General features: G+C 40.9%; 3 protein-coding genes across 4 annotated transcripts in view; all 3 read right to left on the minus strand.

The window, feature by feature from the left end:
* Positions 1-22,667: 22,667 nt before the first annotated feature.
* Positions 22,668-34,118, minus strand: LOC306964241 (regulator of G-protein signaling 21-like). 2 transcript variants are annotated; one of them, XM_079558223.1, is made up of 5 exons: positions 33,922-34,118; positions 30,872-30,931; positions 26,924-26,988; positions 24,760-24,926; positions 22,668-22,977 (listed from the first exon to the last, which is right to left on the minus strand). In XM_079558223.1, exons 1-5 carry the CDS (start codon positions 34,020-34,022, stop codon positions 22,789-22,791), a joined length of 582 nt encoding a protein of 193 aa, XP_079414349.1. In that variant the 5' UTR covers positions 34,023-34,118; the 3' UTR covers positions 22,668-22,788. The 2 variants fall into 2 exon arrangements, with proteins under 2 accessions (XP_079414349.1, XP_079414348.1); XM_079558222.1 differs by having other exon boundaries at positions 26,924-26,991.
* A 15,475-nt stretch (positions 34,119-49,593) lies between these two features.
* Positions 49,594-60,347, minus strand: LOC306964240 (regulator of G-protein signaling 21-like). Its single transcript, XM_079558221.1, has 5 exons — positions 60,261-60,347; positions 55,499-55,600; positions 52,167-52,222; positions 51,927-52,093; positions 49,594-49,966 (listed from the first exon to the last, which is right to left on the minus strand). The coding sequence occupies exons 1-5, from the start codon at positions 60,335-60,337 to the stop codon at positions 49,781-49,783; spliced, it is 588 nt and encodes a 195-aa protein (XP_079414347.1). The 5' UTR covers positions 60,338-60,347; the 3' UTR covers positions 49,594-49,780.
* Positions 60,348-69,673: 9,326 nt separating this feature from the next.
* Positions 69,674-72,089, minus strand: part of uchl5 (ubiquitin carboxyl-terminal hydrolase L5) — a 13,235-nt gene continuing 10,819 nt past the window's right edge. Inside the window, exons 9-11 of the mRNA XM_079558211.1 lie at positions 71,948-72,052; positions 71,778-71,876; positions 69,674-69,875 (exon numbers count right to left, since the gene is read on the minus strand). Coding sequence (XP_079414337.1) covers positions 69,831-69,875; positions 71,778-71,876; positions 71,948-72,052 — 249 coding nt within the window. The 3' untranslated portion in view covers positions 69,674-69,830. The remainder of the gene's footprint in view (positions 69,876-71,777; positions 71,877-71,947; positions 72,053-72,089) is intronic.

A 72,089-nucleotide genomic window follows, 5' to 3' on the forward strand; every position in this document is an offset into this window, starting at 1 on the left:
CAGCGACCCTTCTCTTTGCAGTGACTCTCCTCTTTGCAGTGACTCTTCTCTTTACAGTGACCCTTCTCTTTGCAGTGACTCTTCTCTTTGCAGTGACTCTTCTCTTTGCAGTGACTCTCCTCTTTGCAGTGACTCTTCTCTTTACAGTGACCCTTCTCTTTGCAGTGACTCTTCTCTTTGCAGCGACCCTTCTCTTTGCAGTGACCCTTCTCTTTGCAGTGACTCCTCTTTGCAGTGACTCTTCTCTTTGCAGCGACCCTTCTCTTTGCAGTGACCCTTCTCTTTGCAGTGACTCCTCTTTGCAGTGACTCTTCTCTTTACAGTGACCCTTCTCTTTGCAGTGACTCTCCTCTTTGCAGTGACTCTTCTCTTTGCAGTGACCCTTCTCTTTGCAGTGACTCCTCTTTGCAGTGACTCTTCTCTTTGTGAGTTCATTAGCTCCTCCTCTTACTGAGTCATGTTTTTGTTCTCAGTCGTTTAAAGTCGGACGTAAAAGCAGATCCGGTCGGACGGGTTTTGGAAAGAGAAAGACTCTGAAGTTTCCGCAGACTTTTGCATGCGCCGCTGCAGATATGAAAATGTGACCGATTTAGAAGCAATTAGTTTGAGGCGAGGACGGTGAGTGGAAAAGTAAACACGTCTGTAAGAGGAATGACACGGCTGTGACAGAGACAGAGGCTTTGAAACGCAGCCAGTTCAAACACACGGGTTTGGCTTTATAATAGGGGTGTAACGGTACGCTAAAATTGTATTCGGTTCGGTTCACGGTTTTGGAGGGCTCGGTTCGGTTAATTTTCGGTACAAATAAATAAGAACTAACAAAATTTTTCTTTTGAAAAGCTGCCAATACACAATAGAATTCTTGCATAAAATAAATAAAAGTGACCCATTTGGGTGATATTTTAAATAAATTGCACTCTTATAATGAGAGTTACTGTAACTCATGAGAACCATGTGGATTCAACTCAACAAAAAGGCCACAGTGAACGGCTTTTTACTCTCGTCTACTCGCCAAAAACTACTGTCCGGATACTCTAGACTCACCAGACACAATAAGATGAGAGTTTAAATGAGAGTGAGGCCCAGAGTCTGCGCAGAGAAAACATGAGAGCTGCGCCCGGGACACAGGTGACATGATGCAGCCGCGGAGGAGCCGCGCATGAGGCGAAGCAACGGGAGACAGACGGCCGAGCGGGACACGAGCGGAGAAGCACTCGCGCTTTGGAAGAGACAGGGGGAAGGCGGTCGGTCTCTCCTGCTCATTCACTTCACCAGACTACTCCGTTTTGGAGTTATATGTGGCGAAGTAGGCGGAGAGTGAGTGCGCGCTGGAAGAGCCTGTCCCCGTAACAACAACGCGTTGATTAATCAGTGAAACAACACTACGTAGTTTGCGTATAGGAAGAACCGGCTCTGAGCGCTGGTGTAACTTTTTGGCTGAAGTGCGGACGTGACGGGATATTGTAGCGAGGCTCAAGACTTTTAATCAAATACTTAAAGCCAGCGCCTGTAGTTTCTCTCGGCTACTCATGCAGCTTCAATGTACGTCACTCAATAGCGTCCGTGCGGAAACTCGCGTAGGAACTTTGTTCCGCGGCACTTAATATGACGCTAATAATAAATTTACATTATTTAATGAAAATAATACACCGAAACGGTACGCAAGTGGACCGAACCGAACAGGCCGAACCGAACGGTTCAATACATCCCCGTGAACCGTTACACCCCTACTTTATAAGGAAAAACTGACTTTGAACCTTTTACTACAAACAGAATCCTGCTGCTGCTGTCGGCCTGTCATGATAACATTATTAAAGGACCATGTATGATCTCTGAAAAGAAGATGAAACAAGAGAAAGATTTCCCCAACATAATCATCGTTTTCCGTGATATTTCATTATGCTGGGGAAATCTTTCTCTGTTTTTAATTAAACCTGATTCTAATTAAAGGAATTGATTCAGATAATACGGTACATTAACCTCTTACCACCCGCCGAAACCAAATGCATTCTGTCCTCTTTGGCCATTATATAGGCCTGTGTAACACCTCATTTGAAAGCTAAGACCCACAAAACTGATCTTTTCCTTGCGTTGTTGCTGTGTTGTGTCACCTTTTTTATGTTTTTTTTCTTTTCTTTCTTTCCATTTTTGTCACATTTTTGTCACATTTTTGTGGATTTTTTTTGTTGAATTTTTGTTGATTTTTTTTTTAATTTTTGTCACATTTTTGTTGAGTTTTTGTCACATTAATGTTGAGTTTTTGTCACATTTTTGTTGAATTTTTGTCACATTAATGTTGAGTTTTTGTCACATTTTTGTTGAATTTTTGTCACTCTTGGGTTGAGTTTTTGTCACATTTTTGTCACATCTTTGTTGCGTTTACATCCTTGTTTTCTCATTTTTTGTGGCTGTTTTTGTGCTTTTTTCCCAAGAAGCTTTTTGATTAGGGTAAAGCCAAACTGGAGAAAATGGGATCCGTTCAGGTGGGAGTTAAGAGGTTAATGCAAAGTTATAGTAGATATTGTTTTGTTTTGGGAGAGGGGGCTGTCAGAGAGAAACAGCTCATGTACAGGGCCGGATTTAAGTAAAATGGGCCCCAGGGCTAAAGTTTTTTCAGGGCCCCCCATATTCACCTTGGGGGGATGAATAAACAGATCGAGCACAGACAGATGGTTCCTGTGTTTGTGTGATTAAAAACGACACACAAAGGCAAATGTGATAATCGATCAGTGTTTAAGCTGCTCAAGACGTTAGCATGCTACTGGTTAGCAACTGTCAATGGCTCCAACACTATAGACACATGTGTGGCTCACATCTACGAACACTGAGGAAATACTGCAGTAACAGCTCTGACCTCTGACCTCTGTCACATGTTTATCCAAGGCAAGATGTTTGTGGTTCAGGGCTTTTTCTTGGAGAGGTCGGAGCTGAGCTGTTAAAGCTAAATGCTAACCGGTAGCAGGCTAACATCTTCAACACTGACTCACTGGTTTCTTCACATAAACGTGCACACGGATGGTCTCTTTCCAGAACAGGGATTTTTACTTTCTACTTTGAATACTTGAATACTTTGATATACTGAACCTCTTAACAGGGCGCATTTTCTCCAGCTCATTTGAAAGCTAAGACCCACATAACTTTTGTCAAATTGTTACCCCTTTGTTGTCACGTTTTTGTTGCTTTTTTCTGTTACTTTATCACTCTTTTTTGCGTATTTGTCATGTTTTATTGTCACTATTTTGTCATGTTCTCATCGCTTTATTCTATTACTTTTGTGCCACTTTTTTTGACACGTTTTTACTGTGTTATTGTACCTTTTCCAGGTACGTTTGTGTTGCTCTGTTGTCGCTCTTTTGTGGCTTTTTCATCACTTTTTAGCCATATTCACCTTATTCCGGAGGCTCGCGTGGGCGCCGCCCACATCACGTCATGTAAAGCGCTTTGTGACTATGTCTGTGAAAGGCGCTATATAAATATAAATAAAGATCTTCTTCATGAATTGTGCCCGCCCCTTTTCTCCTATCTGTTAACATGGGGCTGGAGAAGTCCACATAAAATCAGTCACTACATGAAAACAATGCCGTTTTTCGGCCGTGCAGAGAAATGCTGCAGTGTTGACTTGTTGGTGCAAATGAACATTGGACATTTAAAAAAAAAACAGTTCTTTTTACCGATGCATATGACTGAAAGTATTTTATCTGCACTCTCGCCTTTTACTGTAATTGATTAATTTTATGTTGCTGTTTTTATTGATTCTATTTGTTTTCTTGTATGTATGCAACTGTGAAGCACTTTGAATTGCCTTGTGTATGAATTGTGCTCTACAAATAAACTTGCCTTGCCTTGCCTTACACAAATCAATCGACTAAACATCAGATTTGAGCGGAGAATATTTTCCCTCGTTCTCCGTTTAAATGAACGGGCTTCGCGCTCGACCGGAAGTGCCGAGACAACACAAAAAAGTGGCAAAGGTGGGCGGAGCGGAATAAGGTGAATACTCAATCAATCAATAATTATTCATATGGCGCCTAAACAACATCTACAGAGAGATTTTTTTTTACTTAATGGTGCATTTTGGTGCATTTTCATGCATTTAACACAGTGTCAACTCAGACCTTGTTTAGAACTGGTTTAGTCTTGGTTTAGTCTTGGTTTAGTCTTGGTTTAGTCTTGGTTTAGACCTGGTTTAGTCTCGAGTAAAAAGTCATCTGATAAAGCCTTACATGTGAGGGAGTCTGCAAAAAGAGAGGGAACGAATGTGACAGCCGCACTGAGCATGTTTCTCCTTACGCCCAGGGGCTCTTCAACCTGCTGGGCCCCTGGGCTTGGCCCCCGTATAAATCCGGCCTTGCTCATGTACCTTCTGTATCTGTATCTATACTGTAGTCCTCGTTTGCTGTTCATTTACTGTAACGCTCATGCACGGGAGTTAACACTCAAACAATATGTCAACATAATAAATAACTTCAAAGTAAACTTATAATGTGATTTAGTCCAGACAGTCCGTTTTTAAAGCAGTACTCAGTAACTTGTTTACCTTAATAAATCCCTCCCATTTTCCCTCTGGGGGTAATACAAGTGTTAAAGGGATGATTGGGGGGTCTTTCATCTCCCCCTGGTGTCTCTGGCCAGAAAACCACAATTGCAACTTCACTGCCTCCGGGTCAGAGGCCCCAATACACACCAATGGAATCACGAAGAAGAGGCTAGCAGGCTAACGGGCGAAGCTAGCTGTGGGCTAGTGTCACAGGTTAAAACGGGAGTTAAAACTTATAGTACAATCAAGGAGACGAAGGCGGTTATAAAGGAATTAAACAGTTTATTCAGTGGCCAGCTGAAAGTCAGGTTAAAAAGACATGAAAGATATAAATGAAGGGTTGTGCTTTAAGGTGCAGTAGTCGTGGTCCTCAGGAAGGGGGTCTGGTCGGCTCCGGGAAGCTAGCGGAGGTTCAGGGGTCCACCTCGGGGAGAGTACGCCTGGAGAACTGCCACCGCCGCTCCTGTCCGGGACTTCCCTGGCTCGACGGCGTTCCCTCGCCGCCATCTCGCATCCCGACCTGCACATCGCCGTGTCACGTCTCGTCCAGAGTGTCCCCCTGATTCGTCTCGTCTCGTGCCTCCTCTGGGCCTCGTGTCTGTGCGTCCTCCTCCAGCGTCCATTACTGCCAAGCGGCCTGTGGGACCGGCACGCTGGTCGTTCCCTCTAAGGGCTCTGGCCGTGATTTTAAAGGGGAATATTTAAAGGGTATTCTGCAAAATCGACTTTTTCAAGCTTTACATCATGTTATTATGTCGTTCCCTCATTAAAAACATGCCTGAAGTGTTGCCTTGGCACATTCACGTATTTTTGAGTAATCTGTAAAAACTCTGATGGCGGCCATTTTAGGGATAGGTTTGCTTGAGTCCTCCTAGGAACGCCCTCACCTCCTGGAGACGCCTCCGAGCTTTCGTCACCAGCCGAGTAACCAACCACTGCTCCTCAGCAGAACCCCCTCCCCACCGATGCCACAGACAGCGTGTGGAGGGGGCGTGTCGGAAAGGCTCAGAGGTTCTTAAAGAGACAGAGGCCTATTTCAAGACATTCACTACAGACATTTTGAGAGAGACATTTTATACAAGGCAGTTTTTCTAATTTACTGCATTTACAGACCAACAAAAGGTTTGGTCATCATTGTAGTGTGATATAGACTGGTGCTATGTGATTGAAAAAAACATAATACCCCCTCTTTAAAGCCTGAGAAGCGTGCGGTCTGAACGCAGCATAAGTTGTTCAGCTAAACATGTGCTGGAAAAGTTACAGCAGCGTGACATTGCAAAGAAAACATATCGTAATTAGAGCAAAACATTGTGATCCCCCAATAGTGAGAACATTTGATTGTCCGATGCACTGACCATGAATAAGACGACAAAAACAGCCGCTATTTCTGGTAAAAACACACTTGAACTAGTCCTGTGTGTTCGGTGTGGATTCAGAGGCAGGTTTGACGCAGCTCTGTTGTGATTCTATATTTGGAGACGTTGTAAACACACATTAACCCTCTGCAAACGCTCTCACACACTCTCTGTCTCCTCGTCACGTCCCGGCACAGTCGTAAACTCCCCGATCGTTTCAGAACAAAACAAACCGTGTTAGATCTCTACGTCAGCTCTTTGTTATGGTTGGCTCTGCCCCCATCAGCCCCAGGCCTTTCTGCAGCCGAGGACCAGCCGGTGCTTGTGTTTATCAGGATTCTATATCTGTGCCATGAATTAGACTTTGTTAGTAGTTCCTAAAGCTCAGGTTGAACTCTGAAAGTTGCTCTGCTCCGTCCGGATGGAATCTACTGCAAAAAGACACAAAAATAAAGAACAAGGACCTTACCCACAGTTTATAAAGACTCTTCATGACATTCTAGACTGTCATGTCATCATTTTAGAAGAAGAGATCTGTGAGAAGCTCGTCCAGAGGAGATGCTGACAGAGGGATCCACCAGACTTTCCCAGGGACCCATCTCCATGATGTGGAGCCAGGCGGGTGGTCAGAAACACCTGGCTTTCACCTATTGTACATGTTTTTAGTGCTAGGGGAAACCGGAGGAAACCTACGCAGACACGGGGAGAACATGCAAACTCCACACCGAAAGGCCCCGTCCAGATGGTCACCTTAGAACATTCAGATGGTCACCTTAGAACATTCAGATGGTCACCTTAGAACATTCAGATGGTCACCTTAGAACATTCAGATGGTCACCTTAGAACATTCAGATGGTCACCTTAGAACATTCAGATGGTCACCTTAGAACATTCAGATGGTCACCTTAGAACATTCAGATGGTCACCTTAGAACATTCAGATGGTCACCTTAGAACAATCAGATGGTCACCTTAGAACAATCAGATGGTCACCTTAGAACATTCAGATGGTCACCTTAGAACATTCAGATGGTCACCTTAGAACAATCAGATGGTCACCTTAGAACAATCAGATGGTCACCTTAGAACATTCAGATGGTCACCTTAGAACAATCAGATGGTCACCTTAGAACAATCAGATGGTCACCTTAGAACAATCAGATGGTCACCTTAGAACAATCAGATGGTCACCTTAGAACATTCAGATGGTCACCTTAGAACATTCAGATGGTCACCTTAGAAAATTCAGATGGTCACCTTAGAACAATCAGATGGTCACCTTAGAACAATCAGTTGGCCACCTTAGAACATTTAGATGGTCACCTTAGAACAATCAGATGGTCACCTTAGAACAATCAGATGGTCACCTTAGAACAATCAGATGGTCACCTTAGAACATTCAGATGGTCACCTTAGAACATTCAGTTGCTCGGACCCGGAAGCGGAAGTCGTGACAGATTTCTAGTCTAGTTTTTTGCTAGTTTCTCTGTAATTCTTGGGCCAATTCACATGAAAGAAAAACTCACAAAGTTCAATGTCTTCTTTGTCAGTTCATATGAACTAAGGTCTAATTATTTTATCACGAAGGCGTCCAAAAGTGGAGACAACATTCAAAAACATGTGCGTGATGTTGGCCAGTAGGAAGGACACTATCAAATAATGACCAGGCAAAAACGTTTTCTTTTTGCAAATGTCTTTAAAAAAAAATGGCACTTGACCATCAACTAAAATGGAATTCTAGAATGTCAAAACAACCAATACACAACCAAACCGAAATAAGACCTTTTTAATTTTTTTAATTTATTTCATTCATTTCAAAGCAAAAGCAACAACAGGAGCAGAGAGAACTTGTAATGTCTTCTCCCATCAACACAAAATGGCAGCCGTCTCCTCACCCTGAACCTGAACCTGCAGAGTGAATCTGTGTGTTGGCCGTGGCTGCGTCAGCTCTTTGTTGTGGTCGTCCTCGCGCTCCTCGTTTTAGCCTCTCTGCTGTGGACGGGAGGCGCGAGTGTTTATTATGGAGCTGCATCTGTGTTTAAAAGCTGTCAGCTCCAGAAGAGACGAAAACCAGAGCGAACTTTCCACCGAGGCTCGAGGAGTGAAGTGTTCGCATTCTGAGGCCGTTCCCAGCAGCCGAGCAGTTTGTCCCGCTCGTGTTTGGGGGAATCCTCTGTACCGGTGACTAAATGTTTTGGAGTCGCTTTATTTTTAGCTTATTTTGAAAAGAAAACCTCTTAACCTCTTAACTCCCACCTGAACCAAGAGGATCTTTTTTTCCATCATTTTTTTGTTGGGTATTCAACTCATTTTTGTAATTTTTTTGTCACATTTTGTCAAATTTTGTGAATTTTTTGTCATTTTTTTGTCATTTTTTTGTCATTTTTTGTCAATTTTTTGTTAATTTTTTGTCAATTTTTTGCATTTTTTTTGTCAATTTTTTATCAATTTTTTGTCATTTTTTGTTAATTTTTTTTCATTTTTTCGTCAATTTTTTAATCAAATATTGGTCTTTTTTGTCACATTTTTGCAGTCTTTTTGTCAAATTTTTATCACAATTTGTCATATTTTTGTAATTTTTTTGTCACATTTTGTCACATTTTTGTCATTTTTTTGTCATTTTTTTGACATTTTTTCATCAATTATTGTCAATTTCTTATGACATTTATGTGACATTTTTGCCACTTTTTCAGCAATTTTTCGTCTCAGTTTTGTTGCTATTTTCACAGCTGTTTTCCAGAAGCTTTTGGATTGGGGCAAAGCCAAACTGGAGAAAATGTGCTCGGTTCAGGTGGGAGTTAAGGGGTTAATTGGGTCGTGTGAATGTTTTTGTGTCAACAGACTCCTACAGAGGGAAACACTGAGGTTATATTGTGTGAAATGGTCACAATGTTCAATTTTTTTTAAAATGTGGAATCTGGGGGTTAAAGCAGAACTAAGTAACGTGTTTACCTTAATAAATCCTTTCCGTAGTCCCTCTAGGGGTGATACAAGTGTTTTGGGATGATTGGGGGGGGGGGGTCTTTCATCTCCCCCTACTGTCTCTGGCCAGAAAACCACAATTGCAACTTCCCTGCCTACGGATCGGAGTCACCAATACACACTAATGGAATCACGAAGAATAAGCTAACAGGCTAACGAGCAAAGCTAACTTCGGGCTTGCGCCACTTAAACAGTATTTACAGCCAAGTTTGAGTGAAAATAACATTTCCATTGTGTAATTGGATGAACAATATCCCTCTGTCCCTTTGTCTTTTCTGTCAGTGTAGTATTTACTCTCACGGACAATTAATGAGTAAGAAAACTACGACACCTGCAGTGGCGCTTATGGCCTCTAGGGGCACGAGATACTTAGTTCTGCTTTAAGAACAGGACCTCGGGAGACGCACGTGGGACTGCACTGGACCCGTGTGCATGAGCAGAATCAGAGCGTCCAGGACGGATGGATCAAAAGGTGGTCCTCGCATGAACATCCTGAGGAACCTCCATCAGAGGCTCGAACGGCCCTTGTTTTTATCTTGAACCTTTTAACCTCTTACCACCCGCCTAAACCAAATGCATTCTGTCCTCTTTGGCTATTATATAGGCCTGTGTAACACCTCATTTGAAAGACCCACCAAATAGATCTTTTTCCTCGCGTTGTTGCTGTGTTGGGTCACCTTTTGTTTGCTTGTATTGTCTTTTTTTTTTTTTTTGTCACATTTTTGTTGAATTCTTGTCACAATTTTTTTTATTTTTGTCACTTTTTGGTTGAGTTTTTGTCACATTTTTGTAGAATTTTTGTCACATTTTTGTTGAGTTTTTGTCACATTTTTTTTTATTTTTGTCACTTTTTGGTTGAGATTTTGTCACATTTTTGTTGAATTTGGCTCAATAAGAAGCCTTTTTAAAGTGACTTTGTGTCTGATCATCGGTTCCAGACTTTAATGCAGATCAGATGTGGCTTTGTTTACATGCAGACCATGAAGTGGCCTGTAAACTGCATAATCTGATATTATTATTTCAGTGATTCTTAACTTAGTGGGTCACGTAACCATTTTCTGTGGGTCACGAGCCTATAGGGCAGGGGTAGGCAACGTCAGGCCCGGGGACCAAAACCGGCCCTCCAGAGTTTTTGTCACATTTTTTTTTTTTTTGTCACTTTTTTGTTGAGTTTTTGTCACATTTTTGTTGAGTTTTTGTTTAATTTTTGTCACTTTTTTGTTGAGTTTTTGTCACTTTTTTGTTGAGTTTTTGTCACATTTTTGTTGAGTTTTTGTTTAATTTTTGTCACTTTTTTGTTGAGTTTTTGTCACTTTTTTGTTGAGTTTTTGTCACATTTTTTTATTTTTGTCACTTTTTGGTTGAGTTTTTTGTCAAATTTTTGTTTAATTTTTTCATTTTTTTGTTGAGTTTTTGTCACATTTTTGTTGAGTTTTTGTTTAATTTTTGTCACTTTTTTGTTGAGTTTTTGTCACTTTTTTGTTGAGTTTTTGAAGAAGAAGAAGAAGAAGAAGAAGAAGAAGATCTTTATTTATATAGCGCCTTTCACAGACATGGTCACAAAGCGCTTTACATGAGACAATTGTACATTCACTCCATACTCAGTGGTGGTAAACTACGTTTGTAGCTTCAGTTTCCCCTGGGGGAGACTGACAGAGGCGCTTTCGCGACTATACACGTCTGCGCCAACGGACCCTCTGACACCACCATACATTCACTCACACACATGATTCATCCTGGCCTATTGTGCATGTTTTTAGTGGTAGGGGAAACCGGAGTACCCGGAGGAAACCTACGCAGACACGGGGAGAACATGCAAACTCCACACAGAAAGGCCCCGTCCTGGTGGGAATCGAACCCGGACCCTCTAGCTGTGAAGCGAGAGCACTAACCGCTGCGCTACCACTTTTTTGTTGAGTTTTTGTAACATTTTTGTCACATTTTTGTAGAATTTTTGTCACATTTTTGTTGAGTTTTTGTCACTTTTTTGTTGAGTTTTTGTCACTTTTTTGTTGAGTTTTTGTCACATTTTTGTTGAGTTTTTGTTTAATTTTTGTCACATTCTTGTAGAATTTTTGTCACATTTTTGTTGAGTTTTTGTCACTTTTTTTTATTTTTGTCACTTTTTGGTTGAGTTTTTTGTCACATTTTTGTTTAACTTTTGTCACTTTTTGGTTGAGTTTTTGTCACATTTTTGTTTAATTTTTGTCACTTTTTGGTTGAGTTTTTGTCACATTTTTGTTTAATTTTTGTCATATTTTTGTTGAGTTTTTGTCACTTTTTGGTTGAGTTTTTTGTCACTTTTTGTTGAATTTTTGTCACGTTTGTTGCATTTACATCCTTGTTTTCTTCTAATTTTTTTGTGGCTATTTTGGTGCTTTTTTTTCCCTAGAAGCTTTTTGATTAGGGTAAAGCCAAACTGGAGAAAATGGGATCCGTTCAGGTGGGAGTTAAGGGGTTAAAAGATATTCAATTGAAACAGCTCTCTCTTCAACCTGCCACACTTTCAGTTCAGTAAAAATGGACTTTCACTTGGGAGAAATATTTGATCCATAGTCAGTAATGAAATGAAGTATTTAGTCTTTACAAAGTTTGCGTCACTGCCCCTGCATGTCACAAGCTTCTCCCTGATTCAGACGGATTACTGTAACGGCAGAAGAAAGCGGCGGCCGGGCTCTACAGGATTACACAACGCGAACCCGCTTCCTGTGTTTGAGCGTACGTAATGTCAGGGTTCATTCGGTTTCACAGCGACCGAACAGGAAGCTGCAAACGCTCACTTCCTCTTTCACAGATCCTCATCTCCACCCCCGGTCTGTCGCGGCTCCTGAACCTTCAAAAAACACAATCGACATTTTCCTTTGTGTCAGTGAAGCCGGGGTGGGCAAGTTTGCTCGGTGTAGGGCCGGTTTTCTTCATCGTCAAAAGACCAAGTGCCGGACCCCCCAATTGAAGCAGTTGAAGTAAAGCATCACTTTCTGCATATGCCAGTGTACTACATCATATACTGTAAAAATGTCCATCGTAAATTAGATAAATTACTTGAGTAAAGGTTTTTTTTTATGTTAAATTTGAGGTTTGAACTAATCTAAGATCAGATAAAAACACCAATGCCAATGGAACAAATAGAAATCCCACTGGAAATCAAATAAATTAACTTTTACTGTACAAAAACATTTATTTTCCACTTGAAATTATACAAAACAATCTGAATTAAGAAAAAACTTTACTTTACTCAACTTTTTTTTTAAGGTCAGACCAAATCCAGTCAATCTTTAGATTTAATCTCTTAATTCAAGTAGATTTAAGTCATTTCTTAGTATTCTTAGAGTATTTTTTTAGGATTATAGTCTAAAAGGGTGCTCTGCTAAGATATTTTAAAGAGGGAATGACATCATGTTATTCTGTCATTCCCTCATTAAAAACATGCCTGAAGTGTTGCCTTGGCACATTCACGTATTTTTGAGTAATCTGTAAAAACTCTGATGGCGGCCATTTTAGGGATAGGTTTGCCTGAGTCCTCCTAGGAACGCCCCCACCTCCTGGAGACGCCTCCGAGCTTTCGTCACCAGCCGAGTAACCAACCACTGCTCCTCAGCAGAACCCCCTCCCCACTGATGCCACAGACAGCGTGTGGAGGGGGCGTGTCGGAAAGGCTCAGAGGTTCTTAAAGAGACAGAGGCCTATTTCAAGACATTCACTACAGCCATTTTGAGAGAGACATTTTATACAAAGCAGTTATTCTAATTTACTGCATTTACAGACCAACAGAAGGTTTGTCATCATTGTAGTGTGATATAGACTGGTGCTATGGGATTGAAAAAAGCCTTTAAGGAATTGACAGTATTTTAACATTTCTTTCTTTCTTTAACAGGCATTCGATCTCTGATTTGGGTCATAATATTTCTCAAAATCATCTCGAGGGCCAGAGTTTGATGATGAAGGGCCGGTTTTGGCCCCCGGGCCTGACGTTGCCCACCCCTGCAGTAAAGCATAAGTCCAGGGAGCTGCAGTAACATTCAGGTTTCCTTAGTGAACATGTGACCTCTGTTATGGCTCAATAAGAAGCCTTTTTAAAGTGACTTTGTGTCTGATCATCGGTTCCAGACTTTAATGCTGATCAGATGTGGCTTCGTTTACAATCTGATATTATTATTTCAGTGATTCTTAACTTAGTGGGTCACGTAACCTTTTTCTGTGGGTCATGAGCCTATAGGGAACATGTTGTATCAATATTTTCCATTTGAAAGTGCATGGAAACACTAACGGAGTCTGTTAAAGACAGTCCACTTGTTTTGTTTCAGTTTAAATAAATGACTTAACCCTCCTGTTATGTTCATTTGTCAGGAACATCTATGGTGTTCCGGGTCAAAGATGTCTGAAACCAAAAAAATCAAAACAAGCAGTGTGAATTTTTCATAACTAACTCCATTACTAATTATTTTACCAATTATTATTGAATCTGGCCTGACCGGCTCCAAAGCTGACTTGATGTCAGTCACACAACACTGTCATCCTGAACAAACTGACTGAGGGTGGATTCGAGTTCCAAAAAGGTGCAACTACAGATTTAACATACAGATTTATTTCATTAAAGAGGGGGTATTATGCTTTTTTCAATCACATAGCACCAGTCTATATCACACTACAATGATGACCAAACCTTCTGTTGGTCTGTAAATGCAGTAAATTAGAATAACTGCCTTGTATAAAATGTCTCTCTCAAAATGGCTGTAGTGAATGTCTTGAAATAGGCCTTTGTCTCTTTAAGAACCTCTGACCCTTTCAGACACGCCCCCTCCACAGGCGTCTCCAGGAGGTGGGGGCGTTCCTAGGAGGACTCAGGCAAACCTATCCCTAAAATGGCCGCCATCAGAGTTTTTACAGATTACTCAAAAATACGTGAATGTGCCAAGGCAACACTTCAGGCGTGTTTTTAATGAGGGAATGACAGAATAACATGATGTAAAGCTTGAAAAAGTCCATTTTGCATAATACCCCCCCTTTAAAATACAGTATATTGTGATGCCACTAAAACTGACAAACATTTCAAAGTGAGGTTGCAATGCTCCCTTTTGCCCCCTGTAGATCCGGCCCTGCATCCTGGTGGGCCCTGACACTGTCTTTATAATGTATTTATTTATTATTTCTGCAGACAGTTATGCCTGACACACATTCAGGGATGAAGACCACTGTATTTCACCATGAATATGTGCTTGCAGGAATAGGAATACCAGTTCCCTCATCTGGTTCAAAATCAGAATCAGTAGAATCAGAATTTAGCTCAAGATAATCTTCGTCATCATCAGTGAACCTGTGTGTGTGTGATTGGGGTGAAATATATCTCACAGTTAAGAAAGAAATACACTGACATTTCTGACGCCCTTTTACCTCCAGTGTGTCTGCTGGGTCAGCACTATCTATGTGATATAAACATGCAGGGGGGGGTTACAAATATATGAGATGAACCATTTTCATATTATATGTTGATTACACTAAATAAGGCAAGCAGAAGAAGCTTCATACTGAAAAAATACATTTCCTCTAGATCTTCAAACCTTAAGACGGGTCCATTTGACCCGGAACAGGCAAGGCAAAGCAAGGCAAATTTATTTGTAGAGCACAATTTATGCACAAGGCAATTCAAAGTGCTTCACAGTTATAGCAGCGTAAAATATAAGAAAAACAAATACAATCAATAAAAACATCAACATAAAATTAATCAATTACAGTAAGAGGCAAGAGTGTAGATAAAATACTTTCAGTTATATGCATTTTTAAGTCTTGTTTTGACTCGCTCTGTCTTGAGCACTATTCTTGAGCACTATTTCACTCTGTCTTGAGCATTATTTCGCTCTGTCTTGAGCACTATTTCGCTCTGTCTTGAGCACTATTTCGCTCTGTCTTGAGCACTATTTCGCTCTGCCTTGAGCACTATTTCGCTCTGTCTTGAGCACTATTTCGCTCTGTCTTGAGCACTATTTCACTCTGTCTTGAGCACTATTTCGCTCTGCCTTGAGCACTATTTCGCTCTGTCTTGAGCACTATTTCGCTCTGTCTTGAGCACTATTTCGCTCTGTCTTGAGCACTATTTCGCTCTGTCTTGAGCACTATTTCGCTCTGTCTTGAGCACTATTTCGCTCTGCCTTGAGCACTATTTTGCTCTGTCTTGAGCACTATTTCACTCTGTCTTGAGCACTATTTCGCTCTGTCTTGAGCACTATTTCGCTCTGTCTTGAGCACTATTTCGCTCTGTCTTGAGCACTATTTCGCTCTGCCTTGAGCACTATTTTGCTCTGTCTTGAGCACTATTTCACTCTGTCTTGAGCACTATTTTTTCTTGCTCGTTCACACAAAGTTACCTAACCTCTGTTTTGTCGCTGCTTCTCCTCTGGACATCAACATAATAATTGAACAGGAGTGGTCACATCAACAGGAGGGTCGGCGCACTGCAAAACGTTTTGGATTCTGCAGCTGTAGGCACCAAATACTACTTTTGCAGTGGGTTTTCAAAGATTTGTATGAGGACAACTTTAATACTGACTTTAGTCGACGTCTCCATGGAAACGAGACGTCCCGCTCACATTTGTGTCTTCACGTTTTTAGGTATTTTCCAAAAAACATTAGTAATAAAATAATGATTGTTTGTTTTTCTCTTTGGGTGAAACGTTATGTGGAGTTGCTTTAATGTCTGAGATTCTAATTTCACATTTTCACATTTCCACCTGCTGTTGCAAAATGGAGCTCAGCAGTGCACAATAATGAACTTTGTTATTTGAAACTTTAAAGCCTCCTGGAAACACTGATATTAAAGCCGTCATTTGCATGACTGTTATTTGCAGCTGCATTTGCCTGCTCGCTCTGGATAATGGCTTATAAATGACTCTGTCCTCGTGTTTTACGGCTCTGAGATGCAAATCTATGGAGCGTATTCAAAACCACCTCTGGGAATGTTTCCCGGCGATGAGGGAGCTGCAGTTCCTCTCCTCCGCCACACGGGGGTTCTGAATCCAACAAACACCACGCCAAAGATCTTTAATAAAACTCTAGATCATGGTGCTGATAAAGTCGTATGAAAACAGGTTTTTGTTGATGTAAATTTGAGCCACAGTCAGTTTTACTCCGTTTAATGACAGGAGAGCGGATCGTCTTGTGACCAGAGGGTCGGTGGTTCGAATCCCGCAGGTGCACACTGTTGTTGTGTCCCTGAGCAAGACACTTCACCTCCTTGTCTCCAGTGTCGTGTGAAGGTCAGAGTGAATCTGCCATTTTCTTTCCTCCTGTGACTTAACAACAGATAAACTTTGCTTAATGTTGTGTAAAAAAAAAAATGCAGTAACTGTACAAAAGGTGAAATGTTTGCATGTAAACACAACCAGCCAAAGGTTTGTAGATGCTTTTTTAGGAATTTATTTTTATCTCATTGTTAGATAAAGCCTATGCTGCGAATGGAATAATTAATGAGTGTGTTTATTATTGCTGTTGCTACAGTGACACTGAAACAGGTTTCCCTAGCATGCTGAGCCGTTATGCTAACGTTTGTTTGGGGGCGTGGCCCTGTACACGTGTTGTCCTGTTCTGTCCTGACGCCAAAGCTCTGGAACGCTGCAGCTGAACCATGACAAGTCTGTGCGACTGTGTAATTAAAGTCCATATAAGCACAGTCGGGATTTATTTTAGATGAGTGGTGTTTCCTGTTGGTTTACTCTGAGCTCAGTTCGAAAGGGCAGTCCCAATATGGCCGCTCCAATGTGTTACTATGGCGACGTATATACAGACGGCATCACATCATGTGGATGTTTATTTACAGCAGATTGTTCTGTAGACGTGAAAAAATGGCAGTCGTCGCAAGCGCTAGTTTGTGTTAACATAAGCAACACGATGCTAGCATGTAGCATCATGTTAGCATTCTCCATTATTTATGTATCTGTGGGCTGTTGAACCACTTTGCTCCTCCCCATGTCTTTTTAATCTGTATTTAGTTGAAAACTATTCAGCATTTGTTAAAGTAGTTTTTGAAACAGTTAAGGGGGAAAACAATCTCGATAAAAATCTAAACTTTCTCTAATTATTCAAAAACTACTTTAACAAATGCTGAAATATGAATAGTTTTCTACTAAATAAAGATACAAAGACATGGAGAGGAGCAAAGTGGTTCAACAGCCCATAAATACATAAATAACTGAGAATGCTAACATGATGCTTCATGTTAATCGTGCTAATGCCAACGTTAGCTAGCGCTAGCTAGTGTTAGCTACGACTGCCATTTTTCTGCTTCTCCTGAACAATCTGCTATGAATAAACATCCATATGGACCTGATTTAGACTTGACTTTATTTGTATGTGATAAATAAGTTTAGATTTCACCAGAAAATGGTTAAAAAGAGATTCTGTTTCCCCCTCGGTCGTCTGTATCTATAGAGTTTTATTAAAGAAGCACTAAAGGTTAGAGTAAAAAACAAAGCGACACAAAATCCCAATAAAAGTCGTCTTTATTCATGTTGTAACCGCTTTGTTTCCAAATAATTTAACACGACATAACGATCTGTAACACGAGCCAAACACAGCAACGAACACAAAATGGTGACGGATAATAAATAATAAGTTAATAAAAACGCTAGTTTCTCCCTAAAAACAACAGTCAAACTCATGCTCTACAGAGACGTAAGTACGCACGACTCGAACCGCTACGTTTCACTCGTAAATGATCAATGACTCAGGGCTGTGGTTTAACCTCTGAACCGAGCGCATTTTCTCCAGGTCAGCTTTACCCAAATCTGAAAGATTCTGGAAACAAGAGTTAAAATAGAGACAAAAAAAGAGACTGAAGGCGAGACGCTGCAGGGGATTCAGAACTGGAGACGAACACAGAACTCATCACTGTAAGACAAAACACGGCACTTCCTGATTGTCTCACATGTGACTAAACACCAGGTCACATGACTCTTTAGTTCTGACCCTAACCTTCTACTTCTGGGTTAGCATACACCGTCAAATGTGTGAGAAACTACAAAAAACTCTTCAATACCACAATCAATATTTGTGAAACTCCACAGAGAGTTACTGAACAGACTTATTTATCAGGCCCATTAGCCAAAAATGCTGGAGCTACTGCTGTAAAAGTCATATTTACCAAAATCGGTACATCCGAGTTAGCGGAGAGAAATGCTAACGGCGCAGCAGTTACGCTAACCCCGGAAGAACCGACTTTAGTAAATAATACTTTTTTTAGCAGTAGGTGCGGCATTTTTGGCTAATGAGTCTGAGAAATAAGTAGGTTCAGTAACTCTGTTGAGTTTTAGAAATATTGATGGTTGTTTTTAAGACTTTTTAATGTTTTTTTCTTGCGTATTTGCCGGTCTGCTCGGACCCGGAAGAGGAAGTCGTGACGTCACACTTAAACATAGAACGGCGTCCACAAATGGAACAAACTACAAAGATTTTTACATCACTTCAAATCAAAACAGCCCCGCCCAAAAACTGACTTCCTGTCTCGTTCCAGCACGCCAAAATAAAAGCACATAGCTCGTCTCATTGATTAGTTCAGCAGGCACTTGCACCATTACAAGAATATAATTAATAAGTGTTTTGTCTGTTAATAGTGAGGCAGATAGTTGAATAAGATGGTGCTTTTATTTTGGCGTGCTGGATCGAAACAGGAAGTCACTTCTTGGGCGGAGTTGTTATGCACAGAGTCAGTTAAACGCATCAGAGCCTCTTTCACATCGAAAACGCTTCATAGATGTATAAGGAAAACTGTTCTTGTTTTAATTGATATTCGATTAAATACAAATAAAATGGGGGAAACTTCTGCTGTTGATAAATATGAGAAAAAAAGCGTGGCTGGTTTTCTGTCATTTTATGTTTTCATTAAAAATAAGGCACTTTACGCATAAAAACGGCCAAAATTGCCGATGTTTTCAGTGTCAAAATCTAAACAAAGAACAGATCCAGATTTTAAAGTATTAAGTGCACATTAGAAACAAAGAGTTTTTCAGAGCGGATTTTGTATCTTGTTTAGTTTTTGAGCTCATCATAAGTGTGTCGGCTCTCAGTCGTACAGGAGTTCATCTTCAGTGAGGGTTCTTGAGTCATCGTCTCAAGAACCTTTTGGACCTTTTGAAATCTGTTGTAGTTGAAGAGTAGCGGAAAGGTTTCGTCAGCAACACTAAAGTTACCAGCTCAGATTTGAGGACAAGACAAAGACCAGTGGGAGGAGTTTAACTTGGTTAAGCCCCTCCCCTCTATTACTCTCACCTGTGGGTAAACACCCTTGTAGTTGTAAGTCTTAAAGCAGGGGTAGGCAACGTCAGGCCCGGGGGCCAAATCCGGCCCTCCAGCACAGAACCTCTGGCCCTCAAGGTGATTTTGAGAAACATTATGACACAAATCAGAAAGTACTTCAACATTTTTAAGGTTAAATGGGAGAAATACTGTCAGTGCACCCAATTAGATCATATTATGTACAACTCTGGCATTTGTAGAAAGTGCACTGGAAAACATTTTAATAATAAATTATAGAAGAAATGACAGAAACCTACTTGAATTAAGTCCAATCTAAAGTTTGAGTAGATTTGGTCTGGTCTTAGATCAGATAAAACATCTCATCGCCAATGGAACAAGTCATTATTCTCTTAACTCAGATTATATTGTATAATTTCAAGTGAAAAATAAATCTTTTTAAAAGTAAAAGTTCATATGTCGGATTTCAAAGTGGATTTCATGCTCGTTCCATTGGCATCAGCATTTGTATCTTTATCTTAGATTAGTCCAAACAGACTCAAATTCAACATAAACAACATTTATTCAAGCAATTTTAAGTCATTTATCTCATTTATCTCATTTAAGATGGTATTTTTTTCCAGTGTAGTGCTTTACTTTGGCCCTCGGTCATTTTACAATGAAAAAAATTGGCCCTCCGTTAACAAAACTTGCCTACCCCTGCCTTAAAGGGACTATACGGAGTTTAAAATGTTATTTTTCCAGCCATGTCTAATGTGTAGAATGAGCTCAGACCTGTTCACCACAACTGCCTCTAAAATCCTGCACTGTCACTCAGAAAGGTGTTCACTCGGGTCCGAAGTGCCGTCATGCACGAGCTTAATATAGAAGGTGCAGTTACACGTATGACCTGAGGTGGCAGTAGTGAGTATAAAATGACCAACTTGTGTCTAGTCTCTTTAAGGAGGAAACAACACTGTGTGAAAAGTCGGCTAAAGTCTGAAAGTCTCAGAGGTTTTTGCTTTAATCCAGTGCCTGGTTCTGACATAATGAACATTTAAAGCCTCATTTCTATCTGGGTTTTGCTGAAGTTTCCTTCTGCTTTGCTTGACGCTCCTCTGCTCGCCTCGCTTCTTCGAAAGCTCCACACTCACATCTTCAGCTCTATTCTTAGCCGCCGGACGCCTCAGACCAACGCCATAAAAGTCCAATTTAATCAGGCAGAACGGCTCGGCGAGGAAGAGGAGGCCGCTGTCTATATTAGGGCCTCTTCACACAGAGGAGCCACTCGGAGACGTCAGCGTTCATCACAACACTGTGGTTTACACGGTCGTCCACTCAGGACTTCGTCTGAGGGCAGGTGCTGTGGAGACTGTGGTTCTACACCAGAGGAGTGGACGTTTCACGAGGAAAAGCTGAAAAAACAGTTTCATGTTTTAAAGGGGACTTATTGTGCAAGACTGTTATTGTTTTTTACTCATATTTATGGTCATAATCTGAGTCGAGGTAATGATTTGTTGTTCCTGGATGTCCATGTTCCATCTCTACACGTTTACAGCCCATGCTCTGTCGCGTGTGTTCATCACGGCGCCGAAAGCCTCGATTAAATTTGAATTTAGAAAAAAAGCAGAGAGATAGGTCTCGCTCATGGCCCATTGGTACAGCATGGTCACATGTCTGTGTCCAATGAGGAAGTGAAATAATAGTCCGGTTCACTGTGTCATTTTGTGTGGAGAGGATCAAAACTATAATCTTTTTAATGTTGTGAAATGAGCGATGAGAAAAACAATGTTTCCATTTGCTCTGATGTAAAAAAAAAAAAGTGTGATAATAGTGACAGAAAATTCCATTAGAAACCCCTGTCATATGATTTATGGCGTTGCCGTAGCGACGACCAGAACTCCCCATTTACTCTCATGGAAAAACGGTAACATTGCACAGTTTTCCTGGCCTGTGAATCCCCGGCTGCTGTGTCGCTCGGATCATTTGGAACTTCACAACAGCCCGGGGACCGTGGACGAAATCACAGAACGAGACGATGACGAGCTCTTCGTCAGACGGAAGCTTGTAGTTTGTTTACGGATATTTACAGATCCAACATAACAGCAGCAGACGCGCCGCCATCTTTCGATCAAGCCTTAGGCCGTGTTCTAAATAGTTTAACTCGAAAGTTTACAGCGGGTTCGTCAGACATCATCGGACACGATGATATGAGAGACATTCAGCACAATAAACGACTATGGACGATCGTAAACCTCTCCTTGGTGGTCCCCAGACTAAATATCACTTGTGAGATTTAGTCTGGAGATAACCAGGCTACAATTTTACCCAATGACAAGGACAAATGGAAACATTGTTTTTCTCATGCTTATACCATAAGGCAGGGGTGGGCAAGTTTGTGTCATGGAGGGCCGATTTTCATCATTGCCAAAACACCAAGGGACGAACCTCAACATTGTAGCCTAAAGTAAAGAACTTTTTCTCTGCAAATGTCAAAGTTTTACATCAGTGGTTCCCAAGTCGCGACCCAATGCTACCCTCGGATGACAGGCCCAAATAACCCAAATTAAACCTTTATTTGTCATAGATCGTACACAATATTGTGTTTTCCCCACACAAGCAGTAGATATCCCTTTAAAAACTGATATTCAATGCAGTTTCAGCTGGAAAATATTGAAAAAAAAGTTCCCCATGGACTCGCGAGTCCCTGAAAAAGGTTCCGCGACCCACTTTTGTGTCCCGACCCACCAGTTGAGAATCACTGTTTTACGTTACATACTGTAGGACCAAGTGGGATCTTTTCCCTGGGCATTTTTAAAATACTGACACTATTTCTTGCATTTTTAGAGCACTGTAAAAGGAAATCGATCTCTTATTTGCATAATAATGTTTCTCAAAATCATCTTGAGGGCCAGAGGTTCTGTGCTGGAGGGCCGGATTTGGCCCGCGGGCCTGACGTTGCCTACCCCTGCCATAAGGTTTACAAAAATATATAGTTTTCATTCTCTCCACGAGAATCAGTGAAAAACAGTGGAAATCTGAACTCAGTGAACTGGACTATAAGAAACAACAGGGTCAAAATAAATCTACTAATATGCAGCTGAATGTTCTGTAATGTAGATAAAACAGGGCAGTTCCCTATATATCAAATATAGTATATTTAAAACATATTGAAATCAGTATTGAGAATCGAGCTTTGTTTTCAGTATTTGAAATGTTCGTATCGTGACAACGTGCCGCTGGAGAGAAGTTTACTGTAACTGTGAGAAACTGCGCTGGGAGAAAATGTCCTTCCTCGATTCCCAAAATAAATGTTCGGTACAATCTGAGCTCCAGCAGAGAGAAGCTCCTCCCCTTTAAGACGGTCCTCACGTGTTCAGCCCTTTAACATTATTGCACCACATCTTCACTCCACCTAAACCTTCTCAGCTCGAGCTCTCGCAGGCTTCAGTTCGAGACACTAAAACTAAACCAAGTCTATTCTTTTTTGCACAACGTGAGCAGCTCGATTCACTTTGATAAATTCACCCCAGAGTGTTTTTCTTGAAGACGTCCAGTGCTCGGACAAAAGGCGTCCCTGTTTGTGGAGTCTCTGTCTCGCGGTGCGCTCGCTCGTTCCAGTTATGTCTCCTCTGTGGTCCCTCTGTGGTCCCTCTGTGGTCCCTCTGTGGTCCCTCTGTGGTCCCGCTCCGGTTCATCCTTTGGAAGAGTCCGCTGCCAGGTTTTCCAGTAGCGTCCTGTACATGTCTGAGCGGAGGAAGCGCGGGTACGAGTCTCGCTCCATCAGCCCGTACACGATCTTCTGCGCCTCGTCGAAGCAGTGCACTGTGGGACTTTTCACGTTCCTCTTGATCTGCTCCCGCGTCTGGTAGTCGATGTTGATCTGGAAACAGAATGTTGTTATAGCGTTTTAACGATTAGAAAACATAAATCTATACTTCTGCAGCAAAAACAGTCGAACAATGTCATTAAAGAGTCATGACGTTCAGATTTAAAGTGGACATTTGATCTGATCCTTTTTTCTCCATTGTCAATGAAGTCTTATTTTTTGTTACCAATTATGGCTATCTATTAATAAGCTGTAATGGAAAAACTACATTTCTACATTAAAGATATGACCGGGTATTTAGGGTACATTAATATGAAGGACACACATACAGTGATCTGATCGCATTTCATAAACTAAATACAAACACTTGGCCTGTGACTGCAGAGGCCGATGTTATTTCATTAGCTACTTTAGGTGATCCAATCATAGTTTCTGTCCAAGCCTTGATTACTTGATGATAGCATTAGCATACTGCCGCTAGCTTTAGCATGCTATTGCTAACCGTGGCGAGGTTCTTCCCTTTAAACTGATACAGCATGTCCATATTCACTTAGATTTAGTAGGTGAAAGTTGTGTTTTTATACCAGTGAGAGCCAAAACTGGTATCGGTTCAGTATCGGATATGTAGCCAAAACCAAATATTGTATTTTTTTCTGGTATTGGCTCCTATATCCGATACTAGTATTGGATCGGTGCTGAAGCTGTAAACCCGTCAACAATCCAAACTGAAAGCTATTTTTAAATACAGGAGGTTATTCCCACAGCTGCAGCAGGAGGAGCCTCAGGTAAAGTCTTAAAGCAGCACTAAGTAACTCTTGCCCCTAGAGGCCATAGAGCGCAACTGCAGGTGTCGTAGCAAGTTACGATTTTTTAACTTTTTAATTGTCTTGGAGAGTAAGTACTACACTGACAGAAAAGGCGAAGGGAGAGAGGGATATTGTGCATCCAATTATACAATGGAAATAATTTTTTTCACTCAAACTTAGCTGTAGCCCGCAGTTAGCTTTGCCCGTTAGCCTGTTAGCTTCTTCTTCGTGATTCTATTAGTGTGTATTGATGGCTCTGGTCCGGTGGCAGTCAAGTTGCAAACATGGTTTTCTGGCCAGAGACACCAGGGGGAGATGAAAGACCCTCCAATCATCCCATAAACACTTGTATTACCCCCACAGGGACTACGGGGAGGATTTATTAAGGTAAACAAGTTACTTAGCACTGCTTTAATAGTCGGTTCCAGTCACGGCCTAAATGTGGGTCGAGGATTGTCCAGCGTCCTGCCTGACAGCCAGAGCTGGGGACATTTTTTGGGTCTTTTACTTGACTTTTTGGTCCCACAGATGGGACTTCAATCTTCGTTTCAGACTGAAGTTCTGCTTTGAACTTTGTTAAGATCCAACCGAGCAACTGGTTTAACTGGTCTTTAACTTTTGATCAGGATTGTACGTCACTGCAAAAAGTAATTGACTGGATTAGTTTAAATATCTCAATTTGAGCATAATAACCCAAATGTGAGTTGTTTTGACGAGTTAAAATGTAGTTGGACTTTGTCTAAGATTATTTCACATGATCTGAGATGTTTCTGGCTCGTTTCAATACATTTTGTCTTTATGTCAGGTCATTTTCTTTGCCAATGGGGAAAGAAAATTGGTCTTATCCCATTGGCAGTTCTCATATTTCAAACGGGATGTGCCTTAGAAACATCTGCAATATGCTTAAACCCCTCAATTCAAGTCATTTGAAGCAATGCTTTTTGCAGCGTGCATCATGATTTTGAGATCCTTTTGTGTTTTGATGTTGTTTTTTGTTTTACAGACCGGTTTGGTGAGAGTATAGAGTCACCTCTTTGGGCGACTCGGCCTTGATGAACTGCTCGTAGACGCGTTTGGCGCGGGACGACATCCTGAACGAAGAGCGGATCTTCTTGTAGTCCTCGCAGGTGAGCCAGAACTCGATGTTCTCGTCGCTGTACTCGGACTTCAGGAAGGTCCGGAACGTGGCCAGGCCGTCTGCGGGAAGGGCATCCGGGTCAGTTATCAGACAGTCAGAGGTGAACTCAGATCAGACAGGACTTCATCACCATGGAGACAGTCACATGGTACATCAGCTCTCAGTGTTTAAACAGGGAAATGTGCATCAAGTAAATACTAGGACTGGGAACCGTTACAAAAATTCGATACCAGTTCTTTAACGATACTTGGTTTTCGATACCAAACACTTTTTTCGATACCTTTACGAAAATATTTGTCATAAAGAACCAACAAACAGATTAATAATGTTCATTTATTTCTTTTCCTTCCATTTCATTTCTCATGTTTGAGGTGAAACAACCAAAAACTTCCTTCCAAAACTTCCTTCCAAAAGGGCAGAAAAACTCTTAACAAGTTTTTCTTATTCCACTCCCCCACCATTTTTTTTTTTTTTTAAATTTTTCCCCCAAATGTTTTTCCGCTTTTTCCCAATTTTTCTTTGGGTTTTAGTTCCCAATATACTCAAAATCTTCCCAAAAAAATCCCCCATATTTTCATTTTTTTTTAAAGAATTTCCTAGATCACCTGGCTCAAACTCAAAAACTCTTGTAAATGTTCTCTTTACACGTTATGAGATCAAACTCACCCAAAAAAACTGAAACCTGCAGTGTCTCTCTTTAAATGGTAATGTCAAAAATAAATGGCAAACGTAAAACGTGGGAAAAAACACTTTCTAAGTTTTTCAAATTTTCTCCCCCCAATTTTTCTTTCCAAATTTACCCCAAAGTTTAAATTTTGTCATCCTAAATGTTTTCCGTTTTTTAAAAATTCTTCCAACATTATAAAAAAAAAAAAAAATTTATACTCACTACTGCCCCCTCAGGTCACACATGAAACTGCAGCTTCTACATTAAGTGCTCATTAAGGTGAGCTCATTTAGTATTCAAAAGCATTTGTAATCATTTTAGAGTTAGGTTTAGGGTTGGTTGTATTATTAATGGCCGATTAGTTTGTTAACAGATAAAAGTACAATAAGCAGTGTGTTAATACTTTACAAGCATATTGTTAATGCTAATTAACCTCTTACCACCCGCCAAAACCAAATCTATTCTCTCCTCTATGCCATCGTTGTCACTTTTTATTTCCCTTATGTGTTTTTGTCACTTTTTTATTACTTTTTTGCTGCTCTTCTGTCAGTTTTTTTTCTGGATGTTTGTGTTTTTTTCTTCTGGATTTTTGTCTTTTTTGCTGGATTTTTGACTTTTTTTGCTGGATTTTTATCTTTTTTCTGCTGGATTTTGTCACTTTTTTTTGCTGGATTTTTATCTTTTTTTTGCTGGATATTTGGCACTTTTTTGTTGAGTTTTTGTCATTTTTGTCGCTTCTTTTGGTCACTTTTTAGCTTTTTTTTGTTGCGTTTACATCCTCATTTTCTTCTCGTTTTTTGCCTCTGTTTTGAAGAAGCTTTTAGATTTGGAGAATATGGAGAAAACATGTTCAGGTGGGAGTTAAGAGGTTAATACTGAATGAGCACACCTTAATATAAAGCGTTACCCAATTTCCTTGAGCGATTCGAACGTGCAGGAGGGATTCTGAGAGCTTGAAACGAGTTTAGGCCAAATTAAAAAATGTCCGTTTATTCGGGAAAACTCTGGGTTAAGTAGAAAGTACACATTTATTGAAGTGTTTGGAAAGATAACTTTGCAGCTTTAAAAACACACAAAATGCGTCTGAATTCCTCCGTACGGCAACACGACGGGGACAAACCTCTTCTTTGTCGTGAGTCATTTGACATTTGCGTCTGCACAGCGCCACCTACTTCTCTGGATGTGCATTTTCAGGCTCTTAACATGAACTAAACACTATTTTTTCTTTGAAGCCTTATACAGTGGAGTAGAAAGTGTTATATTTATCTTTCAAATGTAGTAGATCTCTACAAAAATACTACTCAGAGAACAGAACCTGAAGTGTCTGTGTTTAAATGTTAATGTAAAAAATGAACGGCAAATGTGAAACTTAAGGAAAAAGCTTCTTACATTTAGAGTCGAGTAGTTTCTCCAGCGACTGCGACCACTGCTGCGTGTCCTCCAGTGTCAGTCTGCTGCTGAAACACACACACACACAGTCTTGTACTGCTATCTTAGTGAGGACACTCATATAATGTATTACCCAGACCCTAACCCTGAACCCTAAGACACGAACCTTAACCCTAAAACCACATCTTGACCCTCAAACAGTCCTTCAAATAAGTGAGGACCACCCAAACGTGTCCTCACTCTGTTGGTTAAAAAAAACTGGTCCTCACAATGTCGTAATTACAAGAACACACACACGCGCGCGCGGGAGATTAGTCACACTTCCACTCAAACAGCTCCAACAAACGGGTCCGAGCGCCTTATCGGAGCAGCGGAGCGGCTCAAGTCCAAAGAAAACAGAGGTCCGGGTCGGCCTCGCTCTGGCCTTACAAGGGAAAGGATATTCTGGGACTAAAATGAGACGAAATGAGATGAAAACAAGGATGAAAGCAAGAAAAAAAAGTGACAAAAAAAAGCAATGAAACGAAAAAAGTCTAAGATCAGTTTTGTAGGTCTTAGCTTTCAAATGAGCCTTTACTCTGGCATGTAGTATGTGAACTCCAGGTGAGAAGCTTTTCGATTTGGGTAAAGCTGAACTGGAGAAATATGGATAAGGTGGGGGTTAAGTTAAAAAGTGTTGAAAGTCTTGTATACGTGACAAAGTTTCCTCCGGTTTCCACTAAAACATGCACAATAGGTGAGGATGAGAGTGTGGGTCAGTGGTCTCAGCTCACCATAATGATGCCAGTGCGGCGCTAAGAGAAACTTGGCAACACAGACTTGAAAAGTGCAATACAGTCAAAATCAGACCAACATCAGCCACTCATCGCCATTAAAACCAAATAACTGCGGCCTGGAAATATACTTTAAATATATTAATATGTAGTTCACGTCTGAACCTCCTCCATAACCAAGCACCCTTTCTCTGGTTCAGCTTTACACAAATCTAAAAGGTCACAGCCTATAGGCCAGTGTGACGCCTCATTTGAAAGCTAAGACCAACATAACTGATCTAGAAGGATCTTTTCCCTCACATTGTTGTCGTGTTGTTGGTTTTTGTTCATTGCATTTTGTCACTTTTTCATCACTTAAAAAATGCGCTTGGCGGCAAAAACAACCCCCCCCTGAGCGTCTGAACAGATGTGAAGAAGGAGCTCTTTCCAACCTACTCTGGACACGCCTGTTCTTTTTTCTGACCTAACGATAATGTCTGGACTTAATTCAATCTTCCTAAAGAAGAGGCCACTTATGTGTTATGTGTTAGCATGTGTGTTAGCATGTGTGTTAGAGTGTGTGTTAGCGTGTGTGTTAGCGTGTGTGTTAGCGTGTGTGATAGAGTGTGTGTTAGCGTGTGTGTTAGCTTGTGTGCTAGCTTGTGTGTTAGCATGTGTGTTAGCTTGTGTGTTAGCGTGTGTGTTAGCATATGTGTTAGCTTGTGTGTTAAGAGTGTGTGTCAGCGTGTGTGTTAGCATGTGTGTTAGCTTGTGTGTTAGCGTGTGTGTTAGCGTATGTGTTAGCATGTGTGTTAGCGTGTGTGCTAGCTTGTGTGTTAGCATGTGTGCTAGAGTGTGTGTCAGCGTGTGTGTTAGAGTGTGTGCTAGCTTGTGTGTTAGCATGTGTGCTAGAGTGTGTGTCAGCGTGTGTGTTAGCTTGTGTGTTAGCATGTGTGTTAGCGTATGTGTTAGCATGTGTGTTAGCATGTGTGTTAGCATGTGTGCTGGCATGTGTGTTAGCCATTTATGAAGCTGTGTTGCAGATGTCAACTCCTTATAACTGCATCGTGAAGTAACTTCACTTTTTGCTGTGATATTTGTATGTCTACTACTATTTCTACATTTGCATCGGCTGCATCAACTCGGAGAGAGGGGGCGGAGTTATTCAATTCAAGCATCTTGACTTCTGGGTTTAAAAAATACCTCCAGAAAATACTTATATTTATCACAAAAATGAGTACTCAATAGTGGTAGAGGTACAATATATCATATAAATGTGGAAAGGCTAAAATAACAGATACAGATCCTTTAAAAGCAAGAAAACGAGGATGAAAACACAAAAATGGCGTCAAAATGAACCAACAACACGGCACTAACACGAGGAAAAAGATCCTTACAGATCAGTTTTGTAGGTCTTAGCTTTCAAATGGATTTTGGATTTAGGTAAAGCCGAACTGGAAACTGAAATGCACTCAGTTAAGGCGGGTGGTAAGAGGTTAACATGCATTTTCTCCAGTTCGACTTTACCCAGATTTAGAAGGTCACAGCCTATAGGCCAGTGTAAAGCCTCATTTGAAAGCTAAGGACTACAGAACTCTTTAGAAAAGTGCAATACAGTCAAAATCAGACCAACATCAGCCACTCATCGCCATTAAAACCAAATAACTGCGGCCTGGAAATATACTTTAAATATATTAATATGTAGTTCACGTCTGAACCTCCTCCATAACCAAGCACCCTTTCTCTGGTTCAGCTTTACACAAATCTAAAAGGTCACAGCCTATAGGCCAGTGTGACGCCTCATTTGAAAGCTAAGACCAACATAACTGATCTAGAAGGATCTTTTCCCTCACATTGTTGTCGTGTTGTTGGTTTTTGTTCATTGCATTTTGTCACTTTTTCATCACTTAAAAAATGCGCTTGGCGGCAAAAACAACCCCCCCCTGAGCGTCTGAACAGATGTGAAGAAGGAGCTCTTTCCAACCTACTCTGGACACGCCTGTTCTTTTTTCTGACCTAACGATAATGTCTGGACTTAATTCAATCTTCCTAAAGAAGAGGCCACTTATGTGTTATGTGTTAGCATGTGTGTTAGCATGTGTGTTAGAGTGTGTGTTAGCGTGTGTGTTAGCGTGTGTGTTAGCGTGTGTGATAGAGTGTGTGTTAGCGTGTGTGTTAGCTTGTGTGCTAGCTTGTGTGTTAGCATGTGTGTTAGCTTGTGTGTTAGCGTGTGTGTTAGCATGTGTGTTAGCTTGTGTGTTAAGAGTGTGTGTCAGCGTGTGTGTTAGCATGTGTGTTAGCTTGTGTGTTAGCGTGTGTGTTAGCGTATGTGTTAGCATGTGTGTTAGCGTGTGTGCTAGCTTGTGTGTTAGCATGTGTGCTAGAGTGTGTGTCAGCGTGTGTGTTAGAGTGTGTGCTAGCTTGTGTGTTAGCATGTGTGCTAGAGTGTGTGTCAGCGTGTGTGTTAGCTTGTGTGTTAGCATGTGTGTTAGCGTATGTGTTAGCATGTGTGTTAGCATGTGTGTTAGCATGTGTGTTAGCGTGTGTGTTAGCCATTTATGAAGCTGTGTTGCAGATGTCAACTCCTTATAACTGCATCGTGAAGTAACTTCACTTTTTGCTGTGATATTTGTATGTCTACTACTATTTCTACATTTGCATCGGCTGCATCAACTCGGAGAGAGGGGGCGGAGTTAATTCAATTCAAGCATCTTGACTTCTGGGTTTAAAAAATACCTCCAGAAAATACTTATATTTATCACAAAATTGAGTACTCCATAGTGGTAGAAGTACAATATATCATACAAATATCTACACTTTACTTTGGAAAGGCTAAAATACAGATACAGATCCTTTAAAAGCAAGAAAACGAGGATGAAAACACAAAAATGGCGTCAAAATGAACCAACAACACCAACACGAGAAAAAAGATCCTTACAGATCAGTTTTGTAGGTCTTAGCTTTCAAATGGATTTTGGATTTGGGTAAAGCCGAACTGGAAACTGAAATGCACTCAGTTAAGGCGTGTGGTAAGAGGTTAACATGCATTTTCTCCAGTTCGACTTTACCCAGATTTAGAAGGTCACAGCCTATAGGCCAGTGTAAAGCCTCATTTGAAAGCTAAGGACTACAGAACTCTTTAGGGCGGCGGCTGTAGTGTCACAATCACAGAGACAGTCCTGTATTAAAGTCTCACCTCTCGGCGCTGGACGAGTGAGAGAACATGCACTGCAGGCGACACATGAAGTTTTTCCCACTGAAACACAGAGAAAAAATAAATCAATTATCCATCATTTCTGTTGTATCACTTCATAAAAACACTTCATTTCCCGTTGAGTTTAATTTCGAAATGTTTCGTTTCATTTGAGGAAGTGAAAGAAGTGACTCAAACGCAAAAGGAACAACGTCTTAGGACCGGAAAAACTTCAGGGGTAAAAGAACAAAGAATCCACGACATGAGAGGCTTTTACTGAAGCAGCTGTGGAACGATCAGACATGACGGGATTATTATCAACTGATGCACTCGATTCAGGCACAAATCCAAAGCAAACTCAAAACTCCCCGAAACAGGACTAAACTAGATCAAAAGTGACTAAAACACTACATAAAAGTGACAGAAGAGTGATGCAGAATAGGGCTGTGCATTTGATCGAAATTCGATTACGATTTCGATTATTACACTAAACAATCAAAAAATTAGCATAATCAAAAAAAAAGTTGCTTTTTTTGTATTTTTTTGTATTTTTTTTTCTTGCATTATTTCATGGCGCTGGGATTATTTTCCCTTCGCTTTTCACCTGCCATGGCTCATGCTTTTGCCTGACATAAAAATAAACATCGCTGTGTGATGATGTCATCAGGCCGCGCTGCTCAGTTTACTTGCGCAGGTGTGAGGGCTGGCCAGCAGGGGGCAGGCGTGAAACAGAGACCTCTCCTTCATCGAGGCAAACTTGAAATTGTACTTTTTACTTTTTGTACTTTTATGACTGTTCAGAAAACAGAAAATATTCAGCATAGTTTTTTTTATGAATAAATATATAAATAAAATAAAGACTTTTTGATTATTATTTTTTCAATAATCGAGCAGCCCTAATGCAGGAAGTGACAATAAGGCAATAAAAAGGTTTATATCAGTTATAGGTCTCAGTGTATGTCTCAGTCACGCAAAATGACCAGAGATGTTGTTAGTATTTAGCCTCTCCCAGTATATTCCTATAGCTCCAAACAGGGGTGAAGTTGAAAGCTAAGGCGCTCTTCCACGGGCACAAAGACCAGGCAGGTACGGATCAACTCGTCTAAGCTCAGGTAAGAACATATCTCAGTCTGGAAACACGGTGGCTTGTTGCTTTAAAACAGCAAGTTTTGAACAATTGCATTTGATATTAGTGAGGTCAGATCTCCACTGGACCGGCCACTAACTAAGTAACACAGTGGGCTGGACATTGTGACTTACAAAGTGCCAGTCAGCATTATTATTTTCACTGAGTAATAATAATGCTCGCTGTGCCACTACAGCAGGAGTTTAGACCATTCCCCAAACTTGTATCTATAGGTTTGTTCAGTGGTGACGTCACAGCTCGACTTCCGGGTTCACAGATGTTCAAGAAACTACAAAAAACTCTTTAAAACCACAATCAATATTTGTGAAACTCCACAGAGAGTTACTGAACAAACTTATTTATCAGAACCATGAGCCAAACATGCTGAACATACTGCTATAAAAGTCATATTTGCCAGAATCGGTACATCCGGGTTAGCGGAGAGAAGTGCTAACAGTGCTACAATGCTAGGCTAACCTCTGGAAGTACCGACTTTATTAAATATTACTTTTATAGCAGTAGGTGCGGCATTTTTGGCTAATGAGTCTGCTAAATAAGTAGGTTCAGTAACTCTCTGCTGAGTTTCAGAAATATTGAGGGTTGTATTAAATAGTTAGTTAAATAGTTTTATTTGCCGGTATGCTAGGACTAGGAAGTCGTGATGTCACACTTAACAAACTCGCTTTGTCTCACAATAAATGTTCATTTTTGAGGTTTTAATTGTGTGGAATTATTAAAATTGCAGGAAAATTCACATCTCTGGCGATGTGTGGCAATAAAACAAGAAGCCTGAGGGCCACCAAAAATTGGTCTGAGGGCCGCATTTGGCCCTCGGGCCTTTGGACACCCCTGCACTGCAGCCTTAATATTTAGTCTTAACAGTCAGTGATCAGAGCTGCATAAGAAAAGGTGGGGAGGGGTTTGCTAATGAGGAAACACTGCCACAAATATCCTTCCTCAGCCTCCCAGAGGGGGCGGCACAGGGGGGGCCCAGCAGAAATCAGGGGGCCCGTGCCCCCCCTGGCCACCCCGTAGACACACCACTGCCCAGATCTAAAAACATCAAAATAGACACGAAAATGCAACTAAAAAGTGATTCAAAGAGCAATAAAGAGCGACATAAAAAGTGACACTGAAGCGACAAAGATGTTCCAGAAAAGCAACAAAAACACAATAAAAAAGTGACAAAAACACGACAAAAAAACACTTCAAAAATGTGACAAAAATGAGGTGACAATGCAACAAAAAAGTTTAGACGAATCTTGTGGGTCTTAGCTTTCAAATTGACCTTTTTATTTAACCAGGATAGTCCCGCTGAGATTAAGAATCTCTTTTTCAGGGGATTCCTGGCCCCAGAGGGGAATCTATTGTACATGTTTTTAGTGGTAGGGAAAACCAGAGTACCCGGAGGAAGCAGGGAGAACATGTAAACTCCACACAGAAACGCCCTGTCCAGGTGGGAATCAAACCCGGGACCTTCTAGCTGTGAGGCGTGAGTGAGTGCCAACCGCTGTGCCACCGTGCCAAATGAGGCGTTCCTCTGGGCTAGAGGCTGTACACTCTGCAGTCCAGAAACGTTTAGCTTTGGGTAAAGCCGAACGGGAGAAAACACGAGCGTACTTAAGTACTTATTTCAAGTACAAATCTGTTTGTGTCGGGAACAGTAACTTCTACCTCCCTCTCGTGTACGGCAACACCGCGGGGACAAACTTTCTTCTTCTCTGTAAATCCGTGACATGTGACAGCACGCCTGCACAGCGCCACCTACTGCTCGTAAAGTCTGCATTATTCAGCTTTTACACTTTTTTCGTTGGAGTGTTTGTATAAATGCAGTGGAGTTCATCTTTCAAATGTATTAAAAGTATACAGAAGGTGCAGTACTGTAGTAAAAGTACAGAAGTAGCAGTACTGCAGTAAAAGTACTCACAGCTTGCTCCTCTTGCGGTCCTCCCTGTCCATGCTGTTGTGCTGCTCAGCCTCCGCGGCGGCGTCTGTAGCGTTTGGCGGCTCCACGTTTAGGCTGCGCATGTTTTAGTTCCACTCCGCCCTTCGTCTCTCATCCTTCGCTCTTCTTCTTCCTCCTCTTCCTCCTCCTCCTCTCATCACTCGCTCTGAAAACACTGGCCCCCGTCCTCTGAAGTCCGGCCTTTATATGTGAGCTTCCTGCAGAGGGAGAGAGAGGGAGGGAGGGAGAGAGGGAGAGGAAGCGGCCCCTCCCTCGCCTCCTGTGACGCCGCTGAAGAGAAACCTCCCCATAAATGTCAATGTCCTCGGCCAAAGACAAAAGGCCGTCTCCACCAGAGCCCTGCTGGAGTGTGGACAGGAGGAAAACTTCAATACAGAGATATCAATATGAAACTTTTGCTGAACATGACTGACACGAACATGAGAGGGAAATGTATTACGAGTTTTCTGTTCATTTATGTCTTCATATAAAAATAAGGCATTTTGTGCGTCCATAAACTTACAGCCTATAGGGCAGGGGTAGGCAACGTCAGGCCCGCGGGCCAAATCCGGCCCTCCAGCACAGAACCTCTGGCCCTCAAGGTGATTTTGAGAAACACTATTATGCAAATAAGAGATCAAATTCCTTTTACAGTGCTCTAAAAATGTCCAGGGAGAATATCCCACTTGGTCCTAAAGCATGCAATGTAACAGTGATTCTCAACTGGTGGGTCAGGAACCAAAAGTGGGTCGCGGAACCTTTTTCCAGTGGGTCGCTAGTCTATAGGGAACTTTTTTTTCAATATTTTCCATCTGAAACATAAAGGCATATCTACTGCTTGTTCAATAAAAATACAATATTTTGTACGATATATGACAAATAAAGGTTTTATTTGGGTTATTTGGGCCTGCCATCCGAGGGTAACGTTGGGTCCCAACTTGGGAACCACTGATGTAAAAAAAAAAGTTATTTTCCTTAAGCTAAAATGTTGAGGTTCGGCCTTTGGTGCTTTGGCGATGATGAAAATGGTCCCACCTCAATGCAAACTGGCCTACCCCTGCTATAGGGTAATGCCTCATCTGAAAGCTAAGACCTACAAAACTGAACTCGCAATACATTTTTCCCTCATATTCATGTCAGTAATCTACAGCAGAAGTTTCAAATTCAAATCTCAACATTTGCTTTTTTTTTCCCCATTCACCTGCATAATGTGTATTTTCCACAGCAAATACTTCAGTCCCTTCACCTAAAGTGCATAAGACACATTAATGCTAAAATATAGTTAACACAATTATACGTTTGTTAAGTGGTGACGTCACAGCTCTTTCAAAAAAAAACTCTTTAATACCACAATAGATATTTCTGAAACTCAACACAGAGATACTGAACATATTTATCAGGTCCATGAGCCAAACATGCTGAACCTACTGCTATAAGTCATATTTACCAAAATCACTACATCCGGGTTAGACTACCAAGGACTTTGTGGGGGCAAAAAGTATAAACACTAAATAAAAAGTAAACTGACTATAACAAGTGTATAGTCAGTGTCAGCAGTGCAGGTTTACATCATAGTGTAAGTGTTGATACAGTGACGCAGATAAATTATGTAAATACAGAGGTTGTTGCACATGTTACTTCACAGTATTGTTGTTCAGTCTGACAGCAGTGGGGATGAAGGACCGGGGGGCCCAGGACGGAGCCGGCCTTCCTGACCACAGGCTCTTTTTAAACATCTGATCACACAGAAATACTACATTTACTGTTAGCTACATTGTTCTAATTCAGTGTGAAACAGTTGTGGCCTTTTACCTGTTGTTTTTGAGCAGGAGATTCAGATAACGTTGTGTTTTTGGCTGTGTTTGTTTATGGAACTTTTAACAGACCCGGAAGTAACTTATTATTGTGTGTGAGTCACACTTAACAAACGAAAGGGAAATGAGTCAAACTGCTGCAACTGTACCTGCATCTCTGTCACTTCCTGTCAGCAGCTTAAAGATTCAAATAAAAATCACTTTTCTGCCCAATATTTCTTCATTAAAACTGCTGCTTCACTGAATAAAATGATAATTATGCCACTTATATTATCCTTCTCAATAAGTCTGTTGTGTCTAAGTCTCTAAATCTAATAAGTCATATTTTCAAAAGCATTAAAACCTGTTATAATCACTTTAACCTGAGCATATTGTGTTTTTATTGTAGTAACATTGGACAGTATTCTCTTCTTTTACTGTGTTCTCTTCTTTTACCACTCGGATATTTTTAGGCTGAAACACAGATGCAAATGACGGTACCTGACAGCGATAGGCAAATCCTGACCTTCTCCACACGAGGCCGAGGTGAGCGGGGCCCGAGGGGGGGGCCGGGGGGGGCGGGGGGGGACGGTGTTGGAGGAGACACTGCAACAAAAGGAGAGCGTTTCATTCACTCCTCGTCAAAAGGCGACGGGAGACGATTGTTTAGTGGGATTCCCCTGTCACTGCCAGACGCCACACAGACACTTTACTGCTGTACTGTCGGGCAGGACTCACTGTTGGAAAGGACAGATACTGTGGTACGCAAAAGTATCAGCCCTCCTTCACGCTATGGACCATAAACATATATACATATTTAGGTGAAATTTCATATTCCATAAAGTTATTAAGAAGTATAAAGCTGTGTTAGGTTCTAAAAAGATTTCCAAAGCTTTGAACATGTCCTCCTAAACTTACTTAAGGACAGCACTGACCACAGCTGTTACCAAGAAGCCTATGATGACCCTGGATGAACTGCAGAGAGACACAGCTCAGGTGGGGGAAACTGTCCACAGAACAACTATTAGTCATACACAAATATAGCCTTTATGACAGAGTGGCATTCTTAAGGCGAGACACTGCAGGTGAATAGGGGGGAAAAAAATGTAGAGATATCAATTTTCAAATTTTGCTGAACATTACAGATATATTTATGAGAAAAACATGTATTGCATTTTTTCTGTCATTTTATGTTTTCACAAAAAAATAAGGCATTTTGAGCATTAAAGGATCTGTATCATGCTATTTTAGCCATTCCAAAGTTAAGTATAGGCGTTTATATGATATATTGTACCTCTACCGCTATTGAGCACTCATTTTTGTGATAAATATAAGTGTTTTCTGGAGGTATTTTTCAAACCCGGAAGACACAACGCTTCGATTCAGTTAACTCCGCCCCCTCTCTCCGCACATACTTTACCGTAATATAAATAAACAGCAAAAAGTGAAGATACTTCACAATGCAGTTATAAGGAGTTGACATCTGCAACACAGCTTCATAAATGGTTAACACACAAGCTAATATGCTAACACACATGCTAATATGCTAACACACAAGCTAACACGCACTTGGACTGACTCACCCTCTGCTCCATCGCTGTTTACATAATGGGACTTTCGTTGGTTATAAAAGTTAATCCACTTTGATTCTGGCGAAGGTTCCCCAAACATCCATCAGAGACAGTCACAGAAAAACAATATTTTGGTGATAGTCGCTGAATCCCGGAGAAAAAAACAGCTGAGTGGCCTCTTCCTGAAAAAGGTTGAATAAACTCCCGTCCTCGTAGCCAAACGCGCTTCTTTTTCTCCGTCCGTGACATTATCGTTAGTTAAGAATGAAGAACAGGTGTGTCTAGTTATAACGAGCTCCATCTTCACAGCTGCAGCGCAAACATGACTGATCTGTTCAGACGCTCAGGGGATGTGTTTGTTTTGGCCACAGCTGACCTGGAAGCAACTCGGGTACATCCTTTTTTTTTCTCTCTCTTTGCATCTCTCTTACGACAGAAATAATCAAAAAGCTGTTTTACAAATTAAAATCCGTCCGTAAGCATAGAATTAAGACATTACATTACAGACGTCGAGCACTTCCGTTCCGCTGTTACGACACAACTGAACACTCAGTCGTTCACCAGGAGAGGGAGGAGCAGCTGCTCAGAGAGCAGGATTCAGCAGGATTACTGAGAGCTGCGTGAATGAAGCCACAAACCACTCTGGGGGTGTTTTTGATAAGGAAATAGCATAACAACATGGCTAAAAGCTCCAAAAAGTCGATTTTGCATGATATAGGACCTTTAAAATGGCCAAAATTGCCAAAATAATTAATTGAGCCAGATTAAATTTTATGGTTTTATTTTATTGACATATTAGTAACTAAGATTTGTTCAGAGGGGATTTTGGATATTTTGTTTAGTTTTTCAATAAACTAATCATCAGTGAAAAAATCTGTAAAAACTCAAATTTCACCTGTTTTTTTTGGTTTCAAAGCTGAATAAATCAGGCTAGGAATTAGATATTAAAAAATCCCTCTGAAAAAACCTTCAAAATATTGTTAGGTCTCAGACTGGAAAGTTTGGAGTCTGTGGGAGCTTCTATAAGGGCTCAGGCTCTGCCCGAGTGCGGCTTCTCTCATTCAGAGAAAACCAGCCCTGAAGTTTTGTAGCGAGTGCGCATGCGCGGCCCGTTCTTCGACTTTTCCGCACCAGCGTCTCGTAGGAGGAATAATACCATATTTAGGTGATAGTGTCATCACGGGGACCCTTAGCAGCACACGTGGATGTAAAATCTGTCAATATTTATGAATGAAAACCCGCTTGAAAGAGGGCGTTTCTACGCAGCGCAGCAGCTACTTCCGGGTTACCTCCCCCTCGCAGGCGGACAAAACATCATAAAATAAACATCATGCGGGTGAGTTTTGTCATTTTTATTCTCTGACTTGAAAACTAAAGGGAGGAAAATAGATAAAAATCTCCACTTCGACCACTGCGTGAAAAATCAATACCTGCCGTGTCTCGCCTTAAAAGAAAACCATAAGAAGTCCTGTTTTCTGTTTGTCAGAAGCCGCATTGTGGCCATGTTTGTGCAGTGTGAGACTAATAGTAATGACCGGTCCACCTCTCTCCTGTAGGCAAGAACATCAACATCCGAGATGAGTCTGATGAGGGCGGTGTCGTCTGCACACTCGATCAGTTTAAGGGACTGGAAGAAGAGCCAGGGGGAAAGTACACAGCCCTGAGGAGATCCAGTGTTTGTAGTCCGACTGTCAGAGACGATCTTCCCTAGCCGCATGTGCTGTCTCCAGTCCGGTACTAACAATGTATTGAAGTATACTTCATTTTCACCTAGGTACTTCTCAGTAAATTGATCCCGGACCTGTCTGGTGTGTTCTTGGACTTCATGATGCTTCTGCTCCACAATAGTCTCTAACAGACCTGAGACCATCACAGACCTGATACCATCACAGACCTGAGACCATCACAGACCTGAGACCATCACAGACCTGAGACCATCACAGACCTGAGACCATCACAGACCTGAGACCATCACAGAGCTGAGACCATCACAGAGCTGAGACCATCACAGACCTGAGACCATCACAGACCTGAGACCATCACACACCTGAGACCATCACAGACCTGAGACCATCACAGACCTGAGACCTTCACAGACCTGAGACCATCACAGACCTGAGACCATCACAGACCTGAGACCATCACACACCTGAGACCATTACAGACCTGAGACCATCACAGACCTGAGACCATCACACACCTGAGACCATTACAGACCTGAGACCATCACAGACCTGAGACCATCACAGAGCTGAGACCATCACAGACCTGAGACCATCACAGACCTGAGACCATCACACACCTGAGACCATTACAGACCTGAGACCATCACAGACCTGAGACCATCACAGACCTGAGACCATCACAGACCTGAGACCATCACAGACCTGAGACCATCACAGAGCTGAGACCATCACAGAGCTGAGACCATCACAGACCTGAGACCATCACAGACCTGAGACCATCACAGACCTGAGACCATCACAGACCTGAGACCATCACAGAGCTGAGACCATCACAGAGCTGAGACCATCACAGAGCTGAGACCATCACAGACCTGAGACCATCACAGAGCTGAGACCATCACAGACCTGAGACCATCACAGACCTGAGACCATCACAGACCTGAGACCATCACAGAGCTGAGACCATCACAGACCTGAGACCATCACAGAGCTGAGACCATCACAGACCTGAGACCATCACAGACCTGAGACCATCACAGACCTGAGACCATCACAGAGCTGAGACCATCACAGACCTGAGACCATCACAGACCTGAGACCATCACAGACCTGAGACCATAACAGACCTGAGACCATCACAGAGCAGCTGTATTTGAACTGACATTAGAAACACACAGGTAGACTCTATTTAGTCATTGGGTCAACATGTGATCATTCAGAAATCATCAGGAAACTTCTGAAGGCAAATGGTTACACTAAAAGGAAAGGGGGCGGGACTTTGCACATCACACTTTTCAGTTTTTTATTTATAGAAAGAAAATCTAAGTCATGTTCACATCAAATTTCAGTTAAATATATTTATGTTTGTGGTCGATAGTGTGAAGGAGGGCGGACACATAAAGAGAGCAGTGAAGAGGCTCTGGCAGCAGACAGTGTCAGCACTTTGCTTTGCAGAAGTGAGGAGGAGAAATGAAACAGAAACTGAGCTCAGAACGAGGCCGGGAAGACATTTTGGAGAAAACTCGTGACTGAAGGCGAGACGCTGCAGGTGAGTGGGGAAAAAAATAATCTATATCAAACTTTACTTAGTCGTTCATTTGAGCTGAAACAAGTGACTTCCTTTAATGCTCTCCCTGGACCACAGAAGCGACAAAAGTGTGACATAAAGGCGGCGACAAAAAAGTTTGGATCAGTTTAGTTGGTCTGAGCTTTCAAATGAGGTGTGACACTGGCCTAGAGGCTGTGAGCTCCAGTCGAGTTTAGATATGGTTAAAGCTGAACTGGAGGAAATGTAAATGAGGCAGGAATTAGATCTGTAAAAATCCCTCTGAAAAATCCCTCAAAATATTGTTGACTGTGGAGTCTGATGGAGCGACTAAAGTGCAGATGTTAAAGTTTAGTCCCTTTGTCTGCACATGCGCCCGTCTTTAGCTGCTGCTGTCTCCCACAAAGGAAATGCCCATATTTGGATGGCTGGATGGATGGATGGATGGATGGATGGATGTGTGGATGGATGGATGGATGGATGGATGGATGGATGGATGGATGGATGGATGGATGGATGGATGGATGGATGGATAGAGTTATTATGCAGTCTAAGGGCACGAGGGACAAAAGACTTCCACAGTGTGTCTGTGGAGCAGCGCTGGGACAGCAGCCTGGTGCAGAGGCTGTGAGTCATTGTTCATAATGGTCCACAGTCTGGACAGATTCCTCTGCTCAGCCACGTCCTCCACAGGGACCAGCTTTCGCCCCACCTCAGAGATGGTCTGTTTGGACCAGCACACATAGAGGAGGCACTCGCACATAGTCAGTTAGTAGTTTGGAGCAGATGTTCAATGTCAAAGTAACGCCTGGACTGGCTTTCCTTGTAGAGATGGTCTGTTTCCTTATAGAGATGGTCTGTTTCCTTGTAGAGATGGTCTGTTTCCTTATAGAGATGGTCCGTTTCCTTTTAGAGATGGTCTGTTTCCTTATAGAGATGGTCCGTTTCCTTATAGAGATGGTCTGGTTCCTTGTAGAGATGGTCTCTTTCCTTGTAGAGATGGTCTGTTTCCTTATAGAGGTGGTCTGTTCCCTTATAGAGATGGTCTGTTTCCTTGTAGAGATGGTCTGTTTCCTTGTAGATATGGTCCGTTTCCTTATAGAGATGGTCTGTTTCCTTGAGGAGATGGTCTGTGTCCTTGTAGATATGGTCTGTTTCCTTATAGAGATGGTCTGCTTCCTTGTAGAGATGGTCTGTTTCCTTGTAGAGATGGTCTGTTTCCTTATAGAGATGCTCTGTTTTCTTATAGAGATGCTCTGTTTCCTTGTAGATATGGTCCGTTTCCTTATAGAGACGGTCTGCTTCCTTGTAGAGATGGTCTGTTTCCTTGTAGAGATGGTCTGTTTCCTTATAGAGATGCTCTGTTTCCTTATAGAGATGCTCTGTTTCCTTGTAGATATGGTCTGTTTCCTTATAGAGATGGTCTGCTTCCTTGTAGAGATGGTCTGTTTCCTTGTAGAGATGGTCTATAATGTATAGTATGAATATTCACTTTGCAGCTTCAAAAACACTAAACTTGTGTCTGAATTCACGAAACACAATGAGAATAAACCATCTGGCATTAACAGCACATCTGCACAGCGCCACCTACTGTCCTGGAGTGTGTGTTTTAAGGCTTTTAATGAAAAAAACACAAACTAACTCTTTATCATTGTAGCCTTTATAAAAACGTAGTGGAGTCGACAGTATTACATTTGTCTTTCAAAACAAGTGGAGCAAAAGTAGAAAGTTCTCAACAAAAGTACAGACCCTCCTTGAGTACAGTTACTTAAGTACTGTACTTAAGTAACTGTACTCGTCGGCCTCGTCCATTTCCCGCCTGTGCTGTCGTTAATGATTTTATAAATGTTTCTCCTAAACCCTCGTGCGAAAGTTGTGGATTTGCATAATGGTCCGTTCCAGGAAGTGTTCTCGTCCACGGCAGGATTTGTGCTGCGTCATCGCTCGAACGGTAATCGGCGTAAACCAAACACGCTCACACATTTGCAATTCAAACACATAATGAAGCTGTAAACGTGGGACATGTGGGGACGCTGCACGTGACATGTTCTCTGAGCCTCATGTCACTGATCCGTCCTCGTTTTCTTCTCGTTTTTGTTGCCGTTTTGACGCTTTTTTTCATGAAGCTTTTGAATTTGGGTAAAGTTGAACTGGAGAGGATGTGCTCGGTTCAGGCGGGGGTTAAGGGGCAAATGATTGTGTCGACGGAGTTCAAGCTCAGCTATAGTGCGCTGGCTTCATAAGCCAAGGACTGAAGGTTCAAAAACTAGTTTCATAATTTCACACGGACACATTCGGAGCCTGATTTATTTCCACAGTCAGAAAGTGATGGTTATGGCGTCAGATAACTCTCTTTAAGTTCAGGGCGCAAGTACAGACAGAGGCTGAAATGTCTTCATACGCCCGGTGTTTCAGCCCACAGCGCCCTCTCTCTTCCAAAGTCTGACCGCTCGTTTTTTTTCTTCATTCAGCACGTGATCAGAATAAGGCTGACCAGTCGATCACAGATATAGTAAACAACAGTACAGTCTGAACTGGACACATATATTTGAGCTAATACGTTGCCTCGAAATATACAAGTATTAAATAGATATTGTAAATACAATGTGAAAAAATAGATGATGATACTGCTACTACTGCTACTACTACTAATGCTACTACAACGACGACGACGACTACTACTACTACTACTACTACTACTACTAAAAATAAAAATATAAATAATACAAATAAAAATAATAAATGATGATGACGATGATGATAGTGCATGTTCTGCAATCTGATTGGCCAGTGCGAGCAGAGCAGCGTGATTGAACAGATTTGCTCAAACATAGCTATATATCATAAGGATTAAAGATTAAAATTAAATATTCTTAACTACTCCTCGGCTACAATACGTAGTTGTTGGGATGTAATAAAGCCTTTTTTGTGAGTAAAAAATCCAGTATGTTTGCGTGTTCAGTCCACAGACTGTATCTGCATTGTATATCTGTGATCGACTGGTCAGCCTTATTCTGATGACGTAACGTGCTGAATGAAGAAGAAAACCGAGCGGTCAAACTTTGGAAGAGAGAGGGCGCTGTGGCTGAAATGAAGACACCTCAGCCTCTGTTATAGTTTTTGTGCTCACTTTTAGTGCCTGCGCCCTCGATCCCTGTGTAATGCGCGCCTTGATGTTGTATTTGCGCCCTCAACTTAAAGATAGTTATCTGACGCCATATATGGACTTCTTGTGGGAGGTGCTCCAGGCATGTCCTATTGGGACAAGGCCTCGTGGAAGACCCAGGACACACTGGTGGGACTATGTCTCCGAGCTGGCCTGGTGTGGCCTCGGGGTCAGAACAGCTGGAGGAGGTGTGTGTGCATCGGGAAGTCTGGGCGGAGGAAAATGCATGGATGGAGAAAGTTATGGAGATGAAAATATTATTCGTCCACTTTTTCTACATTGAACACCTTTCACCAGCTCTGTCTCTTCCTCTTTCTTTCCTCTGGGATTCAAACCCACGACCTTCCGATCATGAGACGACTCGCTCTACCACCTGCACCACCGTCGCCCCACTCAAACCTCTCTCTGTTAGCTCATGGTGTCTCCACTGACCGATGCCCGGTCGACCTGCACATCACCGTCGACCTCCGAGAAGTTTGTATCGAGGAACAGACACAGAGAAACTGAAGGTCCTAAAGTCGTGTTGGACCAAATAATCCTCAAAGTCTGTGTGACGTCGTGATCCTTTGAGTGAAGCAGGAGTTTTTATTCCATTATGAACTCGGTGAAGTTAAAACAGTGATATTTTTACATCTTCTCACAGATCGTCTTTAATCCAAACCTGAGAGGAATAAGCAGGTGAAGTGGCCTCAGTCAGAGTTTCCAGCACCTGTTCATTTGTTCCACTTCAGCCTGAGGAGTCTTTGCCCAAACAGGGCCCGGGTCAGTGAGGCGCAGCAGCACACGAGCCTCCTCTCACTGTCCCGAGGAGCGGCCGCCGCCTCACACATGTGCAACGTTTCATTCTGTCATGAACATCACTTCGCTGTGAGGCCAAATCACCTAAGTATATAAAAGACATGATCATATTTGTATTTTCAATCTAAAACTATCCAAATAAACACCCTGATTTTCAACACAACAGATCTATGGATAAAATGCACTTTATTTTGTAAGGGTAAAAAATAAGAGCACTTTTAAACCGATACGGCCGGTTTCAGACTGAGCCACGAGGAAAGTTCAATTGTAAAGCACAATTCAGACACAAGGTCATTCATTATTATAGCCAGATCCGCGGCGCAGCTTCCTGTTTACTTCCTCAAACAGCAGAGCGACAGACGGAGACCACATCTGAGAGCAATATGAACGACCTTTTTCACATTCACAATTTAGAATGTGATAATGTGATAATGTCAGGTGGAGCAGGGGGCCAACAGTAATGTAAATAAAAAAATAAAAAAAACAGACGGCATCTGGAAGAAATCTCCAAATGTTTTTCCTCATCAGTATTTGACAGTGATTGGATTCATAAACCATATTATTTATATGTCCAAAAGTCCTTCCTACTGGACAACATCACGGTCATGTTTTTGAAGATTGTTTCCACTTTTGGACGTCTTTATGAGGAAATATTTAAAGCAGTGCTAAGTAACTTGTTTACCTTAATAAATCCTTCCCGTAGTCCCGCTGGGGGTGATACAAGTGTTAATGGAATGATTAGGCGGGGGGGGGTAGTCACCAATACACACTAATGAAATCACGAAGAAGAAGCTAACAGGCTAACGGGCAAAGCTAGCTGCGAGCTAGCGCCGCTTAAACAGTATTTACAGCCAAGTTTGAGTGAAAACAATGACCTCCATTGTGTAATTGGATGAACAATATCCCTCTGTCCCTTTGTCTTTTCTGTCAGCGTAGTATTTACTCTCACGGACAATTAATGAGTAAAAAACACAACATGCTGCGACACCTGCAGTGGTGCTTATGGCCTCTAGGGGCATGAGTTTTTTTAGTACTGCTTAAAGTTAGTTCATTTGTGCTGAAAGAGAAGACAATGAACTCCGATACAGTTTTTGTTTCATTTGGATTCCACCAGTAATGAGATATCAACCAAAAACTACAACACAGAAATGCATTTCGTCCTCATGCACGTCCTCATGAGACTGTTCCAGATGTTAGCTTCAGCCTCAGCGTGTTTAGTCCTGACTCGGGGAAGGACCCTCCCTCATATGGATCTTACATGTCAGAGATGGACTTTGGTGCAGAGCTGTTCCTCTGAGCGACTGAAGCCAGTGCAGAGACCGGAGCACTGGACTAATATACTTCCTGGTTCTTGTCAGGACTTGTGGCACTAGCATCTGGACCTCAAGAGAAACCCATTGTGCATGTTTTAGCTGGGGAAACCAGACAAAATGAGAACATGTAAAATCAGACCAGCCTTCATAAACTGTGTCTGTTATATTTATATTATGAATGACTCTGTGCGTGACGACAACATGGCGTCCTTGTCCCAGCGCCGGCGTCTTCACCAGTTTCTCCGTGTCCGTCCTGGGCCACGCTGAGGGAGTCCCGGCTCCTGAACCCTGTGCTCGCTCAGCGCAGCGGCCTGGACTTATTTAGAGATGCTCCGCTCGGCCGCGCAGCTGCTCGGACGTCACTCTCTTTTCTCGTCTCTGTGGATGTTCTCGCCCGCTCCGCCGCTGTTTGGGCCCGAATCAAACACCGTCTCCATGGCAACGGGCCAAAGGGCGGCCGGGACGTGAGGCGGCGGACGCTGATGTAGGAACATAGACTGTCATCGTGTCATCCAACGGTGACAGTTTATGTTCTGGAGCTTTGAACTGCAAACCTCTGAACCCCCACCTGAGCAGTGATAAATGACCCAAAACAATTTCCAGTATTAACCTCTTAGCCCCCACCTTTTTTTGTCTTGTTTTTGTAGTTTTTTTTTTTCTTTCTTCATCGATTTTTCTTCCTGCTTATTGTCACATTTTGTCTTGTTTTTGTCGTTTTTTATTGTTTTATTGTTGCTTTTCTGGCATGTTTTTTCTTTTTTCACCACGTTTTCATTGCGTTTTTGTCTCTTATTTTGTTTTACTTTCATCCTTTGTTTCCGTCGCTATTTTGACGCTTTTTTCAAGAAGCTTTTTAGATTTGGGTAAAGCCAAACTGGAGAATGGGGGTTAATTGATCAACCATAAACCAAGCCCAAAAATGAACAGTAGAAGCTGTTTACAATGTTGTTAAGTGAAACTAGACTTGTTTTGTTGTTTGTGAGCTGTATATGAATGAGGCCCCTGAGTCTGTGAGCTTTATATAAATGAAACCCTGAGTCTATGAGCTTTATATAAATGAGACCCATAAACCTGTGAGCTTTATAAAAATGAGACCCTGAGTCTGTGAGCTTTATATAAATGAGACCCTGAGTCTGTGAGTTTTTATATAAATGAGACCCTGAGTCTGTGAGCTTTATATAAATGAGACCCTGAGTCTGTGAGCTTTATATAAATGAGACCCATGAGTCTGTGAGCTTTATATAAATGAGACCCATAAGTCTGTGAGCTTTATATAAATGAGACCCCTGAGTCTGTGAGTTTTTATATAAATGAGACCCTGAGTCTGTGAGCTTTATATAAATGAGACCCTGAGTCTGTGAGCTTTATATAAATGAGACCCATGAGTCTGTGAGCTTTATATAAATGAGACCCATGAGTCTGTGAGCGTCATATAAATGAGACCCATAAACCTGTGAGCTTTATATACTGTAAATGAGTCCCATGAAGGTTAAGAGGTTTGTACATTTGGATCGATGGAGGCGCCGCTTTGGGGACATGTGCTGATTTTAAAGACGTGTTAAACTCTGAATAAACACCTCATTATTGTCACAAGTATAAAAAGTGTGTCTCCTCCACCTTCCCCTCCTCAGCTCCAGCAGCTTCAGTTTCCACACACTCTCTCTGTGTGTCTCCTGATCGCTCTCGTAGCGTCAGTGGACTGGAAAACCCTCAGCCTCTCACCTCCTGATCCCTGGGCTCTACATGGACAGATTCCTGCGTTTTGTGCCTTAAAAAGGAGCCGCGGCCAGTCTAAAAATACCGCGTTGGATCAGAGCAGCGTGAAGAGGAACCGGGGGCCCGGGGAGGACAACGCCTTCTATAGGGAGAGGCTTAGAGTCGTGTCGTCATGGGGCACAGGCCCAAACAGGCCAAACTGAGATACTGAGATACAAATCAAACAGGTCTGACGTTTCTGCACAGGTGGTCGAGAACAATTTACTCAAGTACTGGTCTTAGTCGAGCATATTTTCTCCAGTTCGGCTTTACCCAAATCTAAAAGCTTCTGGACTGGAGAGCAACAGTGTAATTTAGTCGGGGCAGTGCATGTTAATTAACATACGTGGGACTCATGCATGTAAACACGCCACACAGGATTGTAGCCTTAGACTAATTTGCATCCGTTGTCCCACACACGCTCATTCATCCTTTTTTTGTCATTTTGTTACGCTTTTTTTTAGGCTTTTAGATTTGGGTAAAGCCAAACTGGAGAAAATGTGCTCGGTGTTGGTGGGAGTTTAGAGGTTAAAGGTGCTATACCTGATTTATCTCTATCTCTATCCTCCTTTAGTATGTTGTAAACGCAGACATTTGTGGGGAAACACACAAAGTGGGTCATGTCCAAAGCGAGGAGCCTGTGCAGCCGAGTCACTCATGCATCATTTACTCTCTCTCTCGTTTACTCTAAAAGTGTAATACAGACAACATCAAACTGTCATTTAACCCTAGAACACTCTCGCTCAAATCCATAACACCATCACTAACGGCGGGTGAATTTTATGTAGAGAATCCACCCGATAAAAAGTACTTCATCAAAATCTATCAAAACATGACAATACACGACACATGTGAGTCGTGTTCTTTTATATTAAAGAGGGGGTATTATGCTTTTTTCAGTCACATAGCACCAGTCTATATCACACTACAATGATGCCGAAACCTTCTGTTGGTCTGTAAATGCAGTAAATTAGAATAACTGCCTTGTATAAAATGTCTCTCTCAAAATGGCTGTAGTGAATGTCTTGAAATAGGCCTCTGTCTCTTTAAGAACCTCTGAGCCTTTCAGACACGCCCCCTCCACACGCTGTCTGTGGCATCAGTGGGGAGGGGGTTCTGCTGAGGAGCAGTGGTTGGTTACTCGGCTGGTGACGAAAGCTCGGAGGCGTCTCCAGGAGGTGGGGGCGTTCCTAGGAGGACTCAGACAAACCTATCCCTAAAATGGCCGCCATCAGAGTTTTTACAGATTACTCAAAAATACGGGAATGTGCCAAGGCAACACTTCAGGCATGTTTTTAATGAGGGAATGACATAATAACATGATGTGAAGCTTGAAAAAGTTGATTCTCCCTCTTTAAACTGTGTCATGTCTAATAAAATGAAGGAAAAGCATCGTGAGAGGACCAGATACAAATGATCCAAAATTACTGAACAAATAGGAATTTGGGAACAAAAAATGTGTAAGATGTAAAGTTGCTTTTTGGTCCAGCCATTCCTGGGATCTGTGAGACTTCTCTGGTAAAGCTCAGTGTCCTCGGCACAAACAGCCACAGGAGAGAGAAACTAAATGTGTCTGATTTTGAATGGGTATAAATAAGCATCTGACTAAAATAACTATGTGTTACTCACTTACTGTGAGGCAGAGACACCGAACTCTGAGACAGGCGCAAAGAAATAAATGTGTCAGTCCTGAATGTCAACCTTGAAAGGGGACAAGAGCCTGATTAAATACACTAACCCTTCTATCACTATTGCAAACATGTGCCTGCAGGAAAAAGTGTGTTTTGGATTAAAACACCCAGGCCATCAAAGATACCCAGAGCCCAGAGACCCAGGACACTCAGATAAACTCAGCATCATGAAAATCACATAAATGTATTTACTCGGGTGAAAAACACCCGGCTATAGTATTTAGGGTTAAGTGTAACATGGCAACAGATTAGCAGACTTTATTTTTCAGCTTAAACCTGCCTCGATAAACGACCCCCAAACTCAAACAAAACGACCAAAGACAAACGTCGTGTGCAAAAAAGGGACACTCATCTTTATTTAGAAAACAAAACATTTCACTTTGTAGCTTTCAGTCACTTACATCGACACTTTAAAAATACAGCTTTCAGTCACTCTTTGTTCACTTTCTCCAACAATCTCCACCTACCAACTTCTCCACTTGATTCTCAGCTCTGACCCTCCCGTAGTTTCAGTCCCGTTGAGTTAAATGTACCACTGTGTGCGCGACCCGCTGCTCAGACTGTGGTACTTCTGGCTGTGGACGTATCGAGGGAGCGAGTCTTTCTCCATCAGAACGAAGACGTGTCTCTGAGCGGCGGCGAAACACAAGGCGCTCGGTTTGTCCAGAGACCGGAGGATCTGCTCCCGGATCGACTGGTCCACGTTCACCTGAAGGACAGAGAGAAGAGGACGAGGAGTCACCGACAGGACAGACTCAGGGGACTCATTTATACAAAGCTCACAGACTCAGGGACTCATTTATATAAAGCTCACAGACTCAGGGTCTCATGTATAAAGCTCACAGACTCAGGGACTCGATTATTTAAAGCTCACAGACTCAGGGACTCATTTATATAAAGCTCACAGACTCAGGGACTCATTTATATAAAGCTCACAGACTCAGGGACTCATTTATATAAAGCTCACAGACTCAGGGGTCTCATTTATATAAAGCTCACAGACTCAGGGGTCTCATTTATATAAAGCTCACAGACTCAGGGACTCATTTTTATAAAGCTCACAGACTCAGGGTCTCATGTATAAAGCTCACAGACTCAGGGACTCATTTATATAAAGCTCACAGACTCGGACTCGATTATTTAAAGCTCACAGACTCAGGGACTCGATTATTTAAAGCTCACAGACTCAGGGACTCATTTATATAAAGCTCACAGCCTCAGGGTCTCATGTATAAAGCTCACAGACTCAGGGGTCTCATTTATATATAAAGCTCACAAACAACAAAACAAGTCCAGTTTCATGTGACGTCACAACATTGTAAACAGCTTACTTTAAAACTGAGTTGGTGCTTTTTTGGACCGCAAAAAAGCAAAAGAGTAAGAGAAAATATGACCAAAAAAACAACAAAAAAGTGACAAAAATTGGACTAAAATGTGACCAAAAAAACCCTACAAAGAGTAAGTAGGGGAGAGTGGGGTAAGATGAACCACTGGGTAAGATGAACCACCCTTATATTTTAAAGTATAAAAAAAAAATCTTGAAATGTGAGATTATAGATTTAATCTTTTCATGATTTGAACATGACAGACAAAAATTGAAAATTTGGCTGTAAAATAACCCTGCTTTTCATGAGTTCAGAGTACATTTTTGGCTTGATCCCAAAATCGATCGTCACTAACAAACTAAAACTGGAGGTAGATTTTTTTTTTCCTGATGTTGGTTGGTCATTAAGCTCGGTATAAAAGCAGATTCATAATTTAGTTAGATTTGTTCTTAAATAAAAACAACTATTCTCACTCACTTATATAAAGCTCACAGACTCAGGGTCTCATTTTTATAAAGCTCACAGACTCAGGGACTCATTTATATAAAGCTCACAGACTCAGGGACTCACTTATATAAAGCTCACAGACTCAGGGGTCTCATTTATATAAAGCTCACAGACTCAGGGACTCATTTATATAAAGCTCACAGACTCAGGGACTCACTTATATAAAGCTCACAGACTTAGGGGTCTCATGTATATAAAGTTCACGGGTTCATGGGTCTCATTTATATTAAGCTCACAGACTCAGGAAAAATGTAATGTGCAATTGTATAGTTTTTGCTTTGTTGATGGTAGTTCTAGGTCTAGTAGAGACAAGCAAAAATAATAATCAGCAGAAGGACCATATGAAGAGATAAAGATTTGGTATAATGTGTTTTTGGAATAAAATCGCTAATGGGAAACAATGAATTGTAAAAAAATAAATAACTTCATGATGTTTAGTATTAATTTCACCTTTAAATCTGGAGTTTCAATTCACCCCAAGGTCTGGTTCAACTCACTCCACTCTGGGGGTAAAATGACAAGTTTTTTTTGCAGACCAATACATAAAAAACATATACTTCAGATGTTTTTTGAAGCTGCAAAAAAACAGAAAACATCCCAAAAAGTGTAGTAATAGTACAATTAGTACAATTTTGCATCTGTTGTATACTGTTTTTACACAACAAAGCAAAAAGTGGCTCATCGAACCCCAACTCCCCTAAGTGTGTCAACAATGCAACAAAAAAACATACCCAGCAACAACGTGAGGAAGAAGATTCATTTAGATGAGTTTTGTGGGTCTTAGCTTTCAAATGGGGTGTTACATTGGCTCGGGTAGATGTAGCCCCCCACACGTACCTCTCTCTTGGACGTGGGCTCGAGGAACTCCTGGTAGATCTCGTGGGCTCTGCTCCTCAGCTCCGGCTCTGAGCTGATGCTCCTGAAGTCCTCACAGGCCAACCAGAAGTCCAGGTTCTCCTCGCTGAACTCCGACTGCAGGAACCGCCGGAAGGAGCTCGTTTGCTCTGCGGAAAACCAGGGATTTCAAATTTAAAAGTCTTCGCTTGTGATACTTTCATCCCCTCGCTGTGTTTTTACCTTTGTCTTTCAGAAGCAGCTCGAGAGACGACTGAAGGGAACAGCCCGGCTTCAAACTGTGGACAAATGTAAAGGTAAAGATGAAGAAAGAACTGTCTGGAAATAGTTCGAGTCACAACACTCAGAATAAGAAGGAAACACGACTATTCTGAGCTCAGGGGAAGTGTCTGTCTGAGACCAGGCCGACTGCTTTATATTAATACATGAGGGAAGTGTCTGGGTTAAATCGGTGGAGGGTTTTCAAGCACAGTGGTTTTCCAATGACACCACACAAAGTCCCGGCAGCCATTTTCAATATCGAAGTAGAATTATGCAGTACTACAACATGTAAAAATATCTCTACTCAGTATGAAAATGAAAGATATCTGACTGACAGTGGCATTTTTATGTACTGGTAATCATTGCTCAAGAAGAAAACAATAAAAACTCGGCCCCAGAGACGCACGTTTATTTGAAGAAACCAGTGAGTCTCTGTCTGTGGAGCTACAGCAGGATTTACTAAAGATCTGCCTCACTCTGAAGACTAAATGAACACATCAAAGAAGAAACTGTGATTTTTACAGTTTGTCATGTCGACAGAGTCTCAGTTTGAGTCAGTGTTTAAGCTGTTCAAGACGCTAGCATGCTACCGGTTAGCAACTGTCATCCAACTGTCAATGGCTTTGACACATCTGTGAACACTGAGGAAATACTACAATAACAGCTCTGACCTCTGTCACATGTTGTATCCAAGCCTAGATGTTTGTGGTTCAGGGCTTTCTCTGGGAGAAGTCAGAGCTGAGCTGTTGAAGCTAAATGCTAACCGGTAGCGTGCCAACGTCTTGGGCAGCTTAAACACTGACTCACTGGTTTCTTCACATAAACGTGCATCTCTGGAGCCCAGTGTTTATTTCGTCGACTAAAATATTGAGTCTTAATTTTAGTCAAAGTGATATTTTTGATGACTAAAACTAAATAAAATATTTTTCATGAGACACAAACTGTGACTAAAATGTCCAGATATTTTAGTCGACTAAAATAAGACTACATAAAAATGAAAAGGAGACTAAAATCATCCAAAATTCTATTGTCCGTCTGAAAGAGCCTCAGATATAAATCCTCTGCCAAAGGAGCAGCTCCATAAACCAGAGGACCTGATTAAATATGATTATAATGAATATTATAATTTTAGTCAACTAAATTTACTTGCAATTTTAGTCGACTAAATCTAGACTAAAATTGAAGAGAATGAATTGACTAAATCTCGACTAAAATTGAATTAAATTTTCACAAGTTTAGGTCTTTCACAAGACTAAAATGAAATTAAAATATGTTGTCAAAATTAACACTGCTGGGAAAACACGGCCCCAGCAGTGTTACTGTTTTCTTCACGAGCAATGATTTTAAGTACATAAAAATGCCACTGTTAATCATTCGTCATTTTCATCCTGAGTAGAGATATTGTTACATGTTGTAGCACAGCATAATTGTACTTCAGTATTCAAAATGGCCGCCATAACAATATAGGCTTTTACACCAAGCACGTTATGTCCACGGCCTGTTTCACGCACGTCACATCACACATTCTAGTTCACTGAACATCTTTAATCCGTCAAGTAATAATCTCGGCTGGAGGTCGACTGATATTTGGGGATTTTACAATATCTGCTATCGGCCGATAAAAGCCGATATCTCTGGGACCAAATGTGGCAAAAAAAATTAAAAAGAAAAAAGAAGAAAAAAAAAGATATAGAAACTATAGAATTGTGAATGTTCTGTAGTTTGTTACTCATTGTTTCTTGTTGACTTTACGAGTCCCGGCTCAATTTACCCCAAAGTTAGTGTTTATTCAACTAGAAATCTGCTTACACTATGAATAAGCAGACAACATTATGAGAGAACCGAGAAATTCAGGAACAACAGGAACAGGAAGAATTATATTTGTAATATACTAAAATACTCTTTTCAATGACGAGGGTTTGACTCTCTGAATGAATCAAAGATGAAATTATCTCCAAACGTCATCAAGTGGAACATGAAACATCTTCACCAGAAACAGAATCACTTTTCCTTTGCCAAGTCTGTCAGTGTGGAAACTCTTTCAATTCTAGTTTGAATGATTTGTTTTTTTTGCCCATTCTTCCTTACGAAAACGGGCTGTGCACAGATGTTTAAGCTCGAAACTCCGCCTGAACCGAGCACTTTGTCCCCAGTTCGGCTTTACCCAAGTCTAAAAGCTTCTTGGAAAAAAGCAACAAAATAGCAACGAAAAGGAGGATGAAAAAGCAACAAAAAAGTTACAAAAAGGCAACAAAGAATTAGCAGAAGACAAACAAAAGCGATAAAAAAGTGGCAAAAAAATGTCCAAAAAAAACAATGCGGGAACAAAGCCAGGAAGAAGATCCTTCTAGATGAGTTTTGTAGGTCTTGGCTTTCAAATGAGGCGTTACTCTGGCCTATAGGCATTTGGGTAAAACTGAACTGGAGTAAAATGCACTCGGCTTTACCCAAATCTAAAAGCATCTCGAATGGAGAGCAACAGCCTCATTTGAAAGCTAAGACCTACAAAACTGAGGCTAACTTTTTTGTCACATTGTCGCCACATTTTTGTTGTATTATTGTTGCTTTTCTGGCACATTTCTGTTGCTCTTTTATTACTTCTTTACATTTTAGTCACTATTCTGTCTTTTGTCAGTTTTTTGTGTGTTTTATCCTCATTTTTGTCACTTTTTTAATCATATTTTTGTCGCTTTCTTGTTACCCCACACTCTATAGTTAAACACAAGAACCACTGAAAGTTTCTTAACCTCCTCATTATGTTTTGTACCTGGTTTTTGATTCATTTGTATTAAAATGACAAACACTCAGATTCACATGAACCTTTGAAATGCGAGTCATGTAAATAAAGCTGACACTTTTTCATAACTTTTTTGTCACTTTTCTTGTTACTCTTCAACTGCTTTCCTGCTGCTCTTTTGTTGCTTTTTTGGGGGGTTGCATTTTCAATGTTTTTTCATCTCATTTCTGTTGCTATTTTGAAGCTTTTAGATTTGGGTAAAGCCAAACTGGAGAAACTGTGCTCGGTTCAGGGTCATCATGTAAAGATAAAACATGTTTTATTTTCTAATAATAATGTGTGGTTGGATTTACCCCACTCTCTATAGTTAAACACAATCACCACTGAAAGTTTCTTAACCTCCTCATTATGTTTTTTACCAGGTTTTTGATTCATTTGTATTAAAATGACAAACACTCAGATTCACATGAACCTTTGAAATGCGAGTCATGTAAATAAAGCTCTACGTCCCGGTTGAAACACACTGACCCCCCCCCGGTCTCCACGCAGCTCGTACCTGAGGCTCCTGGACTGAGCTTCTCCGTGGTTCATCTTGCGGACGGAAAGACACTCCACGTCATCTTTGCGCCGGTTTCTCCTGAAGCTGATGAAGTTAAACCTGCAGCGATGGAGAGATTTTCAAACGACGGTTTTAGCGAAGAGGAAGAGCGCGAAGAGGAAGTGGAGACAAACGGGGAAGGAAGCTGACCGAGACTGAAGGGCAGAGGGGGGAGACGGTTCAAGCTACAGCAGCTCCGAAAAAAAAAAAACACAGAATAAACTCACAAACACAGTTCGTCTGAGAGAGGATCAGTTTCAGCAGGTTCTGAAAACCAAGCACAAACTCCGGGCCTTCTCTGTTTCTGGCCCGCGGCCTTGGAATCAGCTGCCATTAGAGATGAGACAGGCCCGGTCTCTACCTGTTTTAAACCGCTCCTACAAACGCACCTCTTTCCACAGGCGTAACACAATTATAGACTCTTACACTGTTTGTACTTGTTTCTTACACAGAGCTTTATATTCCCCGAAAAAACTATGAAAGAATAAACAGGGATGAAACCAGGTCCAAACTAGGGTCCAGCCGAGATGGATTTTTGGGTCCGATACCGATATGAAGGGTTAGCTGATTATAGGCCGATATTTTAAGTAAGCTCTCAAACATATACCTAAACATTTATTATTATAGAAAAGGTTTAAATCATAGAAATATATCTGACAGAGGCCGATACTGAGTATTGTGGATTTTGATTGGTCGATATTGATGCACCGCTGGAAAATATCTGGCCTATAATCCCGTACACATGCCTCTCAGTCATGTGACTTTTGTTGTTATGGCGGCCATTTTGAATCCCGAAGTAGAATTATGCAGTAATGTTTATGTACTCGTAATTGTTGTTCCAGAAGAAAACAGCAAAACATGGCCCCAGAGACGCATTTTTATGTGATATAACCAGTGTGTCAGTGTTTAAGCTGCTCAACACGTTAGCATTCTACCAGTTAGCATTTAGCTCTGCTCTCTCCAAGAGAAAGCCCTGAACCACAAACATCTAGCCTTGGATACAGCAGGTCACAGAGGTGTCTATCGTGTTGAAGCCATTGACAGTTGCTAGCCGGTAGCATGCTAACGTCTTGAGCAGCTTAAACACTGACTCAGACTGAAGCTCTGATTTTGGAGAAAATGTTTGTGAAAGTCCTGCTTTGAAGCATAAACTAGATCTAAATTGTGGTTAGAATAAAGTTGATATTAAGCAGTTCCGACCCAGTGGTTCTCAAACTTTCCTTCATAAAATATTTGTCCTTTAAACTTTCAGCGAGCCGAGATCAAGATCAAAGCGAGTCCATAACTGACCTAAAACCCTGGGTATAAACTATGTCTAAACCAGATTAACACAAACCTGGATGCATCACTAAAGCAATGAAAGTATCTTAAAAGGAATAAAGTAATAACAAGATAAACAGAAAAAAGGCAGAATAAACCGGGATTAAACCGGGTCCAAACTGTTGCACCAAAGGACGACTGAGGCTCGGATTCAAACAAGACCAAACGAGCACAGGCTGAACACGGCAGGAAACCAGTCGAAGCAGAAACCAGACACAAAACCAGGAATGAACAAAACAAAACAAACCAGGAAAACAAAAATCCTCCTCGGATAAACCAGGTTTAACCTTGAACTAACAAAGGAAGGTCAAACTGAGGACAAAGACAGACTGAGGAAAGACACGGAAGAGTCGCTTATGTTTTATGAGCAAAAGGAAAGACTATGAAAGATGGAAACGGGATTTCTCAACAGCAAATCCAGATATTCCTAAAACTCAAACCAAATCTAAACATCAGTGCATTAACACATTACATAAGCATAAAAGGAAATTTAACCTGTTAACCCTTAACCGAGTACAGCTTTACCCAAATCTAAAAGGTCAGAGCCTATAGGACAGTGCAACACCTCATTTGAAAGCTAAGGCCTTCAAAACTCATTTTAATGGAGCTTTTTACTTGCTTTGTCGTCACTTTTTGGACTTTTTTTTTTTCACGTTTTCATCTCATTTTTGTCGCTATTTTGACACTTTTTTCCAAGAAGGTTTATGAGTCAAAGGTCAAACTGCAGAAAATATAAACCTCGAATAAACCGGGTCCAAACGGCGTCGCGCCAAAGGACGACTGAGACTCAAACAAGACCAAACGAGCACAAAGGACAAAGCAAGACTGAGGAAAGAAACGGAAGAACAAACTGTGTGCTGGAAGAAAAGATTATAAAAGATGGATATGGGATTTCTTAACAAATATTCTTATAACTTCTAAAGCATAAACCAGATCTAAACGGAGGTAAAAACAAACACTGGTGGTTCTGAAACTTTTCAGGCCAAGTTCCAACTCACAACAGGACCGAACATCACCGAACTCTAACGCATCAAGCACGAAAGAAACGATCACAAATTTAACTTCACCAAACACATTTTCTCAGGTCAGAGCCTATGGGCCAGTGTAACACCTCATTTGAAAGCTAAGACCTTCAAAACTCATTTTAACCCCTTAACTCCCATATGAACCAAGCACATTTTCTCCAGTTTGGCTTTACCCCAGTCCAAAAGCTTCTGGAAAAAAGGTGTGAAAATAGCGACAAAACTGAGCCAAAAACAATGATGGAAATGTGACAAAAAAGTGACGAAAAATTGATGAAAAAGTGGCAAAAAAATGTATGAAAAAATGACAAAATATTGACAAAAAAATGACAAAAAATGACAAAAAATGACAAAAATGTGACAAAAATGTGATAAAAATTTGACAAAAAAATTACAAAAATGTGACAAAAAATTACAAAAATGTGATTAAAAAATTGACAAAAAAAAGACAAAAAATTACAAAAATGTGACAAAAATGTGATAAAAATTTGACAAAAAAGACAAAAAATGACCAAAAAAAATACAAAAATGTGATAAAAAATTGACAAAAAGATGACAAAAAATTACACAAATGTGACAAAAATGTGATTAGAATTTGACAAAAAAAAAGACAAAAAATTACAAAAAAAATGACAAAAATGTGATAAAAAATTGACAAAAATTTGACAAAAAATTGACAAAAAAATTACAAAAATTTGATAAAAAATTGACAAAAAAATGACCAAAAATTACAAAAAATGTGACAAAAATGTGATAAAAAATTGACAAAAAAATGACAAGAAATGACAAATTTTTTTTACAAAAATGTGATAAAAAATTGACAAAAAAATGACAAGAAATGACAAAAATGTGACAAAAATGTGATAAAAATGTGATAAAAATTTGACAAAAAAATTACAAAAAATGACCAAAAAAATTTACAAAAATGTGATAAAAAATTGACAAAAAAATGACAAGAAATTACAAAAATCTGACAAAAATGTGACAAAAATGTGATAAAAATTTGACAAAAAAAATACAAAAATGTGACAAAAAAATTACAAAAATGTGACAAAAATGTGATAAAAATTTGACTAAGAAATTGACAAAAAATGACAAAAAAAATGCAAAAATGTGCCAAAAAAATTACAAAAATGTGATAAAAAATTGACAAAAAAATGACAAAAAATTACAAAAAATGTGTCAAAAATTTGATAAAAATTTGACCAAAAAAATGACAAAAAATGACAAAAATGTGACAAAAAATGGACGAAAAAATGACAAAAATGTGACAAAAAATGACAAAAAAGTTACAAAAATGAGTTGAATACCCAACATAAAATGACGGAAAAACAATCTGATGACATGAGAAAAAAGATCCTCTCGGTTCAGGCGGGAGTTAAGAGGTTAATGGAGTTTTTTCCTTGCTTTGTCGACATGTTTTTCCCATTTTCGTCACCTTTTCATGGCTCCTCTGTCACGTTTTCATCTCATTTTTGTCGCTATTTTGACACTTTTGTTCCAAGAAGCTTTTAGATTTGGTTAAAGTCAAACTGCAGAAAATATAAACCTCAAATAAACCGGGTCCAAAACGGCGTCGCGCCAAAGGACGACTGAGACTCGGATTCAAACAAGACCAAACGAGCACAAAGGACAAAGCAAGACTGAGGAAAGAAACGGAAGAACAAACTGTGTGCTGGAAGAAAAGATGGATATGGGATTTCTTAACAAATATTCGTACAACTTCTAAAGCATAAACCAGATCTAAACTGAGGAAAAAACAAACACCAAGTACCAACTCATAAAGCCTCGATCAAAACATGAACAAACCCATCGGAAATGACTAAAGCATGAAAGAAACTATCGCAAATTTAACCCCCGCCTTAACCAAATGCACTTTCTCCGGTTCAGCTTTACCCAAATCTAAAAGGTCAGAGCCTATGGGACAGTGCAACACCTGAAAGCTAAGACCTTCAAAACTCATCTAAATGGAGCCTTTTCCTCACTTTTTGGACATTTTTTCTTCCATTTTCGTCACAGATTTTTGTCACTTTGTCACGGCTCTTCTGTCACATTTTCCATCTCATTTTTGTCACTATTTTTTCCAAGAAGCTTTTAGATTTGGTTAAAGTCAAACTGGAGAAAATGTGCTCGAATAAACCGGGAATAAACCAGGTCTGAACGGCGTCGCTCCGGAGGACGACTGAGACTCGACCTGCACGTTTATAAGGAGAAGAGTTTGTGAATCTTATCCTTTTGACCAAATCCATTCCCTTCATTGTCCTATTGTCACCAGGTGTTTGATTCCAGACCCTGCCCCCCCCATCCCCCCCCTCACCTCCCGCTCCACATCTGTCCATCTGAAGAAAACAAAGTCCACCCCGGAGTTGTTCACCCACCGTTTGGGCCTCTTGACCTCATTGAGCAGATCCTTAATGTCGTAAAAGCGGATTTTGGAGAACAGCATTTTGGGCATATCCCATCCTTCTCCCGTCCCGTCTGAGTGATACGGGTTTCAGACACGGACAATCCCCTTTTTTTTTTTTTTACTTCAAAACTTGGAGAAAGCGAGGTGACGTTTGCGGACGAGCCGCGACTCGTCGGCGAATACCTTTGTCTCTGACGCATCAGTGAAATGCACGAGGAAATGGGTTTGTTTGGGGTGAAAAGTGGCCCCTGGTTTTGATTGAGAGGATCTCCGTGTGTGGCTTACGGTGCGGGGCCCGGGCCGGGGTCTGAGGAGGAGAGAAATATGGGCTGTTTTGGTTTAGAAAAGAGTAAAAATAGGAGAAGTGTGTTTGACTCACAGGGAGCACAGCTGTGGATCAGACTCAGAGGTAATTATAGACACTCGGTTTCCAGCATCTGAGAGAAAGATACAGGTTATTTATGAGGAGGGAAACACAGACAGACGTACAGACAGGAGGTTATTTATGAGGAGGGAAACACAGACAGACGTACAGACAGGAGGTTATTTATGAGGAGGGAAACACAGACAGACTTACAGACAGGAGGTTATTTATGAGGAGGGAAACACAGACAGACTTACAGACAGGAGGTTATTTATGAGGAGGGAAACACAGACAGACGTACAGACAGGACTCTTCATGAACAAGGCTTTCTGTAGGTGTTTAGTCATAAAGTAACATCACCATCATAACTTTGTTTAGAAAAAGCTACATTAATCAGAATCAGAACAGTTTTTATTGTCATGGTTTGAGAACAGGTTCTGGGTGCAAACGTGCAACATAAAATTAGTTAAAAATTAGCTATAAAACTTTAAACTATGAGGCTTTAGGGGGCATGCAAAGAAGATTACAATTAAAAGGATAAAAAATAAAAAGTAAAATATGGTAAGACAACAATTGATATAGAACAACAGCAGGATTGTATTTACAGATGTGCAGGGGCGTAGCTTGGCAAGGGCCCCCGTGAACTGACCCATTTTGTTTTGTTGTTACATCAAACACTTGATATACAGCAGGGGACGGGGGCCAAAACTGGCCCTCCATCATGAAACTCTGGCCCTACAGATGATTTTGAGAAATATTATGACCTATTCAGAGATCAAATGCCTGTTAAAGTACTCTAGAAATGTTAAGAATACTGTCAATTCCGTAAAAGGCCTTAGCAGAGCACCCTTTAGGCCATAATCCTAAAAAACTACTCTAAGAATACTAAGAAATGACTTAAATTTACTTGAATTAAGAGATTAAATCTAAATATTGAGTGGATTTGGTTTTGGCCTTAAAGGAATAGGCCACCGTTTTTACATACTGAGATATGTTCTTACCTGAGCTTTGACGAGTTCTTTAGGACCTGTCTGATCTTCAGTCACGTAAACACAGCGCAGACGGCGTTAGCATTTAGCCTCTCCCTCTCTCCTCTATAGCTCCAAAACAGGTCAAGATAGAAGCTACCAAGCTCTTCCACGTTTTCCCTATTTAAATATGGTTACGTGAAGTGTTCCACTACAAAGTATAATTACACAAAATTAAACAATGTGGATTTTCTAAGCGGATGAAAGGGAGAACTATATTGTAAGGCGTAATAACACCAGGAGTAGTTTGGCATCCGCACAGTAAAGTGAAGATATTACTGCGCGGATTTCGAACTACTCCTGGTATTATTACGATCAAACAGGTCCTAAAGAACTCGTCAAAGCTAAGGTAAGAACATGTCTCAGTATGTAAAAACGGTGGCCTATTCCTTTAAAGCAGATAAAACCTATTCTTGCCAATGGAACAGGCACAAGTTTTTTCTTAATTCAGATTGTTTTGTATAATTTCAAGTTTTTTTTACAGTAAAAGTTAATTTGTTTGATTTCCAGTGGGATTTATATTTGTTCCATTGGCATTGGTGTTTTTATCTCTTAGATCAGTTCAAACCGACTAAAATTTAACATAAAAAAAAACTTCATTAAAGCGATTTTAAGTAATTTATCTCATTTACGATGGACATTTTTCCAGTGTATATGATGTACAACACTGGCATATGTAGAAAGTGATGCTTTACTTCAATTGCTTCAATTGGAGGGTCCGGCCCTCGGTCTTTTTACGATGAAGAAAACCGGCCCTTCACTGAGCAAACTTGCCGACCCCTGATATACAGTATTCCTAAGATTTTGGAGCTGCAATTACACCATGTCTCCACTAATGCCCCGTGGCGCTGTTGATCCCCATCCTGCTGCTGCTTTAGCGAGTCCACTCCAGGTTCCCTAATGTGAACTTATAATGAGCCGTGACACCGGATTATATTTCTACAGTGAAACCAGTTTATTGTGACTCATTATGACCTAAACCAACTCCTGCCCACGAGACGTCCTCCCCGTGCGCAGTACACAGGGTGGCCACCAGAGGGCCCCCTACCGACATTCTTGCTTGGGGCCCCTTGGTCCCCTTGCTGCGCCCCTGTGCAGAACATCCATGAGTCTGAAACTGAGCTGACGGCGGAGGAGAAAAAACTGTTCATGTGGTGAGATCTTTGGGTCTGGATGGACCGTATCCTCCTGCCTGAGGGGAGGGGGGTGAAGAGTCCGTGTCCAGGGTGAGAAGGGTCAGCTGTGATCCGACCCACACGGCCCCGGGTCCTGGGTCTACAATAAAACAGCTGAAACAAAATAAAGTAGTGTCACTTCCAACAAAATAAAGTAGTGTCACTTCCTGGTTTTTTGTTGAATTTTTGTCATTTTTTGTTGAATTTTTGTCATTTTTTGTTGATTTTTTGTCACATTTTTGTTGAATTTTTGTCATTTTTTGTTGAATTTTTGTCACATTTTTGTTGAATTTTTGTCACATTTTTGTTGAATTTTTGTCACATTTTTGTTGAATTATTGTCACATTTTTCTTGAATTTTTGTCAAATTTTTCTTGATTTTTTGTCATTTTTTGTTGATTTTTTGTCATTTTTTGTTGAATTTTTGTCATTTTTTGTTGATTTTTTGTCATTTTTTGTTGATTTTTTGTCACTTTTTGTAGAATTTTTGTCACATTTTTGTTGAATTTTTGTCACATTTTTCTTGAATTTTTGTCACATTTTTCTTGAATTTTTGTCATTTTTTGTTGAATTTTTGTCATTTTTTGTTGATTTTTTGTCATTTTTTGTTTAATTTTTGTCATTTTTTGTTGATTTTTTGTCATTTTTTGTTTAATTATTGTCACATTTTTGTTGAATTTTTTTGTCACGTTTGTTGCGTTTACATCCTTGTTTTCTTCTCATTTTTTGTGGCTGTTTTTGGTGCTTTTTTCCCCCAAGAAGCTTTTTGATTAGGGTAAAGCCAAACTGGAGAAAATGGGATCCGTTCAGGTGGGAGTTAAGAGCTTAAATGAGGCGTTACATCTATAGGCTGTAAGCTCCAGTTGAGAAGCTTTTAGATTTAGGTAAAGCTGAACCGGAGAAGATGTGCTTGTTTAAGGCAGGGGGTGAAGTACTGTAAAAATGTGAGAAACTCTGTCAATGACTTCAAACTTTCCAAACAGGAAACACCAAATTAGGTCATAAATGATGCACAGCACTGGCAAGTGTAGAAAATGGTGCTTTACTTTTGGCTGAAATTGTCTTGGTCCTTTTACAGTAAAGAAAATCGGCCTCCACCAAACAAACTTGCCTACCCCTGTTTTATTGTATGGATTTGGGGAGTGGGCAAATATAAGAGTGTTAACTGCTCAAAAAAAACAAATAAACTAAACTAAACCTGAATAGTTTTATTTTTTTGAAAGGTAAAATGATTTTTGTTGCACCTCCTTTGACCCGGTTCTTCTTTGACCTGAAGGAAACTCCGACACGATGGAGTGACGTGGAAGTGACTCCAGTGGAAACTCCCCGGTCAGGATTCCCTGGTGTTTGTTTTGGCTTGGCAGACGCGGGTCGGTCGTGTGGACGGTGTCAGCGCTCGGGTCCATTTTAGTCTGAGAAACTTTCCACTGCGAAGGTTTAAAATAGAAACACAAACGAAAACACCCTCAGTTTGACAATGACAAATGTCTCATCTTTAATCCTGCAGCCAGAGAAAGAGAGAGAATCAGGCTTTTTTACAGAAGCTGAAACACCTCATGCTTGATATTTTTATGGAAACTTCAGAACGATAGAAAATCCCCCCTTGGATCATAAGGACAGACACTGCAGTAAATACGGTGGAAATGCATTTAAAGACATTCATTTCAAAGAGAAAAAGAGAAAGAATTGAACCAAATGTTTTTGATGAGATAAAATTACAACGGTTTAACCTCTTAACTCCCGCCTGAACCGAGAGGATCTTTTTCCTTCTCCATTTTTGTTACATTTTTCTGTCATTTTTTTGTAACATTTTTGTCATTTTTTTGTCATTATTTTTTGTCACATTTCTGTCATTTTTTTGTAACATTTTTGTCATTTTTTGTAATTTTTTGGTCAATTTTTTGTCATTTTTTCGTCAATTTTTGTCAATTTCTTGTGACATTTTTTAATCATATTTGTCACATTTTTTTGCATTTTTTTGTCACATTTTTGTCATTTTTTTATCACATTTTTGTCAATTTCTTGTCACATTTTTGTCATTTTTGTTTTTTCGTCCATTTTTTTAAATCACATTTGTCACATTTTTTTTTTGTCAAATTTTTGTCATTTTTTCGTCCATTTTTGTCATTTTTTGCCAATGTTTTCTCACCTTTTTGTCACATTTCAATCATTGTTTTCGTCTCAGTTTTGTTGCTATTTTCACAGCTTTTTTCCAGAAGCTTTTGGATTGGGGTGAAGCCAAACTGGAGAAAATGTGCTCGGTTCAGGTGGGAGTTAAGGGGTTAAAAGCTCAGAAATTTGCACTTACGCCTAGAAATTGATACGTGTGATTCGCAAAACAAGAAAACCTTGAACCTTGAATAGAGCTGAAATGTTTATCCAACAACAGATTGAAACAAAAAGACAAAAGATTGACAAAAATGTAACAAAACGCGATGAAAAAATAGTGACAACGCACCAACAACATGAAGAAAAAGCTGCATTTAGATGAGTTTTGTAGGTCTTAGCTTTCAAATGAGGTGTTGCTCTAGGCTAGGGGTGCCTAAAGTGGGGCCCGCGAGCCAAATTTGGCCCATCCCAACAATCCCGTTGGCCCGCCAGAGTTTGCGCCGCGTATTGTTAATACCAACTCTCTCCCATTTTGCCTGACCTGCCAGACTACATGTTTCCATAGATATTTCAACCAATCAGTAACGAGCGGCAGGAAGCCTTTCCAAAAACCTCCCTTTTTTTTTTACGAGGATCGCTTTTAATGCTGTTTCTTGCTCCTGTTTCAGGGATTTCATTTTTTCCAAATGATTTAAAACAGACAAAAAAGGAGAAGAAAACAGTGTCGGTCGCCGCGCCGCCATCTTTAATGTTTTGGAAGAGTGCGCGGTGGTGACAGGTGGTGCGTGATTGGACCGATGTGGATCAAATCATGAAATGACGCCCAGACGGTTCTTCGTTTGAACAGAGAGGAGGAGAGTCTGGCAGGCCAGGCAAACTCCCATTCATTCTCAATGGTGAATATGGATGCAGTATACTTTTTGGCCACCAGCGTCTAATTGGGGGCGCTGTTTCACTCCTTTCGCAAAGTTAAAGGGATTTTTGACCATATAAATGTCTGTCGATAGAATAATTTTTGGAAAATAACTGACCTTGCATCACATGAATGATCGCATTTTGAGGGACTATTTTCTAGCAGATCAAGCTAGCTTATACAACCATGAAGCTGATGCTGCTCAAATATAAGTTATTTTAAATTATTCTCTGGACACAGACATTTATATGGTTAGTCTGGTGTTATAAGTGATTTGCCTCAGGTGCTCTGTGGAGCGGGTCAGGCTGTTTTTAATACAGGCTAGCTGATACCATAGAAATGTGCTAGCCTTGCACTAGCCTAGCGCCACGAAACTCTCCAAATATAAGAACTGCATGAATTACAAAAAAAATATCTCCAGAAATCAGCAACACTCTGGATAACTAGGAAATGATATGTCAAAAATCCTGAAATATCCCTTTAAGGAAACACTGTTCTGGTGTCTTGGTTTTTATCACAGAGCTTTGTAGCATCAACTTTCCATTTTTCCATATTTTTATTGACATCAACAAAGGTTCATGTTAAAAAAATGACTCTTTAAATAATTTATGCTCAACTGACACTTTAAAAATGATCTAATGGCACTTTCTTTGAGTTAAGAAGTGAATAGATACAGGTGTTGTTTACATGTTGTACTATTTTGCTACAATAGTTGATCTTTTTCTCCTAAAACTAGGCTTTTGCCAGAGTGAACACTTGTTTTAACCCCTTAACTCCCACCTGAACCGAGCACATTTTCTCCAGTTTGGCTTTGCCCCAGTCCAAAAGCTTCTGGAAAAAAGCAACAAAACTGAGACGAAAAAAGTGAGAAAACATTGACAAAAAAGTGGTGAAAAAATGATGAAAAAGTGGCAAAAATGTAACAAGAAATTGACAAAAATTGACGAAAAAAAAGTGAGAAAACATTGACAAAAAAGTGATGAAAAAGTGGCAAAAATGTCACAAGAAATTGACAAAAAAAAATGACAAAAAATTGACCAAAAAAAAGACAAAAAAGTAACAAAAATGAGTTGAATACCCAACAAAAAAAATGATGGAAAAAAAATCTGATGACGTGAGGAAAAAGATCCTCTCGGTTCAGGTGGGAGTTAAGAGGTTAATGTAGCATGATATTTGCATAGATAGAATCAAATGCAAATGTATACTTAAAAATAAAATAAAGTAACTATAACTTTCTCATTTTGGTCCTCGGAGACAAAAAGTTTGGGTATCCCTGCTCTAGCTCTAACCTTTTAGATTTGTGTGAAGATGGGATTAATTTATTGCCTTATTTGGTCGGGACAGTGCTTGTTAATGAACATGTTTTAACAAGCCACACCGGATTAACGACTTCTAATGGAAACTCTGTTCAGATCATTCAGATAATGAGAATCTGTCGTCCCACCGTCTGCCCAGCAGAGGGCGGTGATCGTCTCCACATCCCACCGTTCCCTCAGAACAAGAGGCCGAGTCACAAACGAGCCCAGAGTCTGAAACACGTCGACATTTTATTACGAAAATAAGACACAACAACATTTGAACACTTTCCTTCGGTCGTGCGGTCGAAGCTTATTCTGCTCATGCGGCGTTTGGAAAAGTGGGTTTTTTTTCCGGAACGTCTGACAGAGAAAAGCGGCTCCTCCGAGCTTCGAGAAGACACGGTCTCAAAGGGGAGCTAGAAACGAGTCGAGCAGAAGTGGAGGAGGAGGAGGAGGAAGTGGAGGAGGAGGATCGGGTCTGACGACAGAATAACAATCGAGCGGAGATTTTCAAGTGCCATTTTCCAAACAAGTGCTTTTCATTTCACACCAATCAAACATGACGATTAACTTTGAATTTTAGAACGAGGACGAGACGCTGCAGGAGGAAAACACGATGGAGACAATTTATCGATTTGAAAACCTTGGCTGTAGATTAAAGTTAGAAACATGAGGGGAAAAAGATGTAACGCAGATGTAATAAAGTTTAAACTGTTTTAATACTAAAATACATTTTATCCTCTAAACCCCCGACTGAACCGAGTGCATTATCTCCAGTTTGGCTTTACCCAAATCTGCAAGCTTCTAGAAGAAAAAGCATCAAAATGGCGACAAAAAATGTGACGAAAACACATCAAAAAAAGGTTTCAATTGCTTTTGTAGGCCTTAGCTTTCAAATGAGGCATTCGGTTCAGGCAGGGGGTCAGAGGTTAATGTATGGGTTTATTTGGTTTGTATATTAGTGACTTAAGTTGGTTCAGAAGGGATTTGGGGATTTTGTGTTTCAAAGCTCATTGAATCATAAAAATCCCTCTAATTGTGGAGCCTGTAGGAGCGACTGAAGTAGAGATGAAGCCTGAACCCCCCAAAAAGGCTAATGTTTAAAGGCGTAACAGTTTGGAAAATAATCTTTTTGCAATGGGTGATCAAAGAATGGATTTGGATTGAGACAAAACCTGTTTAAATCTTAAATTCTGCTGACTTTAATCGACATCGCCATGGAGACGCCATGGAGACGAGCTGGAGACGTCCCCACTCCCAGTAAAGTCACAGTCATGTCTTAGGACGGGGTGGGCACGTGTGTTCGGTGAAGGGCCGGTTTCTTCATCGTCAAAAGACCAAGGGCCGGACCCTCCAATTAAAGCAATTGAAGTAAAGCATCACTTTCTCCATATGCCAGTGTTTTACATCATATACACTGGAAAAATGTCCATCTTAAATTGGATAAATTGCTTAAAATCACTTGAATAAAGGTTTTTTTTATGTTAAATTTGAGTCGGTTTGAACTAATCTAAGATCAGATAAAAACGCTAATGCCAATGGAACAAATAGAAATCCCACTGGAAATCAGACAAATTAACTTTTACTGTGAAAATTATTTATTATTCACTTGAAACTATACAAAATAATCTGAATTAAGAATAAACTTGTGCTTGTTCAATTGGCAAGAATAGGTTTAATCTACTCCAACTGTAGATTTAATCTCTTAATTCAAGTAGATTTAAGTAATTTCTACCTATAGATGAGCATTCTTTTAGGATTATAGCCTAAAAAGGTGCTCTGCTAAGACATTTTAAGGAATTGACAGTATTTTTCACATTTCTAAAGTACTTTAACAGGCATTTGATCTCAGATTTGGGTCATAGTATTTCTCTAAATCATCTTGAGGGCCAGAGTTTGGTGCTGGAGGGCCGGTTTTGGCCCGGGGGCCTGACGTTGCCTACCCCTGTCTTAAGAGGACAGCAAAGGCTCATGTTTGTTTGTACTTTTTTGTGGTGTTTTTCAATGACGAAAACAACACAAATGTTCGTCTTTGAATTGTATTTGTTACGCGGTGTAGCTTTAATTTTTACAGATTTATTTTCCGAGTAATTAAACACAATCCAGAATGTCGTAAATCTACAGCAAAAGTGTCAAACTGATATTTCGAATCTTTTTTCCCTAAACCTCTTCACCCCCACCTTAACCGAGCGCATTTTCTCTAGTTTACCTTTACCCAAATCCAAAAGCTTCTTGAACAAAAAAGAACAAAACCAAAAAGTGCCCAAAAGAGGCAACAATAGAGCAACAAAACGCCCTGGAAAAGCAACAATAACACAACGAAAAAAACCTTTCAAATGAGGCGTTACCCTGTGAGCTCCAGTCGAGAAGCTTGTCGATTTGGGTAAAGCTGAGGTGGAGAAAATGCACTGGGTTAAGAGGTTAATCGCCTGCAGCGTCACTTTGTCTCTTTTCTCTCTCTTCTGCTTCAACGACACGTCTCACCTTTTCAACCACAACACCTGAGCCTAAAGCGACACCGGGGAAAGAAACACGAGCTCCGGGTTGGTAAAGTCCAGCTGCGCTTTGAGGCGGACGGTCAAACCAGGAGGGGGCGCCGTTCTCTGTCAGAGACTCGTCTGGGCGTGAGGTGGATGGTTTGAGCTCGTCCCTTCTTCATTTGGCCTCCTGGGCTTTTTTGGCGCTTTGTTTCTCTTTCGCCTGAAGAAGAAAAAAGAAAAAAAAAAGGTGAAAAACAGGAGAAACGCTGCCATCTGGTGGAGGAAGTCAGTAATGCGCTCGGACAGGTTTATACAGGAGTCACTGAAGGCTTTTTAAACTCTTAACTGAGCACACTTTCACTAAATCGAAAAGGCTCTCGACTGGAGAGGCTGTGTTACATCTCATTTGAAAGCTAAGACTTACAAAACTTTGTCATCGCTTTGTTGTTGTTGTTTTTTTTGCCGTTTCATCACTTTTTATGTTGCTTTTTTGTTGTGTTTTTCACCATGTTTTTGTCAGTCTTTTCTCATGTGCTTGTTGTGTTATTGTTGCTTTTCTGGCATGTTTTTGTGGCTCTTTTGTTGGTTCTTTATTGTATTTTTGTCACTTTCTTAAGTTTGTTATTGTTGCTTTTCTTGCCTTCTCATCCTCATTTGTGTTGCAATTTGGACACTTTAAAAAAAAAAACACTTTAGATTTGGTGAGGGTTAAGAGGTTAACGCTGCCATCTACTGGAGGCAGTGAGTAAGGCGCTCTGACAGGTTTATACAGGCAAAAGTCACATGTAAAAGCTTTTTAACCTCTTAACCCCCACCTTCAGCCAGTGAGGCACTTTCTCCAGGGGTGGTAACCAGATTACCGCGGTCACGTGACGCACACCGTGGGTCCGAGTTCCTCACCGCCAAAAAAAAAAAAGCCTTTATATAAACAAAATGTAACCAGAAAAGTAACTAATAATAAACACTTCAACGAAAAAACTAACAAAAGTCTCAAAAAAAACAGCCACAGGTGAAAATAAAATGAAAAACCATCCGCGTTGAGCAGGTGAGGTGCAGCGGTCACATCAGGCCTACGTGAGCGCGGAGATACAGCTCCACATGCACATGAGGCACATTTACTTAAAGTTTAGACTGGGCCTGTTCAAGAGGCGACGTGAGGGCAAACAATTAAATCTGACGCGCGTTTCATTTTCCGCAAAAAAAATGTTTTGGCATTATCCGCACCACGGCGCATTCGCTCCGCTTTGCGTAGCTGTGTTTATGCGGCTCCGCCACCGTCACCTCAGAGCGGCTGAAATGTAAACATGGCTCTGTAAACCGGAGAAAAACGGCTAAACTACGAAGACAAGAGGCTGATCGCTGGACGGACTGACAGATTAGACCAAACCAAAGCACAAGGACACTCGTGCGTTGTGTTTTCACGGATTATCCTGGAGGAGCAGGACTCTTCGCGGTCCTCGGCAGGTGGACGTGTTTTCCTTCTTCATCAGTACAAAGGGCCTGACCAGTAACTTTAAGGTGAGGAACTTTAGTTTTGGATGTGTTAACAAAGCGGGTGATGAAGCTGATGTAGCCTGAGTTTGGGGAAACTGCCCCGGGCTGGTACGCGTGTTCAACCGGTCAACACGCGTGTTAAACCTGCTGTCTGGACTCTAACTTAGCCAAATAATATCAGAAGAATTCATTTGAAAGGTAAATGTTTCCTTCCTTTCTCCTTTCACTCAAATTGATGTGCATTTGTGGGAAATATAAAGATACAAGCGCAGAGATGTTTGTTTGCGATGGTCGGAGTGAAGAGTCTGAAGCTGAATAAATGATCACGCGAACATGAGCGTCACCTCATAGTAAGAGCCTAATTCACTCAGTTTTTCATAAAGCGCCAGGTCTGGCAGGAGAACAGCGGCTCAGGTGCTTGGATCGCCCCCCCTCCCCGGTTCAAATGTGTCCCCCCCACCTTCGAAAACGCTTCTGACGCCAATGAGCGGTATATCGCCAAACCGCGGGAATTTGTTGATCACCGCCCGCGGTAAGAAAAAATCCAAACCGGCACAGCCCTAGATGGAAAAGTGACGTTCGTCTCATCAAAACCCGCCTGGTGTTTATTCTGTTTCTGTTTCCTCACCTTCTCCACTAAAGGCATGAGCTGCTGATACTCGGCCAACGTCTTCAGCAGCTCCATGATGAACGGGAGGTAGTTGTGCTTCCGTCGGATGTTTTCAATCTGAAAAACGCGACTTTAACGTCAGCCTTCAGTATCACAGTAAACGGTAAACGTGGTATTTATCTGTGTACTTTGTATCTGTGCAGTTTCTGGTTCTCCGTCTCGATGAGCAGTTGGTATTTGGCGATTTCTGAGCTGACGAAGGAGCTGCTCTGGTCCGTGTCCATCGGCTCGTCCTGAGGAGAGAAAACCAACAGAACAGGTCATTTATTC

Source organism: Gobius niger, assembly GCF_951799975.1.
Source record: "Gobius niger genome assembly, chromosome: 6".
Taxonomy (NCBI): Eukaryota; Metazoa; Chordata; class Actinopteri; order Gobiiformes; family Gobiidae; genus Gobius; species Gobius niger.

Coding starts and splice junctions, on each gene's coding strand:
- LOC306964241 (XM_079558222.1), bottom strand. CDS start 34,022: ATGCGCAGCCTAAACGTGGAGCCGCCAAACGCTACAGACGCCGCCGCG. Junction 30,932..33,921: donor GACCGCAAGAGGAGCAAGCT/GTGAGTACTTTT, acceptor TCTGTGTTTCAG/TGGGAAAAACTTCATGTGTC. Junction 24,927..26,923: donor GAAACTACTCGACTCTAAAT/GTAAGAAGCTTT, acceptor CCCTTCCCGCAG/ACGGCCTGGCCACGTTCCGG.
- LOC306964240 (XM_079558221.1), bottom strand. CDS start 60,337: ATGCCCAAAATGCTGTTCTCCAAAATCCGCTTTTACGACATTAAGGAT. Junction 55,601..60,260: donor GAGGTCAAGAGGCCCAAACG/GTGGGTGAACAA, acceptor CCATCGCTGCAG/GTTTAACTTCATCAGCTTCA. Junction 52,094..52,166: donor GCTGCTTCTGAAAGACAAAG/GTAAAAACACAG, acceptor GGTTTTCCGCAG/AGCAAACGAGCTCCTTCCGG.